We start from the raw sequence: 72,089 nt of genomic DNA on the forward strand, positions 1-72,089 counted from the left end.
TAAGGGCATTTTCACATTATATCAGTTTTTTGTCATACAGAAGATCTTTTGTACATACAATCATTAAGATATTTTTTAAAAATAATTTATTTAAGCACAATGGTTACAAACATATTCTTAATTGGGGTTTAACTATAAAATGTACATACCCTGTCACCAGTGCAACTTTTCCACCACCATTTCCCCCCATTTTCTACCTCCACCACCCCCTACCTGTCTTTAAGACAACATTGTATAAAAAATAAAGACAACATCGTATTTCTCTCTAGAGTTATCATGGTAGCTATTTGTGTAGTTATTTCTCTAACTACACTTACTACTCTTTGTGATAAGATTGTTATCACTGGTTGATCCTTCCAGCCCTCATCTCTATTGTCTCTGGGTCTTATTATTATACTGTCTTTTATTTTTCTTAAATACTATATATGAGTGATACTATTCTGTGCTTATTTCTTTCCCTCTGACTTATTTCACTCAACATTATAGTCGCTAAATACATCCAGGTATAAGTAAATTTTGTGACTTAATTTCTTCTAACAGCTGCACAATATTTCTTTGTCTTATAAGAAAAAATTTTAAGCACCATGATTACAAACATGTTTGTAGTTGGGTGTAAGTCATAAAAAGAGCACCCCCCTTTACCAGTGCAACATTCCCATCACCAATGCTCCCCATTCCCCACTTCCCCTAGCCCTACCTGTATTCAGCATAGGCATTCTACTTCAATCAGTCATTACTATTGTCATGATAGCTGTTAATGTAATTATTTCTCTAACTGCTCTCACCAGTCTTTGTGGCAATCATGGGCCAGTCCTTCCAGCCCTCATCTATATTGTCTCTGGGTATTATTACAATAATGTCTTTTATTTTTCTTAAAGCCCATGGATGAGTGAGACTATTTTGTGTCTATATCTCTCCCTCTAACTTATATCATTCAGCATTAGCTTCCATTTCCATCCATGTATAGAAAATTTTCATGAGTTCATCTCTTCTGATGGCTTTATAGTATTCCATGTGTATATGTACCATAGTTTCTTTAGATATTCATCTGTTGAAGGGCATCTTGGTTGTTTCCAAAGCCTGGCTATTGTTAACAGTGTTGCTATGAGTATAGATGTGAGGAAGGGGTTTTTGTATTGGATTTTTGTGTTCTTAGGGTATATGCCTAGGAGTGGTATAGCTGGATCAAATGGAAGCTCAATTTCCAGTTTTTTGAAGAAACTCCATATTTTTTTTAAATGGGCTGGACTAGATGGCATTCCCACCAGCAGTGAATGAGAGTTTTTTTCTCCCCACATCCTCACCAACACTGATTGTTCTTTGTAATAGGTGCCAGTCTCTGTGGCATGAAATGGTACCTCATTGTTGTTTTGATTTTCATCTCCCTGATGATTAGTGATGTGGAACATTTTTTTCATGTGCCTTTTGGCCATTTGTATTTCTTCTTTCAGGACGTGTATTTTCATTTCTTCTCCCCATTGTTTGATGGGGTTAGATTTTTTCTTGTTAAATTCTGTCAATATCTTGTATTTCTTAGATATTAGCCACTTATCTGGTGGGTATTGGTTGAATAGTTTCTTCCATGCTGTGGTTGGCCTTGGTATTCATGTCATATTTCCTTTAAGGTTCATAAGTTTCTCAGCTTAATATAGTCCCATCTGTTTATCTCTTCCACTTGTTTGGAGAATGTTGTTTCCTCCTTAAAGATGCCTTTAATCTCAATAACATGGAGTGTTTCATCAACATGTTTTTTTATATACCTTACAACTATATACCTTATATACTTTATAACTTTAGGTCTATACCATTTGGAAATGACTATTGTACATTCTGTTTGATGGAGGTCTGAGTTCGCTTTTTTTGCATGTGGCTGACTAGTTATCACAAAATCACATGTTGAGGAGGCTCTCCTTACTCCATTTTGTATTTCTTGCCCCTTTATCAAATATTAATTGATTGTATGTCAAGGGAACATTCTCTGGATACTCAAGTATATCCCACAGATCTTAGGGCCTGTCTTATTCCAATACCATGATGTTTTAATGGCTATTGCTTTGTAATACAATTTAAAGTTGGGGAAAGTGATGCCTCACATCTTCTTTTTCTTAAGGATTGCTCTAAATATTCATAGGTGTTAATTATTCCAAATGAATTTCAGGAATTTTTTATCTAATTTTTTGAATAATGTCATGGGTATCCTTAGAGGAATTGCATTACATCTGTACAATGCTTTGGGAAGTGTTGACATTTTAATGATGTTGATTCTTCAATTTCATAAACAGGGTGTGGCTCCATTTCTTTATGTCCTCTTTTATTTTTTTTGGGGGGGGGCACAGCCGGCAGCACTCAGGGGTTACTTTTGATTCTATGATCAGAAATCGCCCCTGGCAGGCACAGGGGACCATATGGGATGCCGAGATTAGAACCACCATTCTTCGTATGAAAGGCAACCATGCTATCTCTCTGGCCCCTCTTTTATTTCTTGAAGCAGTTTTCTTTGTATAGGTCCTTCACCTCTTTAGTTAAGTTGACTTCAAGGTATTTGAGTTTGTGTGCACTAATGTGAATGGGATATTTTGATGTCCATTTCTTCTCTATTATTATTTGTGCATAAGAAGGCAATTGACTTTTGCATGTTAATTTTATAGCCTGCCATTCATTTACTATATGAATCTATTGTTTCTAAAGCTTTTGGGTAACCTATATAATGTCATGTCATCTGCGAACAGTGATAGCTTAACTTCTTACTTTCCTCTCTGGATGCCCTTTATATATATATATATATATATATAATATATATTATATATATAAATAATATATATATTATATATATAAATAATAATATATTATATATTACTTTCCTCTCTGGATGCCCTTTATATATATATATAATATATATATATTGCCTAATTGCTATGGCAAGAACTTCCAGCACTATACGGAATAGGAGTGTTCAAAATTAAGAGGATAGAAATTGTACAGACCATCTTCTCAAATCACAATGCACTAAAATTATAAGTGACAAAGGGACATAGAAGAAAATTTTAACATCTCAAAATTGAACAGTTTAGTACTGAACAACCAATGGGTCAAAGATGAAATCAAAGAGGGAATAAAAAGATTCCTGGTAACCAATGCCAATGAAGACACAAGCTATCAGAATTTGTGGGATACAGCAAAAGCAGTAAAAAAGGGGAAAATGTTCAGCTTTGTAAGCACACATCAGTAAGGATGAAGGGGCCTACATGAATAGTTTAATTATACACACTTATAATTTTAGTGCATTGTGATCTGAGAAGATGGTCTGTACAATTTCTATCCTCTTAATTTTATGGAGGTATGTTTTATGGGGCAGCATGTGGTCTATCATGGAGAATGACCCATGTGCATTGAGAAGAATGTGTATCTAGTTTTCTGGGATGGAGAGCCCTACTAGTCCACTTTTTTCCATTTTTCTTTTCAGAGATAGTATATACTTGTTGGATTTCAGCCTGATTGACCTATCAAGGGGTGACATGAAGATGTTGAGATCTCCCACTATTATTGTGTTATTATTAATGTCCTCTTTCATATTTGTCCACAATTGTATTAATTATTGTGCTGGTCCCTTATTGGATTCATATATATTTGGGAGTGAGATTTCTTTCTGTTTTACATATTCCCTGATAATTATAAAATAGCCATCTTTGTCCCTTATAACTTTTCTAAGTTTGAAGTTTGTGTCATTTGGCCAGTCCAGCCTTTTTAAAGAAGTTTTTTGCTTGGATGTTTGTCCACCAACCCTTGATTTTAAATCTTTGCTTGTTCTGACTATTCAGATGTGTTTCTTGTAGGCAGCAGAATGTTGTGTTCAGCTTTTTAATCCATTTTGCCACTCTATGCCATTCTACATATCTTAACTGTTGCTTTCAGTCCATTGAAATAGAGATAATTATTATGGAATTTAATGACAACTTTATGTAGGAGTTTGTTGTATCTGTTGGTCTCTCTTTTCTAAAAATAGACCCTTCAGTTTGTCTTCTAAGGCAGATTTTGAGTCTGTAAAGTTTCTTAGCTGTTGTTTATCTATAAACCTATGTATACTTGCTTCAAACCTGAAAGTGAGTCTGACTGGGTGCAGTATTCTAGATGAAGCAATCATTTCATTGAGTTTTGTCACTATATTACACCACTGCTCTCTGGCCTGAATGTTTATTATAACAGATCTGCTGTAAATCTTAAGGATGTGCCTTTGAATGTAATTTTTCTTTTTGATCTTGCTGCTTTCAGTATTCTACACCAATCTGTGTTATTCATCATTTTATCCAGAATGTGTCTTGGTGTGCCTTTTTTTTTTATCTCTTTTAGCTGAAACTCTTTGGGCATGCAGGATTTGGTTGCACACCACACTGTCTTTAACTCTGGGAGTTTCTCTGCAATAATTTCTTTAACTGTCTATTCTTCCTGGAGATTTTCTTCCGGAGTCTCTGGGACTCCAATGACTCATATGCTGTTTTTGTTGGGCTTTTCAAAGGTTCTATTTCATTCTGTTCTCATTCTTTGAAGAAATTTTCATTATCTATTCATTTTTTACTCTTTTTTTGTTTTGTTTTTTGGGCCACACCCAGCTGTGCTCAGGGGTTACTCCTGGCTATCTGCTCAGAAATAGCTCCTGGCAGGCACGGGGGACCATATGGGACACCGGGATTTGAACCAACCACCTTTGGTCCTGGATCGACTGCTTGCAAGGCAAACACCTCTGTGCTATCTCTCCGGCCCCGTTGTCTGTTCAATTATTTTAAAGACTCTTTCCAATATCTTCTGTATGGAGTTGTTCTGCATCTCATCTTCAAGCTCATTGATTCTGTCTTCAGCTGATGTCACTTTGTTGGAGAGGCTTTCCATTGAGATTTTTAGTCCTGTTATTTCATCATATCCTCTTGATTCTTATTTGTGGTCCATTCAACATGATCTATGAACTTCCTCCATAATTTTCTAAACTCCTTATCTGAGAAGATAAACAGGTGGTTGTTACTTTTTGGGTCATTAGAGCTGCCATCTTGATTCACTATTCATGGTGTCAGTCTGAATTGTTTTCCCATTGTTGCATCTGTACTGAGATGTTTTCTGCGTGTTATGCTAGTGCTCATTGGCTAGTGGATGTACATGTCCACAGAGCAAAGTAGAGTGCTGGTCTCCTCTGGCACCACCCTCTTTGGGTGTTTATAGCTCACCTCTGATTATGTAGCTTCCACAGATCTTCAGTGCAGGGTTGGTCTTAAAATACACAGCAGATGATAATGTTGCAGCCCTTTGCAATGGTGTTAGATGACAATCCACAGTATTCCATTGTATAGATGTACCACAGTTTCTTTTGCTACTCAACTAGATAAACCACAGTTTTTTTAACCACTCATTTTTTGTTGGGTATCTGAATTGTTACCAGTTAAAATATTCTTTTAGGAGCCAGAGCAATAGCATAGCAGGTAAGGTGCTTGCCTGGCACGTGATTAACCTGAGTTTTATTTTTGGCATCCCACATTGTCCGCTAAGCTTGTCAAGAGTTATTCTTATGTCCATAGCCAGGACTAACCCCCGAATGTTGCCAGATATGCACCCCCAAAACATTCTTTCACTTTTTAGGTAAAACCAAATTATTTTAGTTTAGGTAAAAGCAAGCAAAGATAAAATCATTTAACTCTATTTAAACTGGATTTACTGACAGAAGATAAACACGAACTATGTCCTTTCATTGTGCAATTCACTTCATTCATTCTTTCTGTAATGTTATTTATTCTACTTATCCATAATTACTCTAAATTATTATCCAATACTATCACTCTTCTCTGCTATCACTATTGTATTTAACTGGATGCTATCAAGTGGAAATAGTAATTTACTATATTTTAAGTGTTTTAAGAGAATTTTTAAGTTAACAATAAAATTGTGACACAAAAATTAACCTTTTAAAGATATTATTTGATTTATTAATTAATAAAATGTTCAGCAAAGTCACTAAAGCTAGTTTCAAAGAGAATCCAAAGAAAATAAACATATAGGCAATAAAACAATGCTAAAATGACTTGTTCATAGATTTATTTCTTAGCTGACAAGTGTTTCAATTTACTGGCACTGGAAACTTATTTGCATATTGATGAATAGGAACAATTTATATTACATTCATTTTCTCATTATTACTTTAGTTTTTTCAGACAATACAGTTTTTAAAACTCTATAGAAAATTATAAAATATTTGGAAATTTAGCTCATTACTTTTTTTTTTAATTTTTAGGCCACACTCGGCGGTGCTCAGGGGTTACTCCTGGCTGTCTACTCAGAAATAGCTCCTGGCAGGCATGGGGGACCATATGGGACACCGGGATTCGAACCAACCACCTTTGGTCCTGGGTCGCCTGCTTGCAAGGCAAACGCCGCTGTGCTATCTCTCCGGGCCCACTTTTTTTCTTTTATTTCTTTTTTTTTTTTTCTTTTTGTGGTGCTGTGCCACACACAGCTGTGCTGCGATTAAACTTGGAGTCCTGCATGTGACAAGGCTTTCAACTATTTCCTGGCCCTGGATCATTGCTTCTTAAACCGAGTGACTCTGACCAAAGTACTTATTATGTACAGTTCCTCTTTTGTAAAATGGAAATACACTTTGGAACAACTTGTCAGCCTTATAGAGTCACTGCAAAAAATCATGGGATATTGTACATAACAGTATAATTACTAATTGGTAAATTGTTATACATGTACATTTAGTACTAATGGATGACATTTCTTTTCCATGCCTGTCCTACTAAAGTAATTTGTTCTTTACTATTAAACTTTAAGCCAAAAATACAGAGTTTATAGTCAGGACTCTAACTCAAAACTAAGAATCACTTGTATTTTCCCCAAAGAATACAAATTTTATCAGTGGAAAGTGGAAGGTTTTACTACATAGAATAATCATATCAATAAAAAAAAAGCTTGATTTGATAATCTTTATCAGATTTGTACAATTTTACTAAAATTACACTAGATTTTATATCCATAATTTACAGGTATTGGGACATTTCAGAAGAAGCAACTTTTAAAGCTTGAACAAACATGGAATAGAAGAGTTTCAATTCATTAGTTTCATTTCCGAATTCAAGTATTCTTTAGTGCCCAAAAAGTCAGAATAAATTATTGTTCAATTAGAAATAGCCTGTCATTTCTAATGTTAGATCTTATTTTATTTTTTAATTCATTTTTTATCTTTATTTATATACCGTGATTACAAACATGATTATAGTTGTATGATTACAGTCATGTAAAGAACACCCCCCTTCACTGGTGCAACATTCCTACCACCATTTTCCCAGATCTCCCTCTTCCTCACCCCCCTACACTTGTACTCGAGACAGGCTTTCTACTTCCCTCATTCATTCACATTGTTATGATAGTTTTCAGTGTAGTCATCTCTGCAACTGCACTCATCACTCTATGTGATGAGCTTCATGTCCTGAGCTGCACCTACCAGCCCTCATCTCTCTTGTCTCTGAGATACTGTTAAAAATGTCCTTCTTATTTTATTTAAATGAATGAATTTTTACCAGAAAGTGATAAAAAGGAAATTATCATTTAAGAGACTATCTTAAATTTCTCTGTATTGCTCACAGCAAAATCATCTTTGTGGATATGCTAAACCCAGCTAATAAGAATGATTAAAAATGAATACATTATTGTCTTTATTGAAAAGTCCCAAAGGCAGATTTTTGACACAAGAATTTGAGTACTGGGGTTCAGTTAGTAAAGCAAGTAGAGTGCTTATCTTGATTATATTGTATGTATCGAAACAAATTTACTCCTCGACATCCCATTGTGGGTAGGGTTTCCCTTGATATGACCATTTCAGATTTGATCCCAGCATCCATAAGGTTTCCCAAGAGCCACCAGGAATAATTTTTGAGTGAAGACCCAGAGAAAAAACTACTGAACATTGTTGGGTGTGGCCCAAACAACAACAAAAACAAGAATTTGTGTACCTATATTTTCTTTGGAAACAAAACCAGAAAGCAATGATCATGAGATAAAATTAAGATTAAAAAAAAAAAAGAAAAAAAGCAAGAGAAAAAGAGAGGAGCAGCAATAAACAAATATCTATTGAGCAGCTTCTTTCTGTAGGTAGTGTGTAACTTCCATCATTTATAACTCTGTGGATACATGAATAAAATATGTGGTCTAATTTTTCACTGAGCTGTAAGCTAAAAAAAGAGGAAGAAAAATTGAAGTATTAATCTATCAACTCCTATTCTCCTTGGTTAAGAATTTCTCCCAATACATGAAGACTTGTAAAATCTCAAATCAGTGCTGCTGATTGTCTACGTATGCTTAATAACAAATAATATTCATAAACTAAAAGATACAGGGAGTCATCGTCTTATATAGAAACCATCTACAGAAGAGAACGATAAAGATGTTGATGGGTCACCAATGGCATCTACTACCCTATATCAATGACATATGTCCTTATGTCGCTCATTGAAGAGGCAATCAAAACAGAAACTCCACAGCCAAAAACATTCTTTTAGTGGGTTGAATCTATTTGTCAGATACAAACAATATGCTGACTATCAGGAGTAAAATAAATAATAAAAAAAATACCTCATACTACATGGGAGTCTGTGTAAGCATCAGTAATTTAATTTATTTAAATATGTATCTAGAACCACTATATACCAGGCATTGCCACTGGGTTTTCATTGGGAAATCAGACAACAGCCTTCTTAGAAGGAGGTTAACAGTTAAATTAGATGATAGATTCAAAACATAAGACTATATCTAGCCCTCAAGAAATGTAAGTTACTTTTTATACTGATCTCTCTCTACAACTGCTCCTTTTGGGAACTCCATTGTTAATCTCTCTGCCTTTCTCCCTTCTGCTTTTTTCCATCATTTTCAGTCACTTAAATCCATTAATCTAGCAGGTCACTGAAGCCTTTGAAAATATTTGCTTTATATTCACTAAACACCATAATTTACAAAGTTGTTCGTAATAGAGATATTTTAGTCATATAATGTTCAAAATCAATTCTATCCCTCATGTGCTCTTCCCTCCACCAATATCTCCCAGTTTTTGAAGCGATCTTTAATGCAAGCTCCTAATCGTATCAGTTTTCTTTATTTCACCACTTCTCACTTACTGTGTTGTACTACACATATTTTTAACCCATCAGCAAAGGTAGTGAGGACATTTTTTCACTAACTCGCTAAAGTGATAGTTTGGAGAAAGCCATTTTTTGCATTGATCATCGTCAAAAGATTGAGGCAGAGGTGCTTGCCTTGTATGAAGTTGATCCAGGTTGGATCCCTAGCATCACATATGATGATACAGGAACTACCAGAAATAGGACGCTAAGAGTAACAGTTGAGCACTGTAGGGTGTGGCCTTAAAACAGAAAAAAGAATAAGATTGAGATAAAAAAATGTTCTCCTAAAGGGCACTACAAGTTTTATTGCACAAAGATGGCTCTACGTGGAATTTTTAGTGATTGCTTCCGCTTGTACATCACTCTATTTTTTTTTCCATAAAAAAGTCTAAAAGAGTTTCTTAAGTTAAATAGGCTTGGAAAGTAGGGAAAGAGGAGAGAGAAAGTGAAGTTTGAGTACAATATACAGCTAAAAAAAGATGTGTTAAAATTGTGTTTTATCTTTGGTTTAGTTTAAGATTTAATGATACCAGTAAAGATCACAGCTGAATCAAGAGACTTAATAAAGCATATGCTATGTTTATACAATAAATAAACAACTAATAATGAAGTCTTAGAAGCTCATTTTTGTCCTCTGTGCCACATTATAAATCCTCCACTGACAAAAAAAAATGCTTGGGGACTGGAGAGATAAAACAGCAGGCAAGTTGCTTACCTTGCATACAGCAGAACCTGAGTTTGCTCCCTTAGCAGTCCTTGTGATGAGCCGAGCACTACCAGGAATAATCCCTGAGTGTAGAACCAGGAGTAATAATACATCATTACAGCCAGATGTTACCTTAAAACAAATAAACAAAAAATTATATTTTTGTATTTTATATATTTAATTATAAACACAATTTTATTTCAAGAAAGGGCTAGAATTATTGTCCTAACTTCAGGAAATTCTTAGCTTCAGGAGATAAGCATTCCATTTTCCATAGAAATGATATGATTTGAATATTTAATAAGATTTCTCTGAGAGGCAAAATGGGCAGAAATGAGAAAATTATTGGGGCAGTCAATGAAAGACAGTTTCTTAAATGTCCAAAGTTGGGCAAAGTGTTGAGAGAAATAGACAACAGAAAATATTTCATCACCAAGGAAGCACAAATAAAGGGATACACAAACTTTTGTTACTATTTTTATGACACCAAATTTCATGATAATACATGAATACATTAAATGATTTCAAATGTGATGTAGAATTGGCTGCATGATACATACATATACAGTGGTTTGTTCCTCAGTGAGCATACCAGCTTTTCTGATTCCAAACATCTGTAATGAGACCAAACTAAAAGAATTTTTAAAAAATTGTCACATTTGGGGCTGGAGCAATGGTGCAGTGGTAGGCCGTTTGCCTTGCATGCTACTGACCCAGGACGAACCAAGGTTTGATTTCTGGCATCCCATATGGTCCCCCAAGCCAGGATCGATTTCTGAGCACATAGCCAGGAGTAATTCCTGAGCATTAACAGGTGTGCCCCCCAAAAAAATTTCAAAAAAATAAATAAAGTTCCACTACATTAGTCTAATCATGGCATGTTTGGGAAATAAAACTCTGGGTAGATGATAACTATATTTAGTTTATATTTTTGGTTTTGGTTTTGGGACAATAACAAATTCTCAGTGATTACCCTAGGCCCTGGGCTTAGGGATCACTCCTGGTGAGATTGGGGGACCATATTGAATACTAAGAATTGAAACTGGGTCAGCCATTTGCAAAACAAGTACCAATATAATATCCCTCTGTCAAATATATGTATACATACATATATATATGCATATACACATATATGTACACACATATAACTATACACACTTATAAAAATATATATTTGGAGGTACCATACCCTTCTCAGAGCTTATTCCTGTCTCCACATTCAAGAATCACAGTTGGTGGTACTTAGGGGACCATATGAAGTATTTAAGATTGAACCACTTGCATGTTGGCTGCATGCAAGGCACGTGCCATACCCACTGTACTATCATATCAGCCTCACCAATAGATATATTTGAAAGATATGGGTGGAAAGAACAGAATTTGTCATTGGTTTCAACAATCATCATTCCTTCTTCCATCATACTCCAAGTGAACATATTATAGTTGATAATGGGTTTGTATATGCAAAGAAACTAAGAAATACTCCTTTTAGGCTCATTAATAAATTATTGCAATTACATAAAATGTGCCTTTGCATATTATCCTTATAAAAAGAATATGGTAGTCTTCATTAAGTTTTATTTAAGCAAGTAAACCATTTTGCTACCAGATGTATGTGCAAGCGTGTCATGTACATATAGAGGAAATAGTTGTGTTAAGGTAAATTCAAGATTTCTTAAATGAATTTTAGTTTTAGCAAATAACTTAAAGTAAGTAGCAGTAGGGCATTTGCTTTGCACGTGGCTGACCCTGGCATCCCTTAAGTTCCCCGGAGCCAGAAGTGATTTCTGAGTGTGGAGACAGGAGTAAGCCCTGAGTGCCACTGGGTGTGGCCAAAAACCCAAATAAATAAATAAAATAAAATGTAGCTAATTTTTTTTATATTTTTCTTTAAACACCGTGATTATAAACATGACTGTAGTTGAGTTTAAATAACAAAATAAAATATGCTTTTCTTTTTACTTTTAGTTCATTATAATGAAAAAGTAGGGATGATTCTCTAGGCATTTTATAAAATTGCTTAAGCATCAAAGCAGCATCATATCCTGAGGACACTTATGTTGAACTACTCTGGTTGACTGCGAATAGTTGGGAGGGGCTCTGGACTCCCTGTGTACCAGTTGGGAGGCCCTATTCCAAGAGAATCAACTTACTAGAGTCTATTTTGAGCAAAGCTTCATTTATACCATAAAATTTAGAGGCTATCATGCTTTTCCATTTTAGAGTTCATGTCCTCTCCTAAAAGTTCAGAATGTAATATTTACCCCAACTATCAAGTTCTGCACACAGCTTTACTTTCAGCCAACCACTAAAAATAGCAACTTCAATTTTTAAAAATGATGTGTGTCTACAAAGAAAATAACAGTTTGAGTCTAAGAACTACTCTTTTCTCTTTGTGATCTCAATCTATAGATTATTTGTGGCTCAGTTCTCTTAGTCATAAAATAGGGGAAACAATGACTACCTTTGTATGTTATTTGACAATCAAATGGGTGTCTGGATTATAAAACAAACTTACCTAGTGATGGTTAAAGTACCATCAAAAAGTAGTAGTTAGTTCCAAACACTGCACTGTCTTTCTAGTGTTGGCTTATTGTAAACTTGATTTCTTTGAACTCTCCAAAAATTCTTTCTATTTGTTGTTGGATAAAAAGTTGTTCAGGCCTTTTCATTTCTTCTTTATACTAATAAACATCAAGTCAAAATATTTTTGTTTCTAAAGTGGTTCCTAAGAAAAATATTTTATTCAAGTTACTTTATAAAAATTTTAAAATAATTTTTAAATAATAAGCTTCTGAATTTGTGAGTCTTTAAAACATGAACTACAAGGCCTTGCATGCAGAAGGACGAAGGTTCGAATCCTGCCATTCCATATGGTCACTCGAGCCTGCCTTGAGTGATTTCTGAGTGTAGAGCCAGAAGTAACCTAAAAAAACCAATAACAACAACAACAACAACAACAACAACAATAAAAACATGAACTACAGAACCATGACAGATTAGACTACTTGAAAGTCCCAGTAGAATTTAGATAAATATATTTTTTAAAGGATAGAGCAGTGGGTAGTATGCTTGCCTTGCATAAAGTCAATTTAGGTTCAATCCTGGAACCCCATTAGGTCTTTTTAGCACTGCCAGAAATAATTCCTTGTTACCACCCACAAAAGAAAGCACACATCAGACGTGGCTTTTGCCTTCCTGGTGTAGTGCCTAATTTTCCTCACAAGAATTATCTGCCAAAAGGCCCGTTCAGAGAAGTCAATCATTGACCCTTTGCGTGGATTATTGGCTATAATTTTGACACGGCTGTGACATTACATTTTCTCTTTACTTATATTTATTTGATTTTTGTCTCCTTTTCTACTACAGAAATTCGGCTTTAGCTTTTCTACACTCACAAAGTACCAAAGCAAGCTACTAGTATATTTGCAACTCAAAGCTCACCAGCTACCTCTCTTTCTGTCAGCTTTTACTCCCAAGGCCAAGTCAAAACATAGCATCTTCAAGACAATGGTCTTCTCTCCCTGCCTTTGAGCATCACATCAGATGATTTTAATCTCGGGACTCTCCCTGTCACTTTGAATACCTGCTTGCAAACAGGTTTGGTCAGTGTAGAATTAGACTATTTTACTAGATATAATTATGTACCCCTTTCTTTAGTGTTATTCTCTTTCTATTACCAGATCATAGGAAGTGGGTCTTAGCCCCTAGCTAGAATACTATTTACCTCAAGTTAAGAATATTTGTTATCAGGAGTTAACCAGGATTCCTGATATCCCTTAATTTGCATCAGTAATGACACCTAGGGCCAGGAACTTCATTGATATGTAGGAATTTAGCCTTCCTTTTATCCTCTAACTCCTAACTGAAACCTATTTTATTCTAAAGTTACAAACCACCTAAAGCTATGTGTATTTGTTGTAAAATCAAACAATGTACATTGCATTTCTTTTCATGTTATGACTGCCTCTTTTTTCCCTTTATATACTCCCTTGCCTGAAGATTAAATTTGTTGCACTCTTGCCAGAAAAGTGTTGACCCCACACATACTGCATATGGTATCATTATTTCATATTTCATATCCATCCACCTTGTGTGCCTGCTTACTCCCCACAAAGGTTATCAGGGATGCAACAACACATCCGCAGCAATTCCCAAGTCAGAATTAGGAGTAATAGCATCTCTGAGTGTGGTCCAAAAACAAAAGCAGAATATTTTTTCAACTTTATTGTCATTTGGATTGCTAATGTCACCCTAAGTTGGTAAGTAATAGCTTCCAGAGGAATGTGTGCAAGAGACCCTACTATACCTGCCTATGTAGTTTATGCCAAAGTATATGTATTTTTATTCACAGTAAATTTATCTGTATAATTTTATATTAAATTAATATTTTAATGATTAATTTGTTCTGTGACTTTTTTTGTTCTGTGACTTTTACTTAACTATACTGGTAGCTAATATTCACCTGTTCACTATAAACATGGTCTAGAACATTAAATGTAGAATGTGCACTGCAAAAATTTGTGATTGACATTTCTGTTTGATGTTAATCCTTATATAAGAGGACTACATAGTTTTAGCTCCATGCTAGTCATGTAACTGAAATCATTTTTGGAGAGTTTTGATTATAGGTTTACATGAGCCACTTCCAGTTCCAAAAAAGAAAACATTGCGAAACATAATAAAGCAACACAGGAGGAATTTAGCCTAACATAATTACTCATGGGGAAGTGATGAGATTCTTTGGCTATCCATGCTGGTTTTCATTGGTAACTTTCATTATGGTTTCAGCTAATTGTGGTCCAGAGTATCAGAACAAAGGAATAGCTACCAGCAGGGAAGGGGACAAAAGCCAGCTGGTGCATGCCACAGGAGGGAACTGTGTCCCAGTTAGAGAGGCAATTAAGATGATTCTTTCCATGTGTAGAGGCCTTTTTACTCTATGCACCACAAGATTATACTAAAATCATTTGTGCTTCTGAATAGAGATACCTGTTTAAGTATCTTGGTAACATGGTAATGTTGTAATTGAAAAAAAAAAATACTCGTATAACAGCACATCTCAGAGAATTTTTAGATATATTATAAAGATTATTAATTAAAACAAAATTTAATTTTTTCTCCCCAAACATTATTATTAACCCTATTTTCTTAAGTACAGCATTTAGTCATAAATTCAAAACTGTTCAAAATACTTCTTTATTATTTATTATATGCCTACCTATTTGATAATTGCAAAAACATTCAAGTTCCATCAGAAAAATAGTTTTTAATTTAACCTCTTGATGAACATAATTATAAAATGAGTATTCAAATCAATTGAGATGGTGGTCATTTACATATTAAAATTGCTTTTATCTCAGAAGTGGAAGGGGTTGAATTAATGAAATTAAAATTACAGTAGCTTTGCCAGGCTTGAAAAGTTGAATTGTAATGCTAAGAGTTAGCTTTAGTTAGTTTTAGTTTATATCACTTTTAAGCATTTTCTTCTTAGCCAAATAAATATATTTTATTAAGTTGAACTTGAAAGAAGTGAAAAACATATTTTCCCCTACACATTCCTGATGGGAGTTGTCTGTCTCTTTCTCATGCAATGCAATGTTCCCCCCTCACCCTCCCCTCAATTTATCCTGACAGACCAATGAGCTATGTTAACTACCTGCTTGTCTCTTATCTACTGAGCTACAGATGCTGATCCATTTGCTAGCTCCCCATGGTTTTACAGACCCTGCATTAATCGTCCTGAAGACATCTTGGAGACTTAAAGTCTGGATCCCGCTCACTTGGAGACTTGAAGTCTGGATCCCTACTCACACCTACCCCCAAAATCTCCGGATTCCCCCATATCAAAGCCCATTCCTGTTTCTGCTGTAAAAATAACACAGCCCACCTGAAAACTGTATAAAAACCCCCTGATTTCAGACCTCGGGGTTCGCAACCTCTGCTCTGCTCTGAGCACGTTTCGAACCTCTGATCGATCAGATTAAATTGGAACTTGCCTGCAATTGCTGAGCACGTGCCTTTTTCACTATTCTGCGCTGGGCAACTGGGGGGACGGGTCGTCCGGACTTTTCAAACTTAGGAGATACTATCTATCTCATATAAGCTTGAACATTGTCTATATTGTTACACAAGTGGGCTCTTCTGAACTCATATGAGTCTGTTAAGACCAAACTAGTCATACGCTTATGACCATAGTTTATGACCTTGCATTTCTCTGAATACTTTTGTGATCATCTCAGAGATTCAATTAGCCAGTGCATAATTATAATGCTACACATTTTAATTAATAATGTAGGTACATATATTTCTGTAAACCACTTTTCTCTAAGAAAAAGCACCTTTCAAAGTCAACACTTTTGTATTACCATCACACTTTTAAACCTAGGGGAGTTACTATAGTATTTAACAGCTACTAAAATATAAATATTTCTAAAGAAATAAAAAGCTATGGGAAAAGTGGGTTTTGTAGGTGATTTTTGACATGATTTCAAGCTCAGACAGATGAAATCATTTGCCAAAATGAGCAATCTAGGAAGTGCCAGAGCTAGAATTTTAAAATGTCAGCATAAGGAATATCAAGAGAATGCTGATGACTTTTTTTTTTCAATTTTTTTAAAAAAGGATTTTAAGGCTTCCTTGGGGGTCATCCCTGGTTTTGCTTTGAGGCATTTCATGTAAAGTGTTTGAAGGGTCATTTTTGAAGGTGCCTAGTGAATGCCAAAAATAGAACACAGGTATATAGGCATTGCCTATGGCAATGTATCTTCTGTGAGGTTCTGCTTAGCAGGGGCAATTAATTGCTTAGCAAAAATGCTCTATACAAATAAATTTGCTTGTATTCTGGGTAGAAAGGTGCACCAAAGTATTCATTGAGGCATAACTGCAGGAACTTGTAAAGGTGAAAGCTAATGAAGCAGATTGACAATATTCAAAATAGAACAGAGGTACAGAGAAGTGAAGGTAAGGCAATGAGTAAAGATTTTGTGGAATCAAGTAGAAAAATTCTACAACACAACTCAAGTGCCCAAAAAACAGATGACTGGGTTAAAAAAACTGTGGTAAATATATCCACAATGGAATACTTCTTAGCTGATTAAAAAAGGTGAAATCATGGGACATTGGTGCTGGGAATGTTGCATCGGTGAAGGGGGGTGTTCTTTAAATGACTGAAACCCAACTACAATCATATTTGTAATCAAGGTGTTTAAATAAATATATTAATTTTAAAAAAGGTGAAATCATGCAACTTGCTGCTATAAACATTTTAGAAGGCTAGTCATACTGAGTAAAGTCAATGAGAAAGAGATGGAGAAATAGAAAATTATCTGTCTTACATGTGGAATATAAAGAATCTTAAAGGAACAAGAAATCTGCAAAAGGGACAATGCCTCAACAGTAATCAAGGGAGGAGGACATAAAGTACAGTGGATGAATTCATTTTGGAGAAGAAAAGTTTGAGTTTTGTACATATTGAATGAAGCGAAATTAAAGGTCCATTAGAATCTGGAGTAAATGTGGGACAGAGATATAAGAGTAATGCTTTGAGCTACCAAAAGCAGAGTTGGGTCATAGTTGTGTTTTTTTTTTTTTTTCTTTTCTAAAACCTCTTTTAGCCTATGGTGTATGGTTGGGAGCTAATAAATTGTTTCCTGAGAATTTTTCATAAACTTTTTCAATTTTCTCAGGTGCACCTAGAATATTTCCCAGGATAGCTCACATGTTGAACTACGAAATAAGTGTTGATAAATACCGTATTTTTTTGTACCATAAGACACACTTTTTCCCCTTAAAAATGCATCTTATGGAGAACATGCTGCCTGAAGCTGCAGCCTGTGTGCAGGGGGAGAAGAGCATCTCTAGACTATATGCATCTTATGGTCAAGTGTGTCTTGTAGAGTGAAAATATGGTAGTTATTTATGCAAGAAGATATTTTTGAAAGCTTTAAAAAAATTAACATTTTTCTGTCTTGGAGATTTTGTAATTGTGCCATTCTCATGTATTTCTAAAGACATAGCTTACATTTATTCAAACAATAAAATGTTCTGAAGACCTGTCCTAGATAATTCTTTGAGAATGAAATAATTCATCTTTTATCTCTCAGTCACTCAGTTACTCCCCTCTGCTCTCATGCATATTTATTACACATAGGTCTTCTGACCACTGGTACTTTTTTCTAAATTTGCTTATAATTCATCATATATAGTTTTAGATTTCTCTTCCTAAGCTCCTCAGGTGATCTTTAAGAATACTAATGTTACCTGGAGTATAGAATTGCTTGCAGGAAAAAAAATTTACTATACTCAATAAAATAAAATGTGAGTGAACAGTACAAAGAAGCCATTGGGAGTGTAGAATTGTAAAAATCAAAACAAAACAGAAACAGAAAACCCTGCCATCCCAAAATAAGTCTTTGAAAAACGGTTAATTTCCTAGGAAGAGATCTGAAGGTAGAACAGATTAAAATAGATATTTACCTGTAAACCCACCTCTTAAAGGCATATCACTACCCATACCATGGAAGATCTAATTTCTAATCTACTTTTATATATGGTTTACCAAAACTTCCTTGGGAAATTTTTTAATTGACCTCCCCTTTATTCCCAGTTTTCTCTGCTTTAGATAAGCTTTCTTCTTAATTCATTTCTAGAGCCATTTAACTCATTACTGCTTTTCCTGAGTCTTTAATCTTGTCATATATAACATTTATATATGTTATTAATAAATCTCTTCTGACTTTTTCCATGATGATCAATCTATTCAATGCTTATTGTTATCTTTCTTTTTTTTTCTTTTTTTAGTCAAACCTGGACAAGATTTTTAAGAAACCAGGGATGGTAAAAGATGATTTATTTTTATTCTGACAGAATCAGTAGGATGAAATGAGATCAACCTATTCTAGCAAAGAGAGAGAGAACATAAGAGAATTGGACATGGGATACTTCAATATTTGATGTGATGGAGAGAATAAGTCAGGAAAGAAGACAAAATGAAAGGAAGGAAGACAAATGAGAAGAACATGATGTTACCTGGGGGAAAATATTTATTCCAAGTAGCAATAGGTGGTAAATCTTGTCAAATACAACTTAGGATATCTACTGAAATTAGGTTATAAAATTGGCTATTATTTGTGAAGGAATATAGCCCACAGTTAACCTTGCTAAAGCCATTTCAGTTGAGGAATGAGTCAGAAAGCTTGGAACAAGTTGAAGATATAATAGGAGGACTAAGAGTAGATTGAAAATGTGAAGCTAAAGAGATCACAGAAGTCAAGGTTATTTTTGATTTATAGTTTAAGACAAATGTACTCAGATTACTTGATAATACATTTTCATATATTGATATAAACATCAAAGCATTTGTTTTTGTTTTTAATTCATGATTTGTGAATGGGTAAAATTCCCAAGAAATTACTCATTTATGAACTAACGTTGAAACTGCTGGATAGAATTGAGTTATTGTAAAAAGTTATTTGTTACACGGAATAACCATTGAGGGCAACAAATATTATTTCACACCATGAAACACAAAATTGAATTTTAAATAATAGGTATGATCAGTTGAAAATACAATATTAATGTATATCTGGAGGATCAACTTAAATATCTTATGCTTGCCAGGAAAACTATGCAAATGGTTTAATAAACTATTTATTAAATTTAATAGTTGTTCAAGTAAAGAAAAACAACTTATTTAGGTAATATAATACAGGAGTTAAAGCTCTTTCTGCATGGGGTCAATCTTATTTCCATCTCCAGCACTACTTACCCCAAACACTAGCAATGGAGTGTCATCCCTCCTCCCAAAAAAAGAAAAAAAAACACCAATGTATTCAAAGCAAGTGCAAATTCATTTCTAATGTATTTCTTTAACTCTCAACTGCTTTGTTGTGGAATAACTCATATACTATACATTGTATATTAAGTAAAATTTAATGGCTTGATATATCGATGTGCTGATGGATATCATATAGCAAAGATAATGAACATTTCAGGTCTCTTAGTTTAGTCTGATATACTAAACACCATGGTCTATTAGTCTGGTGTTTATAAAATATATAGAATGCTAGCCTCAAAATTCTGGAGACTGAAAGTATAATATCAGAATGACATCGCTATAGCATTCTGGGAAGAATGAATGAGGGAAGCAAAAGATGGAAGGAAACAGGTCAACTTGACTTTTGGATTGAGATGTTACAAATACATTCTCTGAGGCATATTAAATTTAGAACTCTATATCATTTTAAAAGGACTATAATAAAGCTATGTTTATATGTCTATTTTATATCTCTGAGAAATGTAATTTTGCTATAATTTTTTAAACTCTTAGAATCTCTTCATATAGCATTAAAAATTTAATGTCACATCACAAAGAAGCCTTCAAGTTATATGACATATTAATCATAAGGAGAGATAGTACATCAGGGAGAGTGTTTGCCTTGCACATAGCCAGCCTGAATTCAATCCTGGGCACTGTATATGGTCCCAAAAGCACCACCAAAAATGATGGTGGTTTACTCTTGGGCAAAGAGCAGGGAATAAACTCTGATCATGGCTGGGTTTGGGCCTCAAAACAAAAAACATTCTATTTTGAAAGTGAAATAATTTTATTTAGGAAGTATGAGTGAGAGATAGGAAAAAGAGAAGAGGGAATGCTATTAAAGAAAAGCATCACATATCCCAAGTTGGGATATAGGCCATTCTAGAAGGAAATGTGCCAAGCCATTAAAAACATAACAGTTCCAATCAGAACCAAAACAATAATGCATATATTCTGAGAAATGTGATATTCTTTCTTATATTTAGACTTAAGACTTTATTTACACCCAGATATTTATGTTGTATTTTTAATAGCTTTAAGAAGTTGAAAAATGTAGAGCTTACTATTCTTCCATAAATAAGTGGTACCAGGAAGTAGGATGAGATTTCTGCATTTTTTTTCATTTTGTTTCACCAAGAATATTTTTATGACTCAAATATCAGATTATGTAATAATTATGTGAAACAGAGATTTTCTATATTACATATATGTTTTGAGGAGGGGAGGAACTTTCCAAGCCATCCTCAAGAGACTTGAAGGCCCTCCTAGAAATTCTTATCTAGTGGGGCTGGCATTTCAACAACAACAACAACAACATAACAAAAACAAAAAAATGCAGTACTGCTCAAACTCCATGGTCCTGGCTATTACCAGGGACACCCAGTAGTACTCTAGAGTAGCTCCAGGCCACATCCTGGGGAACTTCTCAGAGATGTGCAGGACTATACCTGACAGTGCTCAGCAAACTGTGTGGTGTTGGGGATCAAACCACTGTCAAGCTATTGCTAGCTCTGGACTCAAGATCTGTCCTACATAGACTGGAGGAGACAACAATAATGGAGGAAAACAAAGGAGTTTATACCAGCATGTTGGTTCTGCATCTCTTGTAAGTGCAACCCCGGTCCATCTTACATTCTTACTTTTATACAATTTTAGAATAGATTGTCTACACATTACATCACTGCTTAGGGGTAAACTGGTTAGTGAAGAAAGAACTTGGGTGCCAATTAGATAGATTTCATAGATATGGCCACCTAGATAAATTTAGGCCCTCATTCCATTTGGGTGCCCTTAGATCCCCAGATATAATTAGTTGCTGGGTGCAATTACTTTTTTTAATTTACTGCTGGTTTACTTAAACTATCTGGCATCCTGGTATTTTATGGGATTCACACTTTATAGTCTGCATTCCTTAGTTAATGGCCATGGAGGTATTTCTCAGAATGTACCCTTTATGTCTAAAGCAAAACAAGGTTACAGAAGCAAAACAGCAGTTAATTCTGAACTTACATTCTAATATTTCCTTCTAACATGAAAAGCAAAATTACAGAAGCAAAATAGCAGTTAATTCTAAACTTACATAACTTACACTTCTAATATTCCCTTCTAACACTATGTGCAAGGCATCTTTCTGGCTTCCATAACATTTTCTTTTTTTGGTGGGGGAGGGTTTGGGTTTTTGGGCCACACCGGTGATGCTCAGGGGTTACTACTGGCTATGTGCTCAGAAATTGTTCCTGGCTTGGGGGACCATATGGGAAGCCGGGCATCCAACCAAGGTCTGTCCTGGGTCAGCAGTATGCAAGGCAAATGCACTCAACTGTGCTATTCCTCCAGTCCCTTCCTTAACATTTTTAATCAAGAATATTTTATTATATACTAGTGATGCTTGTGTTATGAAGATTATATTTTCCCTTGACATCCTACTCACGTTTTCCCTCTGGATATTAGGCAATATTCTTGACTAATCTGGGGAACAGCTATCTCATTGAACTCTGTATTTCTAAAAGTAAGGATCTATGTTTTCCTCTCCCTAATGAGCTAATTCTATTCAACATTACTAGACACTGTGATAGCATCTCAATTTGTTCAATACGCCCACCCTGAAATGAAAAGTAAAAACTAGTTTAAGCATCACACTACCATTTTCGTGTAGTATTTGTATTCCACTGAAATGTGAAGTTGGAATGACATTAAAAGAACTTGGATAAATCTCCCCTTTCTGAGAATTAGAATCTGTTTTCAAAGTTTGTTCTGTTCTATGTAGTTCTAGGGTTTAGGAAGTTCCTTCTAGGTGGTCTCCAGGAACCATTCTGGGACTGAACTAAACTACCCCATCTTCAGGAAATGTGAAGAAGTGTGAGATAATGTTAGATTTAGAAAGTAAATTGATGATGTTAAAACAGATGTCGCAGAGAATGCTATCAGGCCACAGATAGAAGTCAGGGCCTATATGACTTGAATATACAGTTCAATAGGCTAGTGCATATGCCTTGTACTTAACATTCCCCACACTCAATCCCCAGAATCATAGCCCCAAAGCCCACTGGATTTGGTCCTGATGAACCACAAAGTTAGGGAGGGGGCTGCATTGCAGGATTAGGTATTACCTATACTTATCACCTAGGGCCCTGAGCAATGCTTGAAAACACCCCACTAACCCCTCTTACCCTCTTACCCCACTCACACCTCCAAGTCTTTCCATAACCCTCCAATACACTACAAGATTTTGCAAGGGCAATGGTGTCTCTGCGTTCAGCTCCAAAAAGAAAAAAGAAAAAAAATAAAGAAAAGAAAAAAAAAAAGGAGAGTCAGACATGGGAAGAGCTCAAATATAAGCACTGTGTTGAGCTAGTGGAAAAATACTGCAGGACAACTCTCCTATACTACCCCATTAGCTGGAGGTTGAACAATGGGTTATGTTGAGCACATTGAGTTATTCCTGAGTATGCACATGTTTTTCTCTGTGATTAGGACATCTGTGTTTGCTGTTGAGATCGGGAAATAAGGACATTATCTCCTTTCATGTTTACATTTCAAAGAGATGGCTTCCAGTGCTTAATAAAGACATTCTTGGGTTACAAAACTGGCAAGAGGCTTTTAAAAAGATTTGCATCTCAAAGGGACAGGGAAAACAAATTTGCAATTACCAGTTTTCTAAAGCAAATGTTCTAAGAAAAGAGAGGTCAGGGTCAAAGTCTGATAGAAGTGTCTGAAGTTAGTAGGGCTGAAGAAAAATATTAAGGTGCTTGGTCAATATATATTGGTCAGGACCATTAGAAAATAAAAAATTCTAAAAAAAAAAAGGTATTTCTACCTGCATTCATCTACACGAAGCACTCATCTAAAAGAAGCTTAATTTTTTACAGAAATTTTTTCCTAAATGAAGATGCAGAATATTGAATAAAGGGGGGCTGGACCATTTAGCCAACCCATCATTCTATAAACTCCAACCCTAAACTTTCCACATTCAACAGGAAATGTGATAAGAATTAATACTTGTGGGCTGTCTCAATAATCTATTTTGTTTGTTTATTTGTTTGTGGGTCACACCCCACTGTGCTGAGGGCTTACTCCTGATTCTGCACCCAGGGGATCACTCCTGGCAGACTCAGAGACCATAAGGGATGCCAGTGATGGAACTCTGATTGATTGTGTGGAAGTCAAATTTTCTATACACTAAACTATCACTTTGGCCCCTCCTCAAAGATATTTTCTTTTATTTTTCTGGCAGCAGCAGAGCAGAGAAACATGAGATAGTGAGAATTAGCTCCATGTTTGTGTTCATCATTGGCTCTGCTCATTAATTAGCAAACATGCATTAATTTCATAATTATAACTACCTTTTCATGAGGGAGAAATAAAAAAGGAATGATATTAAATATATTAATACTATGATCATGACTAATTAAGAAATGGAGTAATTCATTGAAAGGAAGTGCCTTAAATTTATAAATAGAAGGTGAAAAGGGAAATCAGCCCCCCCCCCTACCAACCTTGGTGGGTGCCCCGCCCTTTAGGGAAGTTGTCACGGCTTTGGCCCCACCCTTAAGGAAGTCGTCACTGCCTCGGCCCCACCTCTACCCCTACCTCACGAATCATTGGTGTTATTGTAGCGGAAGTCCAGCCCTCAAGGACTCTTCTTCCCCTCCCACTTCCCATCCTATATAAGGGGGTAACGAGGGACCCATGAGGTCTTTGGTTCTGGTGGGAATTCATAGACCCTGACCATTCATAATGGTCAGTATTAAAAGCACTTTTTAAAGCATCTGCTGGAACTCATAAGCCTCTTCATTTCTCTGCGCCGGGTAACTAAATTAGGACTTTCGAACTTTTCATTTTGGCGAGCCAGCCAGGAGTCCTCATTCTGCCCGGCACGGAGTTATGAATAGGTGTCTGGTGAGTTCTGATGTGTATGTGTGTGTGTGAAAGCGCGCGCTTTGCTTCATGTCTGTCTGAGTTTGTGGTGGCTTAAGCTCTTTACTCGATGTGGAAACCGAGTAGAAGCAGACTTTGTTTCATAGGGGGGTTAGAGTCCCCCCGGGTGACTAAGGAATCTTCCACCTGATGCGTTTCCAGGTGTGTGTGGTTCCCCATCTGATGCGTATACCAGGTGGGCAAGAGGTTGACGAACTTTGGCTGCTTAGGTCACGACCCTGGTGGTACCCCAGGGGTTCAGTAAGAGCGGCGGGAAGACGTTCCCGCTGCTGCTAGAGAGGTTGTCTGCTTGTGATTTGTGGAGCTCAAGAACTTGGTCACTGGCATAGTTGTCTGTCTAGGATTTATTGTGGAATGCAGAGATTACTTGAACGCATTTTGCTTGGTTATTTGTGGCGCCACGCTGTCTGTTTGTCTGTCTGTTTCTTGTCTGTGTGTTCTATGTTTTTTTTTTGGTCTGACCACAGGACGCAAGCCCGACCCCCTCTCAAGGGCCGACCCCTGGGGAAAGGGGCCGACCGCTGGTGAGCCCGCGTCTCCCTCGCCCGTCAGTCGTCCCAGCAGCGAAACGCGCAACCCCCGCCGCCCGCGGCGCGGAGAGAGGGCGCCCGAAACCCGCCTAACCCGCTCCCCACCCAACCAGGAAGCTGGCGCGTGCAAGGTCCACGCTAGGGACTTGGCGGGGGGGTGTTGGAAATTGCAAATCCCAGATTTCTCAAATGGCCATCGGGAATAAATTTTCCTGGAGAATTTCTGAACTTTGCAATTCCCCAACTATCCTGCCATGCGTTCAGGCCAAAAAGAGCAACTGGCCGTTTTTTTTCTAGCCGGAAAAAAAAAAAATGCTTTTTAACTCACCACGTGGTGAAGAAATTCACCACGCCCCAGGGCAAACTATTGTCCTCCCAGCTCCACCTGGCTGAGGAATGTAGGTCATTTACATATCAAAGATAAATCTAGCAAATGGTTTGGAAGTCAAAAAAAAAATTTTTTTTTAAGCATTTAAATTTCTAACTTAAAGGTTTCTTAAAAAAATTAATAAGAAAATGTTGCAAATTACTGTTGTTATTTTTGTTTGTTTTTCGGTGCACGTGAAAATTTTTAGCAGCAGAACCACTGCAAAAGAATGAGTGGCGAGGCTTAAAAAAAAAAAAAAAAAAAAGGGGAGGAAAAAGAGAAGGAGCCAAATGGTAGGGCGTTTGCCTTGCATGCAAAAAGGAAAGTGGTGTAAAAGAAATTAAAAATGTGTAATAAAAAATGTGTATAATCAATCTAAATAATTATTAATATGTCTCTAGGTTAAAAAAAATGTAAATGTTTTTAAGCATGTTCTACCAAAAGTAGTAAGTATTCATTCTTTCTGGTTTTCAACATTAATTTGTGTAACGTAAATTCCTGGTGTTTTCTGTTTAGAAAACTAAGTGAATTTCTATATTTAGAATTAAGCATAATTAAAATATTATTTTGCAATTTTTCATTATATGTTACCAAAAACATTAATATTTGTATCACAGGAGGTTTTATAAAATTGGTCATGGTTTTATTTAAAAATGTATAAAATGTTTCGTTGCAGAAAAAAAAAAATTCTAAAATTATCTAAGTAATTTAAGTAATATTTGCTTTTTCTCTTCTCCCAGAACCTTTTAGTACCATTTATGTCATGGCATCATGTTGCTTTGCACAGAATACAAGCAAATGGCTTTTCTCTCTGCATGGGGAGTAGTCCTCATGCAAACAGAAAATCAAAAAAAAATTAGTAAGGGAACCCCAAAGCCCTCTTTCAGAGGAATAATTGGAGTTGAGGCGGTGTGACAAGCAGGCACCGGCGAGAAACTGAAATAAATGGCCTGAGTAAGGAAATTGAAGATTTTCCTAGAAGATTATCACAGCCTGTGGGCCCTGCTCTCTCCCTCAAGCTCAGAAGAGAATTCGAGGTCAGTCTCTTCCAAACCTGGAGAGGAGTGGAACAGACAAGTCACCTCTAAAAATTCCTGCAGAGGGTGAGATGCCCAGCCAGAAGAACCTCATGCTGAACCGACCAACTCATCAGCCAAACCTGAGTGACTAACATGAAAAACCCTGCTGTGTCTACAACCTATCCTCAGAAAAGCTCTGTAAGTAATGGGGGTGCCCCAGATGGAGATTTCTCCAACAGTGCTGTATATGTGCAAAGAAAAAAAGCCAAGTTATTCAAATACCGGGTAAGGTACAAGGTAAAGGTGGAGAGAAAAACCATTTTTGGTAGCTAATTAAAATTCTAGTGGGCCTAATTTAAAACCCACTTCTTTGAAGTAACTTATGTAAAAATGCTCTTACTAGTTGTATTAAACCAAATCATAAATTGTAAATGCAAATGTTAGTCTAACTGAAGTAACTCAAAACTGTGTTTATTCATAATGCTATAATGCTTTGTTTTCTGTTAATTAATTTGTGCTATCATTACAGACAATAAGAACAGCTGTGCCATTCAAGTTGTGCTATTTACTGCTCCAAGGCCTGAGTGGGTTAAGTAATATTCCCCTGTATAATTAATCTAATCCTTTTCAGGTGTTAAAACTGCAAAAGTGAACCAGTTAACTGCTCCTTTAGGGAAATATGAGATTTCACCCTATCTAAAGATTGAAACTGCAGTCCCCTGTCAGCCTGAAGTAGCTACAGAAGATTGATCTTCGACCACGTTCCCTCTAATAACTTCTAGGGTAATAAAATCTCTAAAGCAAAATGGTCATCAAAGAAAAAAAAACTATAAGGGGAAAATAAAGGCCGCAGAAATTAATAAGCCAAGTTAACTACTAAGAATAACATTATGCCTATCTATCCCAGAGGTTAAAGCAGGTAGCAAAAATTATGCTTCTCTTGGTAATGTTAAAAAGTAAAACAGTCATTAATAAAAATAAAATTTCTTCATCTCTGTCTAACCCAGTGCAGGAAAGGCAACTGAAGTTTAGGGTTCTCTACCCCAACAGCTGTTTAAGTTGCAGAAATGAAGAAAAGAAAGCAGAAACCTCCTTATTTTCGTTGTGGAATTCACAGCCTATGTGAGAAGAACTGCTGTCAAGGTGAACTGCATGCTTCCTGGGTTCACGCCTTCCATCTAAAACCTGAAAAGTGAAGCACACTGAGAATCCTCTCAAGATACGGGTCCGGCGGGCACACTTCAGCCCTAATGCACTCACTAACTCTGAAAATGCTCTCCCTGGCACTTGCTAAGGAAGGGCTCGAACTGCTTACCTCCGGTCCTCTACTTCCCATGTGTGTGTTTGGGGGAGCCGGAATGGGTGTGTAAAGCAAAACCTCAGCCTTTAACTCCCTCTTGGGGGTGGGGGAAATTGGCCTCTGGCTGTCCCTGTCTCACTAGGTAATCTAACCTTTGCTTCTTCTAGCTGTACTTATGTCAAAAGGTAATCCCGTTTAGCTTTAAATCTTCTGTTTGCTATTCATAACAGCACCAAATCTGTAAACCTGGGTCAGGTAAAAGGTACTCAGTGCTCAAAAGTCCTGCCTAATCCCTCTAGCCCAGGGTATTTACCTCCGAAACGGATATAAATATGTGGTAAAAATTTGGCTTATGCATCCCAGCATTAGTGCTCCCCAACATTAACATCATCCCAGGAACAGAGCCCATCCCTCTGCCTAGCATACATTTCTTAGGCACTCCTAGGTCTGAGCACTCTACTGGTAGGGCTCAAAAGTTGCAGGAAAATTGGTAACTGGAAAAGCAAAACTAGCAGGGCTAAACAGAAATAACAAACTCTCACAAAAGTTAATTTCAAATGTGTGGGACAGAATCAAGCACCATCAAGAGTAGCTGGCCAAGATACAAAGCTATTAAATGGTCCCTTATGGTCTTTATGGAATGGAATTCTCCCCTATCTAATACTCCTACTGGGGCCCCTCCTAAGCCTTTTTACTTCTGGTAGCCATTGGCCCATGCAGGGTTAGCTCATGCAAATAATTATAACCAGTAATATCAAAAAGTAAAGGCCCCAAAATCACATTGGCTTCTAGGATTAGAAGCCTCCAGTACAAGAAGTGGGGATTGAAAAGGGAAATCAGCCCCCCCCCCACCAACCTTGGTGGGTGCCCCGCCCTTTAGGGAAGTTGTCACGGCTTTGGCCCCACCCTTAAGGAAGTCGTCACTGCCTCGGCCCCACCTCTACCCCTACCTCACGAATCATTGGTGTTATTGTAGCGGAAGTCCAGCCCTCAAGGACTCTTCTTCCCCTCCCACTTCCCATCCTATATAAGGGGGTAACGAGGGACCCATGAGGTCTTTGGTTCTGGTGGGAATTCATAGACCCTGACCATTCATAATGGTCAGTATTAAAAGCACTTTTTAAAGCATCTGCTGGAACTCATAAGCCTCTTCATTTCTCTGCGCCGGGTAACTAAATTAGGACTTTCGAACTTTTCAAAGGTACTACTTCTCTTCGGTCATTAATAAACACACTCAGGAACAGAAAAATTTAGAGGAATCAAGCTCCCCCCCCCAATTAACAAGTAGGTCTAAAAATAGACCACTCAAGCAATAAAAATACAGAAGTTAAAATGAACCATTATGAACCATTGAATGTCATGCCACTGAGGTCCTTGACATCTTCAGATTTTGTCAGCTTACAAAGCAGATCATGCTTAACTGAGAAAATTCTACTATAACCCAGAAGCTGATATAGCAGGACAAGTTTCTGAACCTTAACTTCTGTGGTACATTTCCTCCTCTCTTATTCTAGCAGCATACTGCCAATGGAATGTAGATTTAAATTTTTGTAATGTGAATTTTTTTCCTTAATAAGTCAAATTCTAATTATATGCCTGGCCTCAGTCATAAGTAAAATCTCTCCCCATAGAGATGCAAATCAAAACAACAATGAGGTACCATCTCACACCAATGAGATTGGCACACATCACAAAGAACAAGAACAATCAGCACTGGTGGGGATGTGAGGAGAAAGCAACGCTCATTCACTGCTGGTGGGAATGCCATCTAGTCCAGCCCTTATGAAAAACAATATGAAGATTCCTAAAATACTGAAAATTGAGCTCCCATTTGATCCAGCTATACCATTCCTAGGAATGTGCCCTAGGAACACAAAAATACAATACAAAAATCCCTTCCTCACACCTATATTTATTGCAGCGCTATTTACAATAGGCAAACTCTGGGAAAAAACAAGATGTCTTTCAACAGATGAATGGCCAAAGAAATGGTGGTACATATACACAATGAAATATTATGCAGGCATCAGGAGAAATGAAGTCATGAATTTTTTCTATGCATGGGTGGACATGGAATCTATTGTGTTGAGTGAAAAAGTCAGAGGGAGAGACATAGACACAGAATAGTCTCATTCATCAATGGGTTTTAAGAAAAATAAAAGACATTGAAATAATTCCCAGAGATGAGGGCCAGGAGGACCAGCTCAAGTTATGAAGCTTACCACAAAGAGGAATGAGAGTAGTTAAAGAAATGACTACAGTGCTGTTAGAGAAATGTCAGTAAGAATATAGTAGTTAAGAGTAGTTAAAGTAGTTAAAGAAATGACTACAGTGCAGTTAGAGAAATGTCAGTAAGGATATAGAAAGCCTCGAATACATGCAGGGGGTGTGAGTGGGAGGAGATGGGGGGATTGGTGATGGGAAGGTTGCACTGATGAAGGGGGTATTCTTTTTATGATTGACACCCAACTACAATCATGTTTGGAATCATGGTGTTTAAATAAAGATATTATATTTTTTAAATCTCTCCCTGTAAGTAGAAGTTGGCTTATTGAGATTTTTAACTGCATCACCACAAAGAAGGAGGAGCCTTAAAGAACTTGCCATCAGTAGATCATTCTTATACTTATTGTGTTTTCATGCAATAGAAAACAAAACTTAGACAATAAAGAGGCTGAAAGAACTTGAAGAACTCTCATTTTAAAAAATGGCTCTGGGAGCCAGGAGTCTCTACCAGCATGGGGTTTGGCAGGCCTCTGCCATGTCAGAGGCCTTTTTAACCAGGCCTAGGGGGGGTGCAGGAGTTGGGTGACCACAGCACCCCTCTACCGCCTTGCTCCAGATCTCCAGGGCTTCCCCGGGCCACATGCCTGGGCAAGCCAGCGAGGTGGGTCCCTCAGCGGAGCTTGAAGGTTACCCTAGGCTTTACTTGTGGGTTGCACTAAAGCAGTCACTGGTAATCTCTTACCAGTCTATATTTTCAAAACTGCACAGGATTTGAATTTGGTTTTGTGTATTCCATTTTGTACTCTGCCCTTTCGCACACCCCTACAAAAGATCATTTTTTCTTTTAACTCTCTCACCTCCTATCATCATTACTCCACATTTACCCTTTTTAACTTAAGTACTGTAGAATCCTAAGTCACAGACCATAGTGGTGCCCTGGAGTTAACACCCTCCCAAATATTCCAAAAGGCATAGAATGTACACGTATGTCTTTTCAACATTTATGTGTGTTTTCTTTGAAGGCTATAACTCTTGCTGAATATTTTCTTATACACTGACGATTTCCTTTTTTTTTTTTTTATCTTTGCTTCTCTTTGTGAACTGTTCAATAGGGAATTTAGTGAAAGAGTCCCACAGTTTAATGCTCATGTTTGAATCAAGTCATGGGTATTGCTGGACGTGTTCTTATGCCCCCATATACTCTGATAATGCCACATGGCTTTATTTCTTGTTTGCTTAGGCACATTAAAATGGGAAAATACTATACATACAACTAAGTTCTTATCTACTAGAGATGGGAACACACAAATCTTGTAGTGAAATGGGACCTTACACCTGGAACATTGACATAATGACCTGGCACAGGCTTCAGAAGAATGGGCATTCTCCATTCACCCCAGATCTAGGGAAGACATCTACGAAACATCCAAGGTTGTCTATAACATCACCCGGAGGCAATCGTCTACCAGGGAAGACCCTACCGCTGCTCTGACATCGACCTACTCAAAAGAGACTTCTCTTAACACTGAGAAGACTTAACAACAACAATGACCTGCTTACTGGACTGGGCTTTCTGTATTTCCCCTTAATTGTGAGGTGAAACTAGAGGATACTCCACACCAGCCTGACTTCAATGTAGGATATGCAAATTCCCGGATCTTTAATACAGAAACCTGATGCCAACAATAGAGACTGTGTGAAAAATAAAACTGTATTGGCACTACAGACAATGACTTGGATTGAATAAACTAGTTTGCCTGGAGCCTAGAATTGGTCTTCTGCCAGGAAACTTTAGGGGTAGGGTCTCCTTGCATTTAGACCAAGACTTTTCCTTTCCATGTCCCCCTTATTTTGGTGGGCCTATGCAAACAATATTTGCCATTCTAACACTATTTTTACTGTGCTCCTTTGACTCTAACCCCCCAAAAAAACTCAAACTTTTGATGTGAACTTAAACCAATATGCATGTGCATGAAAATATTTTAAAAAATACTATGCCTTCAATGTTTAAGGAGTCACATAAATTTCATGGCTTTAGATTGCTTTGTGTACTGCTAAGAAATGTTATAATGTACTACAATCTGGGGACTTGTGGACAAAGTAATTGTACATGGGTTCTGCCTTATTTTTCTTAATGTTCTTTGACTGTAAGTTCAATATTTAGGCATCATCAAGGGGATTTCTTCTGAGAACTCTGTTTATGAGCAATTGTCCTTCCACTGTAACTTTACTTTGTTTTTTTTGCATCATTGTTCTCATAATAAAAAATAAAAAATAAAAAAATAATAAAAAATATTAAAAATGGCTCTGTGATCTCTTGTTCTCTTCCCTGCCCTCTTCCCTGGTATTTAAAAAGAATTTGTTCAAAATTACTTATAAGAAAGTGTTCCTAGTTTGGTCAATATAGAGTTTTGAGATTTTCTGACTTTGTAGAAGTTTAAATGAATCAAAATATTTACCTAGTTTGACCAACCTGAAAATTTAGAAAATACATAGAATTGGTTTTGCCTTTTAGAATAAAATAGATATAGAGCAACTGATACAGGCTATTAAGAAACTGCTTTGAATACAGTGTATACATTGATAAAAGGATAATATCCAAGATATAAAAATCTCATTGCACAACAAAAAAATTCAATAAACTCAGAAAACTTGGGGAGAGGTGAGAAACAGAAACTTCTCTAAAGAAGATTATATAATCAGTAAAAATATGAAAAAGTGCTCATCGTGCCATATTATCAGAAAAAAATTTGTCAAGATGACAGTGAGATATAATATTTGGGTTACAGTCATAACCAGAACACCCCCCCTTCACCAATGCAACATTACCCCCTCCCCCCTTCCCATCCCCTACCTTTAAGCTTCTTTTTTTTAACCTTCTTTTCTATCTTCATTCTCTGATGGGCAGTCTTGCTTATTTGAAACGAAATTGCTAAACATTCTTACACGTAGAGGAACCAAATTATCTTTTATGATACTTACTAAAGACCTTTAAGCTAGTTCAATTCACTTACCTTCTTTTAGATATTCACAATCTAGTATTATTGAGATTTTCTTTTTTTTTTTTTTTGGTGTTTGGGCCACACCCGGCGGTGCTCAGGGATTACTCCTGGCTGCTCAGAAATAGCTCCTGGCAGGCACGGGGGACCATATGGGACACCGGGATTTGAACCAACCACCTTTGGTTCTGGATCGGCTGCTTGCAAGGCAAATGCCGCTGTGCTATCTCTCCGGGCCCATCATTGAGATTTTCACACTTAAAACTATCTTAAGTCCAACATTATGTTTGATGTGACAAAACTGACATGCAATTGAGACACCTTAACAATACTATGCACTCACAAATTTAACAATATTGTTTTAAGAGGTTAATTACAAGAGTTTACAGCATTTTCCACCCAATTTTTTATTTTTAGTATAAGATGATTCCCAGCCATTAACAAAACAAAGATGTTTTCCTCTCTTCCTCCCTCTACCAAATCTCTCCTTTAATATGTAAAATGAGCACATAAATCACTTTGCCCTACCTTTCCCAGGTAAAGTTTGTTCTGGGATTATAGAAAACAAGCGTTTTAGGGGGAAGAAGCTAGGAAAATGTCCCTGCTTAGAAAGCAAATTCCAGTCTTAATCACTGATAGAGTTAAATTCACAAGTTTTCAAAATCATATACTCTATCCTGCTTGGATTATATTTTAAAACAGCTACTTTTATTCCCCCTCTCACTGGTCAATTATCACCATAGAAAGAGCCAGGATGGTAACTGGTACCAAGATCCTGAGAATTTTCTTCCATGATTTCTTGATTCTGCCCCCCCCCATACACATGAAGATAATTTCAATTGATCTTCCTCTGCCCTCCCCATCTAAGAATGGCAGGAAAGCAACTGAGATTGATCAGAAAGTCCAGACTCTCTCCAAGACAAATTTAAGTCCTGCTGGAAATTTGAGAATTGTCTGGAGTTTACTGCCCTCTCCTGCTGTTCCCTGGCTTGTCTCTAGGAGAACAATATCAAACCTGCAAGCTATACAAAGACGAAGCTATACAAAGCTAAACAAAGACACACATAAGGCTAACAAAACACACAATTTTTGCTGAACTCAAACCAAATTCCCCCAGTCCTAAAGTGAGGCATTCTCCTTAGAATTTCTCTCCATGTTTTGACTGGACAAGATAGGGGAACAACATGATAGACACAAGGACAGAGATATACAAAGTGTCTGGAACCCAGTGGGACTCAATCTCACAGTGTCTCTCCCTTGGACTCCACTGGACCTCCATTTCCTTAGGCCTTCTCCTACCTTGAAGAAGTCCTGGTGCATATTTGTGGGACCCTGGTAGCTTTGTTGGCAACTGGGTCACCATCAGTCAAACCTGGACAAGCCCCTAATGTTAGGGTCTTGAGTGGAAGGACAAGACCACACAATTGGAGTAAAGCTGAACAAAACTTTAATCTATCAACAGCTCCAACTAACCAGTCAAGGTCCTTTCTCATAAGAGATGAACCCGACCCAAGGTCATGAATCAAATTATATAGATAGGTGATATAGGAAGGTTCTAGCTTTTGGATGACCTTTAAGTTCCCAGCGCATGGCCAAAATAGCACTAGGTATAAAATAATCTTTGCTTTAACCTGGTTGGCTAATGATTGCCAAGGAAAGGGGGATGAGGACTGTTCAGACATAGTTGAAATTTCTTTACCATTTTTTATGTGTTCTCCCACAAAAAAGCTTATTAAATAACTTCTAATTGGGGTGGGTGGATTTAGTGAAATAAAAACTTACACTTCCTTAAGCTTGAGAATACTTTCGCACCTCTGCCTTTTCACTCAGTTACCTGTCCTTGGAGATTGCATGTGAATATATAGGTAAAACATTACTTTTATTCATTCATACCTTTGATTCTCTATATATGTTTCTCAACCTAAGTACTTAAGAAGAGTAACTTTTATTTCCTATACCCTCAGTAACTCATTCTTTTTTGAAATCTTACATTATGTTTTCAAATTATGTCTTTGTCTTTTATTTTTTTAAATAAAACCTGTTTTCCTAAAGACAAACCAGCTTGAGAATAAAGTCTAGATTAGCCTTAGCATTTTCTAACAAAACCTTTAGCTAGGGTTCTAAAACAATACTTATTTTTTTTTTTTACTTTTTATTTTTAAGAAGGGAGGGGGGAAGTAAAGAGATGGCACTACCTCACATCATCTGGCAAATTAAAACAGTACAAGTAGTAGGTGTACCCCAAAATTAGAAAGAGATGCTGGAATAATCCCCAATACAAAATGTGCTCAGAAACTAGCCAAGGCAACTAAACACAAAACACCAACTAGTGATAGAAGGAAGACATAAAATAAGAACGTCATGTAAGACAGTCACATCAAGATCTATCTTTAAACAAGAATCAGGGGCTGGGAAGGTGGCGCTAGAGGTAAGGTGCCTGCCTTGCAAGCACTAGACAAGGAAGGACCGCAGTTCGATCCCCTGGTGTCCCATATGGTCTCCCCAAGCCAGGGGCGATTTCTGAACGCATAGCCAGGAGTAACCCCTGAGTGTCAAACGGGTGTGGCCCAAAAACCAAAAAAAAAAACAAAAAACCAAAAAAAAACCAAGAATCAGGGGAGAGCACGAATGCAGTTCCCCACTACCACAAATTATGAAGTCGAGTTTCCCACATTTGGGGAAGTTGCAGGGGCCAGCACATCCGGAGTGCAATGGATAAGCCTCGTCTTGGGGAAACCACCTTCATGATCATGGTATTTCACCTGCCAGGTAAGTATAAAACAATACCTTAAAGGAGTACCAAAACATTTTAAAATGTTGATGCTAGCTGTATATCATTGGTGGTAACTCACCTTTTAATGTGACTTAATGCAAAGTGCAATGCTGGGATTAACTCTATTAAAACTACAGATGGTAGAAAAAATATAGTACAGGGGTTAATCTGGGTTAAATCGCTGGCACCATCTGGTCTCCTAAGCATGACTCCCAAGCACTGCCAGGAGGCCTGAGTAATCCCAGCACTACATAGCCAAAATATTACTAGGTATAGAATAATCTTAGCTTTAACCTGGTTGGCTAATGATTGCTGGGGGAAGGAGGGTGAGAACTGTTCAGACATAACTGCAACGTCTCTGACACTGAACACTAACCAAAGAACTTCTATTTTGTTAGATGTGATAGTCCATATGCTAACTATAGTTTGACTAGCTTACACGAGTTATTTAAAAGGACATGTAATTAGCTGCAGAGTTAATGCATCTCTTAAGGGCAGCAAAAAGCTAAAATTAAAGCTTAGAGCTGTTTCCTAGCACACAGGGCTTTGAAGGCAAGAATTCAAGGCACAACAAACTGCTTTAGGTTTTAATTCACTGACATTTTATAGCTGTTGGAATACAATTGCTGACGACAACTGCTGGTAAGTGCAAATGATATCCAGTTACTAATATAATGTTCATCACTAAGTGTGTCGCATCCCAACTTCTGCCATAGTTCTTAATACTTGAAACATTTAGACAAGAAAATTATATGATTTCCTAAGATGTATTAGAAAGTAATAGCAGGAGAAAATTAATGGTCTTAACACATTTTCTCTTTCAGCAATAACCAAGTAATTAGCAAGCTGACAAAGGAAAGCATGAGATAGTTGTAGATTTATGTATGAGTGTATTCTTAGAGTGGCTCATACTGTAAGATTAAGATGTATTTGACAAAACATCCAGACATCTGCTTCAACCTAAAAGGAAAATCTAAATATAATTTAACTAAACTTATTTTTATAAAAGTAAGCCTACACATAAAAAATTTGTATATCCCAATGTCAAAACTAATACTAGTATGAGCCTTAACCCCAATTTTAAAAGCACTATGGAACAGATAATATTATCCCATTTGGCACAGTAGCCTCTTGGACTAAAATTAAATTATGTGCTGATACTCAACTTTCTAAGTAAGTAAGTAAGAACCCACATCTTTAATGTTTTATATAGATTATTCCTCTTTGTTTGCTTGTTTATGGTCAACACATACATTTAAGTAAAAGTATATTTTCTCAAAAAAATATAGACATCCTGAAGACAAACAGAGCAATGGAAAAAATGCTTAACTAACTTTATTGTCAGGGAAATGCAAACAAAAAGTACGATAAGATATCATCTCATGCATATGAAAATGTCCCTCACAGAGAACACACAAAAAGAAAATGGTGGTGAGAGGGTGGAAAAAAGAAAATTTCATTGATATTAAGAATGTAAATTGTGGGGCCAAGCCATGGCACAAGCAGTAGGGCATCTACCTTGCACATATTAGTGCAGGATGGACCGCAGTTTGATCCCCTGGTGTCACATATGGTCCCCCAAGCCAGGAGCAATTTCTGAGAGCATAGCCAGGAGTACTCCTTGAGCATCACCGGGTGTGACTCAAAAACCAAAAAAAAAAAAAAAATGTAAATTGTATGGCCTCTACTGGAAACCATAAATATTCCACAAAGAACTAAGAAACTGTAGAGATAATAAAGGAGGTAAGCTGTTCACTTTACATGTTGCTAGCCATGGCTCAATTTCTAGCACTATATTATGTCCCCCACAAGCAACTCTAGGAGTACCTCCTGAGTACAGAACCGGGAGTAGACCCAAAGCACGACTGGTTGTGACCCAATACTCCTTTGTGACCCAAAACACTCTTTAAAAAAAAAATCTAAAAAGTTGAAATATCAACTGATCTAGCATTAGCAATTACAGACAATTACAGACATTAATTGAAGAACACAAATTGAAAAAGACCCATCTCTCTCTGTTCAAAGTAATATTGGTGACAATAAGCAGGACATGGAAATAATAAAATTGCTATTTATAGATAAGTGTGATCTATAGAGTCAATAGAAAACCACTCACTCATTCAAAAATATGAACTTGTATTTTGGGGGACAAAATGTATAGAACTTGAGGTGATTATCTTAAGTGAAATGACTAAGGAAGAAGAAGGCAAATACTAATTTTTTAAAAAATTGGGGCCAGACACATTTAAAACTTGAGGCCAGAACACAGTTTAAAAATTGGGGTAGTCAACTATGGTGTGATACTTGGGCACTGGTGCTTAGAGTGATATATGGTACCAGGCATTGAACTCAGGACCTTGCAAATGCTAGGCATGTGTTTACCACTTGGGCTTTCTCTGTAGCTCCTCAATAAAACAAACTTATTTGCAAAATGTTAAGCAGCAAGTTGAAAATAGAGGCTTTCTCATTATAATACAGGCTGTTTTCTAATTATTGAGTGGAAAGACATATACATGAAATATAGAAGTCTTGGTATCTCAGTGCATTTCAAAATTAAAGTTACCACAGAGTGTAAGTAATTTCTGTTTTAGCAGCACCACTCTCTCCCATGGAATATTTGAAAAATTATTAGGATCTTGTTACTGTCATACTGACTACAGACTCTTTCATATATAAAGGACATTTCTAAATGATGAATAATGACCTCACTTTAAACTTCATATTGTCTCTAGGAAGAGATTCCGAGGTCAATTTTTTCTACCCTAGTAGATAAAAGTCTTCTAGGTGTTTAAAATCTAGGATGCTAAAACAATACAGACGTTAGTTCTCCATCTGCTTTCTTCACAGGTGAATGCAGAAGCTGTCTAGACAACTATACACATAGGTAGCACTCATAATTTTGAAAGACTCTTGTGAAAAATAATAATGTGATGAAGAAAAGTCAACAGGAATTTGGGCAGGGGTGCAGAATATGTTTACTGTTTTAAAATATTGCAAAAAGAATAATAAATACTACATTATTTGCTCCTCTTTTTAATTTTACAGAGTTATTTCTATTCATTTCTAGAGGATGAGAAATGGTAATGCCAAATCACATGAAGCTGGTACAACAACTCAGGCAGATGCCTTTCATGTATCTTACTCAAATTTGCTCCCTGAAACTATATATGGGTCCTGATCCCAGTAGGAATGATTCCCTAAATGCAGAGGCAGAAATAATCCTTGAGCACTATAGGTCTGGCCCAAAACCTAAAACACTAAAACAAATAAATCACAAAAGCAAGTTCATGAGCTGGAAAATCCCTGAAGTTATCATTATGTCTTTGGCTGAGTCAAATAAGTCCATGAAAACCAGTACAATTTTCAATCTGAACGAGTAAGGACCCCATTTTCGGTGAAAATAATTGTCCACATTTTTAAGCAGACAAGTCATGAAACCTATATTGATTCTGAACATTGACTCTGAAATGTTGTTTGGGTGAGCATAGAAATGATGTAAATTTATGTTCTTTGAAAAAAAATTGTCCTTAACCTTCTTCTAGACTCTAACATGAATATCTGGTATGAGCTGCATATTTACTAAATGCTAAAAATTAGTCTAGGCTGGGGAACCATGTCAAAGGACTAACTTAATCTTTTGAACTATTCAAAGTAAATCTTTCTTTGATCACTTTGGAGCCCCTAAATGATTGACATTCAACAGAGGAGGAAGTGAGAACGGCACCTGATATTTCTAAATAAGAAAATAAGCTTGATTTCAGAGATCTAACATCATTATTTTTATTGTTCCAGTATTGATTTTATCATGATGAATGTCGTATAGCTCTTTCTTTTAAACTCCATTTGTAAGTGTGTTGTTAAGTTCACAGCAATTCCTTACTTGAAGTTTATAAATCTCCCAAATGCTGACAAAAAGGGGGGGGGTAATGTAATTAATGAAATATTTTATTCTTATCTATAAGCCTGATAAATAGTACTAAATTGTATGGGTAGGAAAACAGCTAAACTTGATGAATCAGAATCATTCTAAATAGGAAGTGTTAGATATAATTATAAAGAAGTTCTTTCAAGAAAGTTATATATCATTTTTGCTATAGTTTTCCAAAATTACCAATGTGATCAATCATGTTCTCAAGCAAAAAAACAAAAACAAAAGCTCTGCTTTTCCTTATACTTGATCTTGAGATGTCTCTAGGCTTTTAAAGAAAAAATTTCATTTAGCAATGGTGATTTTTCATCGAATTGTCTTCTCAAATATCATCTATTTTCTTGCTTGTATACCTCTTGTTTTTACAAAGAAGATCAACAGCATGTAGAGAAGAAAATAACATTAAATGTTTGAAATCATAAACTACATATACAGAAATAAAATTGAAACTTTTCAATGGATACATCCTAAAATGAATACTTAAAATATATGAAATATTAAAGAAAAAATCAAAATTAGTTAATATGCTTAGGGAAAACAGTAAAGAATGATCTTTGCTAAAAAAAAAAAAAAAAAAAAAAAAAAGTGGTTCTATCAACTGACCAGAAAAGATAGTTTTAAAATTCATTAGAGGTGTTTGCCTTAGGGAAGTTTCTATGTACAAATCAAATTGGATGGCAAACCAGGCTCCTGAGGAATGCAATTAAATTTATAGGATCAGGGAGTAGAACACTCCTAGGGGAGTGTGGTGGGAGCTCAGTTTTCATTTGTATAACAATTGAAATCCTAGAGAGGGCTCTGGCCTTTGCAATGCATATAAACAACACAGTAGGTTCATATATTTGCTGGAATATTAATCTAAATACCACTGTACAACTCAATAATCAACTCTTGTTTATGTGTACTGTGTCACTAGTATTGTACTCAAGATTTGGAATAAAGCACAGTGTTTCCCATCAGAGATTTCAAAGCTTGAGGACAAAGGTAAAAAGAGCACACTGCATTTTTTGTTTGTTTGTTGTTTTTGTTTTTGAGTCACACCCGGCGGTGCTCAGGGGGTTACTCCTGGCTGTCTGCTCAGAAATAGGCTCCTGGCAGGCACGGGGGACCATATGGGACACCGGGATTCGAACCAACCACCGTTGGTCCTGGATCAGCTGCTTGCAAGGCAAACGCCGCTGTGCTATCTCTCCGGGCCCAGCACACTGCATTTTAACCCTGCCCTCTCACCTCTACAAATTTGACAAAATATGAGTGTCTGATCCAAACTAAGGCAGTTACATCACCTTGCTATTTAGCATAACTAAAATTAACTCAATTGTGAGAATGTAACAAAAGCTGAACCTAGAGTTATGCAGAAATTATTATGGTATCTCTTAGGAAACTGAATCAGTAACATAGGAAATTTCAAAAATTTAGACAAAACAAGAGTTGGGATAAGACAAAACATCCACCAAATACTTTCTAAAGTACTCAATTCTCCACACAGGGTAAGGGTTTGAGATCTTTATTTTCCAGGTATAGCAGAAGTCTATATACTCACTGTATCTAGAGTATAAGAATGTATTCTTATCCTTTAAGAAAAGTTAAAGATGTCTCACCTTTCGCCATTATTTCTGAAGGTTATGTCAATATGTAGCAACGACATCTGTACTTGTCCTCATCCCTGCTCAAATCTCTTTTCCTACAGGCTCCATGAGAACATTGCTTAAGGAAATTTTCTTTCTGAAAATCTAATTAGAATCCAAGCTGTGCACCTGGAGGTATGCAATTAAACTCACAAATCAGGTAGATTATCTATAAGATTCACTAAACTGGGTACATCCTAGTTTTGACATGAATAGTGTAATATGAAAAACACAAGCCTCCACCATCTGGTATAAATTTTCCTCTTCTCCTATTAAGTTTCTCCCTCTGACAACATAGATTCCAGTACTATATCAATTCTCTGAGGTTCAATGACTAAGAGTAGGAACAACTGCCTTATACCTATAGAAAGATCACCAGTCTCTGGAATATCAGGGGCTCTGGAGAGTGACAAAAGGAACATCATTAGTATAAATCACAGCACAGGAAAATTCTATATATGAAACTATACCAGGAGTCAGAAGGCTTCAGTAGTTATTTTGGATAGAGGTTTCAATACCTGTGCAGTCAATGCTCTGCTATATGAAAAAAGATCGATTCTATTGACTATGTTTTGCTTATGTAACTGTGTGAGAAGGATCAATTGTTATAGTGGATTCATAAGAGTAAGAAGATGTTGATGGATGAGTTTAAAAGTCATTCATAATCAAATTTCTGAAAGAGAGAAAAATCTTGACATTGGCCCAAAATAGAAAAGCTCAAAGATGAAGAATTTGCTTGGTGATGTGATAAACACATACTGAGTGATCAGTAACTATGAGAGACTTTGCTGGCATTTGGTACCAGGATTCACATTTACTCATCATTATTGAGCTTCCTGAAATTTTGCCATTTAGTTAGATCCTTTAGCATCCCAAGATTTCTTTTTTAAATCAATAGATTTTCATTACTAATCACAAAATTACTTAAATAATGATTTCAAGAGAGGAAAGACAGGACAAGAACAAACTCTCCTCAAAATATTCAATTTATGTGACTACAGCTTTATCAGAAAGCACAAACTTAAGATGAACTTAATGAAAACTTATTTTATTCAGTAGTGATTTGTTTTATTTTATTTTATTTAAGCAGTTGTGATTTACAAAGTTCTTCATAGTTGGGTTTCAGTCATACAATGAATCAGGGTCAATCCCACCAGTGTCCATCTAACTCCACCTATGTTCTCCAAGTGCATTGCATATGACCACTTGTCCTCCAGCCTTCCAGGTCAACAGGCCCATTTTAAGTTTGATTGTTAAAATTTGGGTCTTTTGATATAATTGCCTTTGGCTTGGATATTTAGTTCTGTCCTTTTTTTAACACTACCAATGCACCTGAGAACACTTGGCCTCATCTTTTCATATTTTCATATATTCCAGTCAATTTCTTTTCTTTTCCTTGCAATAATCTGGGGACCAAGGGTATTCAAAATAACTATATTTAGACCATTGCATTTTTTCATACACCACATATAATTGATATTATTCTGTATGTATCCTTCTTCTTTGGATTATTTCATTTAACATATTTTTCAGGTCCATCATGTTGCTGCAAATTGCCTGATTGCATCATTCCTTACATCTATATAGTATTCCATTATATAAATGTACCACATCTTCATGATCCGTTCACTCCTCTGTTGCTGGACATCTATATTGATTCCAAGTCTTGGCTATTGTACTGAATACCTCAATGAATAGCAGTGTGCATACATTCTTTTTGGATAAATGTTTTCCTATTTGGGGGCTAGATACCGAAAAGTGGGATTGCTGAGTCATATGGCAGCTCAATTGTGAGATTACTGAGAACCCTTCATACAGTAATGAAAACATTTTAAAGGGCATAAAAATTGTATACATAAATACAGGAGTACTTAGCCCAATATAACTTAATGAATTTATTTGCCAATATTTATTGAACAATTGTTAGATAATCAATTTCATTCTTTGTAGCTATATTGTCTAATGGTTAAACAGCTAATTAGATGGAGCTATTTAAATTGAAATTAATTTAACAAAATTGAAATCCAATTTTTTCACCTCTCTGGTCATATTTCAAGTTCCCAATAGAGATAAATGACTACATGCTCTAGTGTCTAGAATGCTGTACCAGGAAAACATTATCAAAGATCATCTATAAGATAGAAATCATCTACAAAATACCAAAATAATAACAGATTTCTATCCTTAAAGGTTTCTATAACTAGGAGATGACAACTAACAACCAAAAGGAAATAATAGGTCAGCAGCAAAGAAGAGTGTCCTGCTAGTTGTTAAGACATGATGGAATTGACTGTAAGTAGTTTTGGGAAAAATTTTTATAGGTTATCACCAAACATAAGGCCATCACAGAAGGGAAATAAAAGGCATAACTAAATGAACAAAGCTACCACCCACCTTTCAGACAGATGAAAGAAGGATTGTGATCTTGCTTCAGTACTTGATGAAATAGCTGTAAGAATAAACTAAATACTTCACTGGTCTTTTTGGAGTCAAGAAAACAAACAAGCAAAGCTCAACAGAGGGAATGTATGCTTTGCATGCAAAAAGTTCGATCCCTGACATCACTTGGTACCACTTGGAATCACGTGGAAGGAACTCCCAGCACAGAGACAGGACTATCTTCTGCAACCCACCTGATATGGCCCAAGGAAGAAAAGGAGGGTAGAAAGAGGGAGGAAGGGAGGAAAAGAGTAAGAAGTGAAAGGGAGGACAGAAAGAAGTTAGGGAGAAAAGGAAGAAAGAAAGAAAGAAAGAAAGAAAGAAGAAGAAAGAAAGAAGAAAGAAAGAAAGAAAGAAAGAAAGAAAGAAAGAAGAAAGAAAGAAAGAAAGAAAGAAAGAAAAAAGAAAGAAAGAAAGAGAAAAAGAAAGAAAGAAAGAAAGAGAAAGAAAGAAAAGAAACAAAGAAAGAAAGAAAGAGAAAAAGAAAGAAAGAAAGAAAGAGAAAGAAACAGAAAGAAGGAAAGAAGGAAGAAAGAAAGAAAGAAAGAAAGAAAGAAAGAAAGAAAGAAAGAAAGAAAGAAAGAAAGAAAGAAAGAAAGAAAGAAAGAAAGGAAAGAAAGAAAGTAGAGATTGAAGGAAAGAAAGAAAGAAAGAAAGAAAGAAAGAAAGAAAGAAAGAAAGAAAGAAAGAAAGAAAGAAAGAAAGAAAGAAAGAAAGAAAGAAAGAAAGAAAGAAAGAAAGAAAGAAAGAAAAGAAAGAGAAGGATTGAAGGAAAGAAAGGAGGAAGGAAGGGAGGGAGGGAGGGAAGAGAGGGAAGGAAAATAGTAAACAAAGGATAAATGACTGGAGTTGTAGATCCTCACCAGAATACTTGACTTGCACATATGAAGCTGTGGGTTTAATCTTTGGCAGTACAAAAACAAAAACAAGAACAAAGAAACATCATAAAGGCAGTGTACAGCAGAGGGAATGTGCTTAGCCTAGTTTATGTGAGAAGATTTCAGAAAGATGGGGAACACAGTGTTACTTCACCTGATCTAACACAAATTCAGGAGTGAAAAATGCATCTGCAAATGAAAAGGACAACTAGGAAATTCTTTCCTTTTTTTCTGCTTTTAGAACCTGTTTCAGTATTACGACCAGTGGGAATCAGCTTTTGCCTTTGGTCCATGTCTAAGTCATGTTTAATTCTATAGTGCAATGGAATGCTTAACAATGAATTTCAAATTCACTTGAATTTGCAGAAGAGCATTACATGTTGGAAGAGCATTAAACTTGAAGAGGCTGCACCTTCTTTGGAACTTATGCAGGTATTGAAAAGAAGAGGCTCCACCAATCAATTAGTTGGTGATTTTAGGGCACTACATTTTAAATAAAATTACTCAGACCTAGTAAGCATTGTTGAGATAGAAGTTTATAAGGGCTCAAAGTATATTAAGCATAAAAGCATTCAGGATTTGGGATTTCCTTCTTCCTTGATTTTTGTGATATTAAATGACCCAAGTGGGGATTACATTTTAATCTCCTGGTCTGGCTTGAAAGTAGTTCACCCAATTAATAAAAGTCAAATGTAAATTATAGGTAATTTTTACTTATAGCTTCACACAAAGACTTGAGTGCCCATGGTCCCTAAAGTTAATTGGCCTTAGAATTACTTCCTGAGCCAACCTTAGCACCTCGACATTCTGATTCTTTGACCTTGGAACAAGTTTATTTTCTAAGCACTTATTGAGTGAGTTATGGCTCTCCTGCCAAGTTAAGGCTCAGAGGGGCTGTTAATGGAGTGTATAATTTGGTGTATTTAAGAAATAATTACTATTTTTCCAGGGAACTTGTCCCAACATTACATTTGTATCAATTGACACAGATGAGAAGATAGTTGTTCAATAACAGACATCACCTAGTTTTTGTTTTATTATTAAAAAGCAACATTGCTTCTTCTAGGTTTCTGATATATTTACTTAGTCCACGAACTTTTCTTTAACTCTTTCACATCAGAAAATTACAGCTTGATTTAAAATATCAGGACTAATAATACATGTGATTCTTCTTTCTTTTCTTGTTTGTAAGCCGCACGACAGTATTCAGGCCTTAATTTTGGCTCTGTGGCCAAGGAATCACTTCTAGTAGGCGTGGGGGGACCAACCATATGGAGTTCTAGAGATTGAACCCGGGTAGGCCATGTGTAAGTCTATACTATTGCTCCAGCTCCAAATAACTCAAGTGATTAAAGGAGAGATCAAGTGCTATGTAGAAAAGTGCTGTGTCTGATTCATTTAGAAGATATCATTTATAATTATTCGTTGCCATGTTTGTATTATGCTTATTATTTTACATTTCTTTGCCTTGTATTCTATTACTGGATTTCTTCAAGTATAAGTTAGGGAGTAATAATATAATGGGACAACACAGATGATGAAGTCTAAATTTTTAAAATTGATAAATGTGTTTGTAGCCTAAATTTAAGAAGTCAATAAATATTTTATTATTAAATGATAATAATAATGAAGCAAACTTTCATTCCTCGTGCCCTTGCATCCCTTTACTTTATTATTTTTAAAGTTAGTAATGGCATTGTTTTTAGAATCTTGAAGTTGTCACGTATATGAAAATGTTTTGTATATAGCAGGAATAAGGGGTCATACACTCAATTTTACAGTAAAGCTAGAACATTGTTTATTTGTTGTTACCATAGAATAAGGAAATTCCAAGGGTTAGAGAGACAATATAATCAGTGATATATTTTTCTAAGTCTTTATACACACTGACTCATTTTCATTCCTCATGTATGATCTGCCAAAAGTAATTTCTGAGCACAAAGCCAAGAGCAGCTCTGAGCACAGTTGAGTGAGGCCCTCAACCAAAATAAATTAATAAGAAAAAATTTATTATGTTTTTTACTCAGAACTATTGGGGGGTAATTCTGATAAAAAAAAATCAACCCCGTTTATTTTCTGTTAAATCATGCAATAATATCTATATTAGCTATATATATATCTATGTATTATAATTATCTATATCTATATATTAGCTTAGATTCTGTGAAAACAGGGGCCGAAGTCATAGCACAGCTGTAGGGCGTTTTGCCTTGTACACAGCCAATCCAGGAAGGATGATGGTTCGAATTCAGATCATTTTATATACTCCACCAATCCAGAGTGATTTTTGCGCACATAGCCAGGTGTAACCCCTGAGCATCACCAGGTGTGCCTCAAAACAAAAACAAACAGATAAAACAACAATAAAAACAAAAACAAAAAAAATAGAATTCTGTGAAAACAGACTGAAATACAAATATTAATTTGTAATTAACAGTAATTATTAAAAGTAGACTAATATCTTGATGAATTGTATTTGTTTATCAATCTGTTCATGAAAAAGACTAAAAATCTTGGGGCGTGGTGAAATAGGGATCTAATACTGGTAGCCAAGCATCATAGAATTCTGTAATCCCTTTTTCGTTGTTTTTTTTTTTGGGGGGGGCCACATCATTGATGCCCAGGGGTTACTCCTGGCTTGCACTCTGAATCACTCCTGGCTTGGGGGGACCATATGGGGTGGCGGGGGATTGATCCGCGGTCCCAGTCCTAGGCTAGCGCTTGCAAGGCCTTACCTCTAGCGCCACTGCTTCAGCCCCTATAATCACTTTATATTGTGCCTATTCATCCTACAAAATTGATAGTTGTAGTACACTTTCAAAACCAATAGCTGAGATAATGCAGACATTAAATTTTAGAGAAGGCATTTATTCTTAATATATTATTAAATATAAAATAAACTTGAGGGACTGGGAAGTTAGACCAGTTGACATTCCCAACAGTGAATGAGGGCCTGCTTTTCTCCACACCCAAAAACTCTATTCAGAAAAGATATTTGCACTCCTTTGTTCATTGTACTATTCACAATAACTAAAATATGGAGACAATCCCAGTGTCCAAGAATAGATGACTTTATAAAGAAATTATCAAACAGAAAATAAAATTGCCAAGTCAGGGTGAGGTGGTGCTAGAGGTAAGGTGTCTGCCTTGCAAGTGCTAGCCAAGGAAGTACTGGGGTTCAATCCCCCGGCGTCCCATATGGTCCCCCCAAGCCAGGGGCAATTTCTGAGCGCTTAGCCAGGAGTAACCCCTGAGCATCAAACAGGTATGGCCCACAATACACACACACACACACACACACACACACACACACACACACACACACACACACAAATTGCCAAGTCAGGTAGATTGATCTCACACTGAAAACTCTCAAACCTTCTCAGAAAGGGGTGGGCATATTATGCTTCATTATGAATCTGTTACACCCACCCTGCTCTGGCATATAAATGGCCCAACTCTTAAAGTGCATGGCCGCATATGTGGTCATGTAACATCTTCAAATTTCATCATACTAATGAGATGGAAATTTCACCCAACTAATGAGATGGAAAAGTAGCGCAGAAGACTACTGAAGTCAATGAGTAAAACAATAACATAAAAAGCTCATCCAACACCAACCATTTCAGTAAATGCTCAGATAGCACAGTGGGTTGCCTTAAACACAGCCAACCTGAGTTTGATCCTCAGGATTTATGGTTCCCTAAGTCTGCCAGGAGCAATCCTTGAATCCCAAACACAGAGCCAGGCATAAACCCTGAGCATCACTGAATGTGCCCCTTAAACAAACAATAAATTACATTATAAAAGCCATGTTCTAGCACCACAAAAAATGGTAAAAATGGTAAAAGAATTAATAGTTATGACATTATGGGGCTGGAGGCATAGCACAGTGGTAGGGTGTTTGCCTTGCACATGGCCAACACAGGACGGACCCCAGGTTCCCATATGGTCCCCAGAGCCTGGGTTTCTGAGAGCAGAGCCAAGGGTGTGAGAGCGTCACCAGGTGTGGCCCCCAAACAAAAAACAAACCATAAAGTTGCATTTTATACTCTTTAAAAAGAAATTAAAAAAATGCGTGCCAGAAAGAATTTAGTGGCCGAGATTTCCCCAGGCAGGAAGTAAATAACAAGTGCATTATAGATAAGATTATAAAATGAAGGATCTTACCACTGTCCTATGTCCCAAACCTATGATTCTTATATTTTGTTGTTGGTTTTTCCTTTTTTATGGGGGGGGGTGGGGTGCATACAATGTGACGCTCAGGGATTTCTAGCTATGCGTTCAGAAATCGCTTCTGGCTTTGGGGGACCATATGGGACACCGAGAATTGAACCCAGGTCCTTCTTGGGTCAGCCACGTGAAAAGCAAACGCCCTACCACTGCGCTATTGCTCTGGCCCCGATTCTTATTTTTTAATTAAAATAATAAATAAAACAGGCCGGAGAGATAAGCGGTAGGGCTTTTGCCTTGCAAGCGACAGACCTTGGACCAACGGTGGTTCAAATCCCGGCATCCTATATGGTCCCCTGGACCTGCCAGGAGCGATTTCTGAGCAGAGATCCAAAAGTAACCCCTGGCACCTCTGTGTGTGGCGCAAAAACCCAAAACCACAACAACAACAACAACAAAACAAAAACAACTCTTATTTCTAAGTTGAAAATAGATTCTAACTAGAAATATTTGCTTTTTGAAAAACAAGAACTTTTAGTTGGATTGGGGGCAGGGGAAGGGTAATACCAAGAGACCGCTCTGTGATGCGAGCAGACTATGTACAATGACAGGAACCAAACCTGGCTCAGCATATTTACAAGACAAGTGCCTTAATCCCTATACTCTTATTACAGAAAATCAGTAACTTAAAAACTATCCTTTACTCATTATTCACATTTTTCATTTAGCTTGAACTTAAATACTCCCAGACAGAAAATGCCATGCAGATCATTGTCACAGAAGATTTATTCATAAATAATTCGTAAGATTTATATGTGTTGTCAGAAAACATCTGGATGAGCTCTGTTTAGTGACAAGGATTTAACCCAACAGAGTTCTTGGAAATGATTATTCCTGAGAGAGAAAGAAAAAGAGTAATAACAAAAGTTCTTTGGCAAGTAAAATTTAATACACACATGGAACTGAAGGGTCAGATAGAGTGGCAGAAGTTTAAAGAACAAGCAGGAACACAACTTCCAGTGTGACTGGCCAGGTAAGTAGGAGGCCGTATTGACCTCAACTCCCTGAATTTAATTCATGAGAAATGAAACCTAGAACTTTGGCAAGTTCAGACTCTGAGGACTAATAAAGAATCATACACTATCCTATATGCAATACTTCTGGATACAGAATTAGAACTTCCCTGTCATTAATAAAAATGAAATCAGTCATTCACTGCATTTACAAGAAATATTTGACAGGTATTCCCCCTTTCCCCTAAAATCATTTGATGGGAGCCACGGTTAGCAGTTCTCAAGGGCTATTCCTGGGCCATGCTCAGGAGTGGCACCTGGCAGTTTGGGGAATCATTTTTAGTGTTTGGGATTTTGATACCATGGAGGTGATTAGATAGGCAAGTTCTGCAATTCTTATACTATATACCCTCTAGTATCTGGGGGAAAAAATTATGTAATACTAGAAACTAAAATTAAACTAAAAAATCCATGCTACAAAGCTTTTTATTTCCACGATGTCCTTATTCAAATTATACATTGCTTTTACATATTATTAAATATGTGTAATAGCATACATTAGCAAGGATATATAAATGTACTTTAAATGCATTTAATGTTGGTTGTGTTGAGCTGTAGATATTCATTTGCAAAGTTTGCAACAAAGCAAGAGAGCTGAGTTAAATATTTTTTAAAGAAGAAATCAATTTTTTCAGTTCAATGTATGACAGGATGTCATTTTGACTAGTGTCCTCAGCTACGTTCAGGATACTTAATTTTGATAAAGGATGGCCAGAATATATCTTCAGTAAGGAAATTTGACAGAACTCATAATGTTGTCATAGCAAATGGGGCATTATTTAAGGACCTCTACCACCATCTGAGAACATCTTTACATTTCAATGTCATGTCATATAAGGCTTCTAGAAAGCTGGGTAATTTGCAATAAGTTTTAGAATAATAGGTGCAGAAATGAGTCAGAAGGCCTAGTTTTGTCTGTAATTTATTTTAAAAATATAATTCACTTTAATCAGAGACCATGTATCACTGAGTTGACATAGTTGATCATAATATATTTGCTGCCAGGTTAGTAGGAGTGAAATTATTTTAGAAAGGGGAAAACAGAATTAAAAAAGAGGACAGCATTAAAAAAATGTTGTGAAAATTATTTTATCTTACAATGAGGTCAAGTCTTGTCAGAAGGCTTAGTAAGCTCTTGTTAAATCATTCAATGATTTCTTTTGTTTCTGAACATTAGGTGGCTTTGGATATACATTGCTTCTAAATTGGAGGGGTGTGTATGGGGATGACAGTATTAAACAAAAATGGAATAATTTCAATGCAGGAATTCCAACCACTATTACTGATATTGCAACTTTTGTATAGTGTGGTTTTAGCTGTCAGAGCTTCCTAAAGTATAATGAAGGCAGGGAGAGTGTGCCCACATTTACTCCAAAAGTAACATCTGGTTATGTCAGCCCAAATATTAGCATGCCTGGAGTTTTGTTTTAAATTGGGTTGCTCTACAGAGCACAACAAAAGAGTGATGAAGCAGGACCATTTGGTGAAGCAGTGATTGTAGGTGATAGATGGTGGCTTTGATAGGGCAGGAACCTGAATGGCTTTTTCCTCAGAGATTGCCATATTGGCAGCTGTTTGGTAAGTGTGTCCATAAGTTTTCACAGCTTGGTTTACATCTCTTACAAGAACAGAGTGTTTGGAGCTGGCTGGATGCAGATCTGGTGACTGTGTGTTCAGAAGACCTAGTTTGAATGTATTTTCTGACACCTCTTAACAGTGTAAAGAGACCTAAAAAGTGACTTCAGAACTGGAGATCATAATGATGTACTTCACATTTTCTTAAATGATTTTGTGGAATTTTAAAAATTTATTTATAGGGGCTCACTCTGATTGTGCTAGGAACTTATTCTTGTCTCTGTGTTCAAAGATCAATTTTGGCAATATTTAAAGGACCATAATGCAATACTGTGTACTAAATAAGGCAAGTATCTTATTCCTATATTATTTCTCTGGACTCAGAAATTTAGAGTTTTTATAAAAAGAACACTCAGGAATGTGAAGATAAAAGATTGATTGCCACAGATCAATTTTTTAGAGAACACCCTCAACTTCATATTGTTTTATGATTTTTAAAATTTTTTCAAGCTTTAAAAAATATAATTATTGGGGCCGGAGAGATAGCACAGCGGTGTTTGCCTTGCAAGCAGCCGATCCAGGACCTAACGTGGTTGGTTCAAATCCCAGTGTCCCATATGGTCCCCCGTGCCTGCCAGGAGCTATTTTTGAGCAGATAGGAGTAACCCCTGAGAACTGCCAGGTATGGCCCCCAAACCAAAAAATAATATAAAAAATAAAAATAATAATTTATTTAGATTACCTAAATAGTAAGGAAAGGAAAACTTGCAAAATACTTCTGTAAGTGAATTTTATTTGTCGTTGAATTAATTTTAGAATTAAAATGTTAAATAACAGTGGGAGACCATAAGTTGAATCAGTTATATCTGTCAAAGAAAACTGTATAAGTAAGAAAGTTTCAAGTAATATTAAAAGAGTAATAATCCAAAATAGTGAGATAATTCTAAAAATGCAAGGATATTAATATTAAGAAATATATAAATCAAATCATTGAGGATAAAAAAAGATGTCTTAAATATGTCAATGGATATTATTAAATATCATGACAAGATTCAGTTAAAATTCTTGAAAAAAGGTTAATATACTGGAGTCTGAGAGATTGTTCAGTGGGTAGGGCAGTTGGCTTTGCCAGCAGCCAACCGGAGTTCAAACCCCAGATTCCCAAATGGAGCCTGCCAAGTATGATTTCTGAGTGCAGAGCCAGGAGTAACCCCTGAGTGCTGCTGGTGTGTCCCCCTCCACCAAAGGTTACTATTAGCAGTGCACAAACTCTTCTTTTTTTATGTCTCTTACTGTACTTTTTTTTTTTTTTTTTTTTTTGGTTTTTGGGCCACACCCGTTTGACGCTCAGGGGTTACTCCTGGCTATGTGCTCAGAAATCGCCCCTGGCTTGGGGGGACGATATGGGACGCGGGGGGGATCGAACCGCGGCCCGTTCCTCGGTAGCGCTTACAAGGCAGACACCTTATCTCCAGCGCCACCTTCCCGGCCCCACTCTTACTGTACTTTTAAACTTAAATTTTTTTAAATTAATTTTAATTAAATTGTAATATTTACAATATTACAATATTTACAACACAATATCATAATATTGTAATCAATTTTAATTAATTACACTATTATCTCAAGTTATCTCAAGTCAAAGTCAGTTAGTTTCAGATAACAGGTATATTCACTAAAGTAAAAGTCAGTTAGTTTAAAATAACAGATATATTCACTAAAGTAATTAATAACACAAAACTATATTCCATTAGCACTATTCAATTTTCTTCTGGAATTGTTTGATGAAAAATATTACAGAATAGAAAGTGATAAGGAATAAACAGAAAAAATAGCTGGCTCCTTTAAGTTGAATTGAAACTGAAAATCTTTCTACAACTTCACTTTTTGTTCTTAGCCTGAAAATCTATGCTCTTATTATTCTTTAATGAAAATTACAGGTTTTATTAAAAAATGTAGGTGTTTATTTTTATCCTTATTTTGAAGGTGTTTATTATTTTTTTTATTCTATTGCTACTTTGAAAAATAAGTAATGTGGGCCAATGGTGGTGGGAAGGTTGCACTGGTATTCTTTTTATGACTGAAACCCAACTACAGTCATGCATGTAATCATGGTGCTTAAATAAAGAAAAAAGAAAGATAAGTAATGCATTATCATAAAAATATTTTCAGATAAATATTCATTTATCACCTCCATTCATTTACTCTTATTTGTTTTTAGGAACTTGTTGGCTTTGATATTTTACAGTTGGAATATGACATATCTCCTTTCACCATTATTCATGATATTTGATAACTTAGCATAAATCTGAATAATGAGATTCTATTTGATTCTGAGAATTTCTTGGAATTTAAGTGAAGGGGGGTTTTCTTTTGTTTTTTATAACTAAAACCTAACTACAAATATGCTTGTAATCATGGTGCTTAAACAAAGATATTAATTAGAAAAAAATCCAAAAATTAAAACGATGAATACAGATTAAGCATGCTATTTACATTGTAACAATAATGATCCAATAAAAAATAAATTCAAATATTTTAAAAATATTCTAATTTACAAATAGTCCTGCTTTGATATATTTTTTTTCTCTCTCCTGAAAGGGTAGCTAAATAAACATTAGTTGTTATTTCTTCTCATTTCTCTTTGTACATTTCATACTATGTGTCCTGTCCTGCCTTTTAGGTTTTTTTCTTTAGATTTATCTGTAGTTGATGAATGTTTCCTTCATCTCAAATTAACTTGCTGTGTAACTCATCCAGATTCTGGAAGAACAACACTTAGTCTTCCTTTTCAACTTTATTAAACCTTTGGGCCTTTTTATTTTTTGTTTGGTTGTTTTTGTACCATACTCTGATGTATCCAGGAGTTACTCAAGGCTCTATTCAGGGATCAGTGCAGGCAGGCTCTGGTTACATAGGAGGTGTTGAGAATTGAACTGAGATCAGTAGTGTGCAAGGTAAGTGCCATTTTCGTAGGCCCCAATTCAGGGTCAATTGTTTCTTATGTTTAAGAATTCCAGTGTCTACCTTGACTTCTTTTTCTTGCTATTTTTTAAAGGAGGGAGTTCAAACCATTCTGGCAGAACTCAGGAGCTCCTCCCAGCTCTGTGCTTGAAGGTCATTCTTGGTGGTATTCCAGGAATCATGGATGCTGAGTTTACCTTGATCTCTAGTATACTGGTCTCACATTTATTTCATCAAAGACTCAAAATTATTAGCTTTATATTCGGTATTCATAATTTAAATTTATGTACTTGTAGTTGTTGTGTCCCATGTTTTAAATAATGAAATCAACTTTGGTGCATATTCTTAATTTTAGTTTTATTATGCTGTTTCTGTGACCCTATTCCAGGAAGGTTTGCTTTTGCTTTTGCAGTCACCTGAGGTTGTACGGTCCGAGGATTCCAAATTCTGCTCCGTCGCGGAGAATTGAAGGGAGAACAACTCAAGCAAACGCTCAGGTGGATTCTTTTATTCTGGTATACCAGGGTCTATAGCCTCCTCCCAACAGAGCAAAGCCAGAGAGACCGCGTGCTACTGCTGGTTCCCCCTTATATAAGATGGGAAATGGAGGGGAAGGAAGTAGAATTATGCCACTTCCTTGAGGGCTGGGCTTCCACTATGATAACACGAATCATTGGTGAGGTAGGGGTAAAGGCGGGACTTCCGCCACAATAACGCAGATCATTGGTGAGGTAGGGCTTCCGCCACGATAATGCGGATCATTGGGTGAGGAAGGGGTGAAGGCGGGACTTCCGCCACAATAACGCAGATCATTGGTGAGGTAGGGCTTCCGCCATGATAATGCGGATCATTGGGTGAGGTGGGAGTGAAGGCGGGATTTCCGCCACGATACACAAATCATTGGTGAGGTAGGGGTGAATGCGGAACTTCCTTTTCACTAGACGCAAGCTCGTGAACATGTGGTCCTTTCCTAAGTAAAACCTGGCATGGGTTTTATTCCTTTTCATCTCCCCACTTCTTGTAGTAAAACTTCTAATCCTAGAAGTCAATGTAATCAGGGGCCTCCACTTCCTGAAATTCCTGCCTCAGGATCACTCCACTCAAAAGCAAATAAGGGTTGACTGGCTGGATGTAGGGACAGGCAGAAGAAAGCATCCTTTAAGTCCAATACAGTATACCATACTCTCTCAGGACTTAAGGTGCTGAGAAGATTGTATGGGTTGGGCACAGTGGGATGGATGACTTCCACCTGACTGTTAACTGCCCTTAGGTCCTGTACTGGCCGATAGTCCCCAGTTCCAGGCTTCTTAACTGGGAGTAATGGAGTATTCCAGGCTGACTGACATTTTACTAAGACCCCTTGTTAGAGAAGTTTCCGGATATGAGGAGTTATGCCTTTCTTCGCTTCTTGACTCATGGGGTACTGCCTAACTCTCACAGGGACAGCAGTAGTTTTCAACTCTACCACTACTGGAGCCTGTAAGGTAGACAACCCCAGTCCAGCAGTTTCGGCCCAAGCTTCTGGAACTAGTCTCAACCAAAAGTCGGTGTCTTGGCTTTCAACTGGCAAGGGGTCATTTGTAAATAGTCTATATTCATCCTCAGCCCTGATGGTCAGGACGGAGGTGGTAAGTGGTTGGACACTGGGATTAAGAAAAGCAATTTCTGGACCAGTTTCTTCAAAGGTTATCTGGGCTCTGAGTTTGGTTAGCAAGTCTCGTCCCATTAGAGGTGAGGGGCAGTTTGGTATGACCAGGAAAGAATGCTTGATTTCTCCTTTCCTCAAGTCCAAAGTCCGGGAAGTAGTCCAGGAACGATAGCTACTTCCATTTGCTCCTTGTACTAAGGATTGCTTACTAGAGAGGGGTCCCAAAGGTTTCTTTAGGACCGAGTATACTGCCCCTGTGTTGAGTTCAAAGTCTATGGGAGTCCCCTCCACCTTAAATTTAGCCCTGAGCTCCCGGAAGGGGTTGGAGCCCTGACTCCCCTATTCAGATTCAAGGGCCAGGGTCCTTGAAGGTTGAGGGGATCATGGGGGTTGGGTGCATTCCCGAGCCCAGTGTCCCCTCTGGCGGCAGCGAGCGCATTGGTCCTTGTCCAGGGGTCGGCGTCTTCGTGGGCCCAGGTCCCTACCTTTCTGACCTGTGCTAGATCTGTCTACTGCTACTGCCAAGACCCTTGCCAGTTCCTTATTCCTTCTTCTGTCCTTTCGTTCTTCCCTCCTCTCTCTCTCTTCCCTCTCTTTCTCCTCTGCTTCTCTCCTTTCTCTGTCTCTCTTCTCCTGCCACTCTCTTCTCTCCTTTTCTAGTCGCTCCTCTCTTTCTTCCTTTGTTTCTCTCTTACTGAACACTTTCTCAGCCTCCTTTACTAGGTCTTGTAAAGTCTTTCCCTGGATATCCTCCAGCCTCTGGAGTTTCTTTCTAATATCTGCTGCTGACTGTCCTACAAAAGCCATAATGACTGAAGCCTGATGAGTTTCAGAGGTTGGATCGAAAGGAGTATACCTCCTATAGGCTTCCATCAGCCTTTCTAGGAAAACCCCGGGAGGCTCATCGGGTCCCTGTATTACCTCTTTTACCTTGGCCAGGTTTGTGGGCTTTCGAGCCACTTCCCGGAGACCTCTCATGAGAGTCTGGCGATAGGTGGACAGATTCCCCCTACCTTCATATGTGTTGGGGTCCCAATCCGGTCTCCGCAAGGGGAAAGAGTCATCAATAACATCAGGTCTGGTTGTCACCAAGCCATCTAATCCTATCACATTTTTCCGGGCTGCTGCCAAAATGCGGTCCTGTTCTTCAGTAGTGAACAGGGTACGAAGCAGCTGCTGGCAGTCGTCCCAAGTAGGTTGGTGGGTGTTCATCAGAGAATCTAAAAGATTAATTAACCTAGTGGGGTCTTCAGAGAAAGAAGGATGGTTAAGCTTCCAGTTATAAAGGTCAGAAGTGGGGAAGGGCCACTACTGGAGGGCAGGCATCTCCCCCCCCCATCATCCATCATGGGCCCTACTGGCCTCAGCGGCATGATTGGCAAAGCTCCAAATGTCGGATCTCTTTGCCTGATGCGGGTTCCCGCAGCTGGCCCTGCTCGCTGGCTCTCATCCGGCAAGGACTCCGGGGATGATGGAGGCAAGCAAGTTGCTCCTCCCCCTGCCCCCTGGAGCACGTGAGAAGCTGCTCCTTTCCCTCCCCCCTGCAGCACATGGGAAGCTGCTCCTCCCCTTGCTCCCTGCAGCATATGGGAAGGCGCTCCTCCCCCAGCCCCCTGAAGCACGTGGGAAGGCGCTCCTCCCCTTTCCCCCTGCAGCACATGGGAAGCTGCTCCTTCCCCTCCCCCCTGCAGCACATGGGAAGCTGCTCCTCCCCTTGCTCCCTGCAGCACGTGGGAAGGGCTCCTCCCCCAGCCCCCTGGAGCATGTGGGAAGGCGCTCCTCCCCTTTCCCCCTGCAGCACATGGGAAGCTGCTCCTTCCCTTGCTCCCTGCAGCATGTGGGAAGGCTGGGAAGCTAAGGAGGGATCTGATGGGGAACGGGGTTCTGCAGTTGCCTCCTCTGCTGGAGCGGAAGGGGTGCGAGCAGATGGGTTGTAAGGAGGGGGTTCAAAGAGAAGTAGGTCCGTAGTGTCAGGGTAAATGCGGGGCACAGCTCGCTCCTCTTTAGGCTGTGACTCCGATTCCCTTTTCTCCTTCATGGGTAGGATCGTAGGCTCCAAAGGTGGCTGTAAAGAAGAAGGTTTGGGGGGGGAAGGAATGGCCGCACCCAGTCAGGGGGACTGGTACAGAGGTCCTCCCACATGAGAATGTAGGGTTCTTGATCAGGATGTCCATGCGCCCTGGTCGGTACACGATGTCTTTCACTCTGCAAACTAGGGAAACATGAAAAGACCCCCCCTTTGGCCATCCAACCTGAAAGGTTGGCCACTCAGCAGCACAGCATGTCTGCCACTTGCCCCTTTTTATGACTAGGGAACGATTTCGTGCACGAGTCCTCACTTCTGACCAGTGGTCCAGAGTGAGGGACAAAGGAGTTGTCTGCTTTTGTCCCATAATGAGAACAGCAAATCAAAGGAGTAGATGAGGAAAAGATTGGGGGGGGGGACAAAGGGGGTGAGGATAGAAGAGTTCAAAGAATTTAAGCCAACACATGCCTACAGAACCTACACACTTACACGACACCAACTACAATGGAACAAGACAGAACAGAGGAGCAAAACTCAAAAACAGAAATCTCTAATCAATAGAAATAAGGTTCACCACAGCAGCCTGGGAACGTCTTCCCACTGCAAACTCGAACTCCTGGGGGCCCTCCAGGGTCGTGACCTATAGTTTCTGAACTCGTCAATTCACTACCACCTGGAATCCACTTCGAGTGGGGACTCTCAAGTCCTCGGTCACCCTACCATTTCCCTACTTCCATTTTTGATACACATCCAGTCACAACAACAAAGTATACTGCCAATTTCTACTCGAAACAAGTTACAACCGACAACACAAGATACATTGCTGGTTTCTACTCACAACAAGTTACAACCAACAACACAAGATACATTGCTAGTTTCTACTCACAACAAGTTACAACCAACAACACAACAACACAAGCTACATTAATTAGAACCCACCGAGTGGTCCGTTCACTACCCCGCTCTGGGCAGATCTGGTATCTCCTGGCTGGCTCGCCAATGTATGGTCCGAGGATTCCAAATTCTGCTCCGTTGCGGAGAATTGAAGGGAGAACAACTCAAGCAAACGCTCAGGTGGATTCTTTTATTCTGGTATACCAGGGTCTATAGCCTCCTCCCAACAGAGCAAAGCCAGAGAGACCGCGTGCTACCGCTGGTTCCCCCTTATATAAGATGGGAAATGGAGGGGAAGGAAGTAGAATGATGCCACTTCCTTGAGGGCTGGGCTTCCACTATGATAACACGAATCATTGGTGAGGTAGGGGTAAAGGCGGGACTTCCGCCACAATAACGCAGATCATTGGTGAGGTAGGGCTTCTGCCACGATAATGCGGATCATTGGGTGAGGAAGGGGTGAAGGCGGGACTTCCGCCACAATAACGCAGATCATTGGTGAGGTAGGGCTTCCGCCATGATAATGCGGATCATTGGGTGAGGTGGGAGTGAAGGCGGGACTTCCACCACGATACACAAATCATTGGTGAGGTAGGGGTGAATGCGGAACTTCCTTTTCACTAGACGCAAGCTCGTGAACATGTGGTCCTTTCCTAAGTAAAACCTGGCATGGGTTTCATTCCTTTTCAAGGTCAACTCTAAACTACTAAACTAATAATAACTTTCCTGATACAGACATATATTCTTTTTATTTCTCCTTTACCCACAGCACAAACAAAACGATTTAGTTTTTTACTGTCTCAGATTTCCTCCTGTTTTCTACAGGAGTCATTTTGATTTTAAAAAAGAACCTCTGAACTCCCAAATTGCAACAAGGATCAGATTCTGTATTTTCTTTCTATGGAATAGGTTTAATTATATTCCATGTACTGGATGACAAAGAAGCTCCAGATGCTGCTAAAACAGTGATTTCAGCCAGGTGTCAATATTCTCTTCTTAGTTTAACTCTAGGATTTCTGCTAATTTACTGAGGTAATTGGCAACATATTTATGATGCTAATTGAAAACTCTTAACATTTGATACCAGAAATTCTTCACACATATATTATAAAAGTCTAAAATATATGCATGCATTGTCAAAAGACAAACTGGGACTTATTAAAATTTAAATATCTGTTATCCATTCCAAATGGGCTAATAAATAATAATAAATAAATAATAATCATTCAGAGCGCATTATTCCCAACTGATCAGGGAAAAGGGTAAGTATGTAGGATAAGTATGTAAATCAAGAAAGGCAATAATTTGATCCATTAATTAAAAAGCTTAAAATTTACTTGACTGATTCTGACTGGTTGCCATTCCTCTTTTGAATTTGTAAACTTGAGTCTCTTACAAATTTTTAGTTTGCTTTTGTAGGTCAATCCAGTGTTGTATTTATCTCAATGCAATATTCTCCTTTATTTAACTCAATTCTCCTTTGTTTAACTCAATCAAGCATGTGTATAATTAAATACTAGATCTTAGTTTCTTTTCTTTAAATATAAATTACTTTATTTAAAGACGATGTATCATATAGCTGACATAGCTGATCATAATACATGTTTTCAGGTTAGTGGATGTGAAGTTGTTAAAAAAATAAATAAATAAAAGAGTGGGTGGAGAAAAAGAAGGAAAAATAAAAAGTACTTCAGCAAGAAAATTTGCTAAAATCATTTAATCTTATAATGAGGTTATTAAATCATTGCCAGTAGTAGAGTAAGCTGTTGGCTGTTGTTACTAGTTGATCATTCTGTTACTTCTTTTGTTTCTGAACTTTAGATGACTTCAGATACACATTGGTGTCCAAATCCTTGTATTCCTACTGAGATGGCACTAGTAAAAACAAAAATTGGAGTGATCCAGGAATTCTAAGCACCATTCCTGATAATAGAATTTGGGGGAGCATATTTTTGGCTGCCAGACTTGGCTTCTATCTTTTTCAAGAACAGTCAGTGTTCAAGGAAAGTCAAGAAGTTGGCCAGATGCAGATATGGCATCTGCTTTGGGGGAGTGTCGTTTCAGCTGCCAGAGTTTCTAGGGTGAACGTGAATGCAAGTGAGGGTGCCTGCACTTACTCTATAAAAGTCCTGGTGATATTAGCCCATATATCAGCACTCCTGGAGTTCTGGTAGATTAGTGTCTCCTGAGAGAGCTGTATAAGAATGGTAAAGCAGAACTATTTGCAAAGTGGCAACTATGGGTGATGGGTGCAACAGGTGTGAGTGACTTCAACTAGACAATTGCTTGACCTGCCTCTTCTCCTGAGATTGCCAGCATTCAGCTGCTAGCTCTTAGTTTCTGTTTTTTAACACTTATCAAGTTGTCACTATATGACATATATTTTAATATAAAGCTGATATAGATGCTCATGGAATTTATTGTGTAGCATTGAAGAAAGATTCGTAAATAATGACAGCAATTCAATTTGAGAAATAATATAGTATGAGTGCTTAAAAGGCATTTATATAAGTCAACACAACTTAGACCAAAATTGGATGATCTTAGGATAAATAAAGAAAATCAAGGGCAAAAGACAAATTCTGGATGTTGTCCTATTCTGTGAAATAGAGAAAAACATCTAGGAAATAGAAGCAAATGTGAGCAAAACAGTGGCTGTAGCTGGCGAGGTGGCGCTAGAGTTAAGGTGTCTGCCTTGCAAGCACTAGCCAAGGAAAGGACCACGGTTCGATCCCCGGCGTCCCATATGGTCCCCCCAAGCCAGGGGCAATTTCTGAGCAAGTAGCCAGGAGTAGCCTCTGAGCATCAAACGGGTGTGGCCCAAAAAACAAAAACAAAAACAAAACCAGTGGCTGTAAATTACAGGAATCTATACTGGCTGTAGAAATATAAATGTAAATATAAATGTTAACGGAATATAATGGTGGGGAAGCAAGAAAAGAGGTCTGTAAGTAACATAAGGACAAGAGTCTGAGACCCTCTGAGCACTCTGGTGGAGAAGCAAAGAAGCTGTATGTATGCAAATCCAACCTACATAAATAAAACTTTAAATATATCTGTCGGTCAAGGAGTCAAGACTGGACAGGTATGGGAGGGAATCTGGTGTCAGTGATGGAGGAAGAAGAGGAAGGGGAAGGAAGGGAAAAAAAGAAAAGGGAAATTAGGAGGAGAAGGAGAAGAACAAAGAGAAGAGCAAAGAAGAGAAGGAAGAGAAAGAAGAGAAGAGGGAGGAGGAAGAGGAAGAAGAACATTTCTAGAACTTTCTGAGTTAGGAAAAATTCCTGTAGAAATTAACTTTTCATGTGGGAATTTTCTAGAGAGCACTACTGTCCTAGTTGTCCTGGGAAACATAAGCATAGGGGGATTTGGAATAATTTATTTTCTTAAAAACAGGAGTCAGCATTTTTGGTTTTGTTTTGTTTGCTTGTTTATTAAATGTCAGCTTGCCTTCATTATCGTTCTAAACAAAATGACCAATCTTACTCTGGGTTGACTGCTTATAAATTCTTCTAAGTGAAAGTTTTCCTTAACCATGATCGAAAAGAAATTAGGAAAAGATCCAGCTATAATGTTGGTTATCTAATAGCCTCTGATTTCATCTGTCCTATTTTGTTCAAAGGCCTTGTCTTGCCTGTCCACTGATGTGCTCATACCGCCCTCTAGAGGAATAAATTATCAATTAAAAAATGTTGCATCTGCTTTGAGATTTTAAAAGGGGGGGGGGACAATTAAACTGTATACAAAACAATATAAAGTAAACTTAAAATATCACCATGAAAGATGACAGCATTAAAAAATTTGCATAGTACACAATTCAAGCCATATAGACTCCTAAAAAGAAAGAGAAATAGAATTGTAGAGACAATAAAAAAAATTAGGGTGGCTGATTGGAGAGATTGGATAGAAAATCAAGTGTTTGCTTTGTAGGCAGCTAATCCCAGTTCAATCCCCAGCACCACATAAGGTTCCCAAGGCCCTTCCAAAAGTGATCCTTGAGTGAAGAGCTAGAGTAAGCTCTAAGTACCACTGGGTATTGTCCCAATCACCCCCTGACCCCCAAATATTTTGACAATAAAATATTGACCTTCAGTTGCCTGATCTCCAGTTGCTGCCACCACGTGAACTCCCAGGAGCAGGTCAAGTGTGTACATTCACCACAAGTGAATATGTTTAAGCACTGCAGCTAAGCATGTCATCCTGGTGAACACTACAGAATGTGTGAAAATGCCACAGATGAAATGACTGTGACTTTGATGAGTATCTGTGCAAATGCTACAATTAAAGAATGGACCTCTGAGAGGACCAGAGATAGGCGAGAGAGATCCCTGATAACAAAGACAAAGACAGAGGGAATACAGATAAGTATTCCCTTATAAGTAATACAGATAAGTATAAAAGGAAATACAGATAAGTATAAGTATAAGTAATACAGATAAGTATAAAAGGAAATACAGATAGGTTTTCTGTGTTTGCATATTAAAGAAATTTCTTTCATGAGCCTTTATGGCTCTTCAGTTAAGTCATCACTCTCCTTTTCATTTTTCTCTAGGGGATCTGAATGCTGGTGTCTGAATTGCCTGTTTGCAATGTAGCTAGTGAGGGATTCAGATCTACTTAGCTTCAGTTACTGTATAGTTGTTAAAAATTTGAAAATCCGTGTTGTATGAAAGGAGAGAAGGTTAGCACTCCCCTTGACAAGGATGGAAGGGGCTTCGGCCTGCAACACGCGTACAGTTAAGGCACTGCTACCTACTTTGTGGCATCTAACCAATGTTTTTAAGAATACACAATGGAATATTATGCAGCTGTCAGGAGAGATGAAGTCATGAAATTTTCCTATACATGGATGTACACGGAATCTATTATGCTGAGTGAAATAAGTCAGAGAGAGAGAGAGAGAGAGAGAAACGCAGAATGGTCTCACTCATCTATGGGTTTTAAGAAAAATGAAGGACATTTTTAACAGTATCTCAGAGACAAGAGAGATGAGGGCTGGTAGGTGCAGCTCAGGACATGAAGCTCATCACATAGAGTGATGAGTGCAGTTGCAGTAATGACTACACTGAAAACTATCATAACAATGTGAATGAATGAGGGAAGAAGAAAGCCTGTCTCGAGTACAGGTATAGGGGGGTGGGGAGGAGGGAGATCTGGGAAATTGGTGGTGGGAATGTTGCACTGGTGAAGGGGGGTGTTCTTTACATGACTGTAATCATACAACTATAATCATGTTTGTAATCACGGTGTTTAAATAAAGATAAAAAAAAGAAAAATGAAAGACATTCTTGCAATAATAATCTTCAGACACAAAAGAGAAAAGAGCTGGAAGTTCCAGCTCACCTCAGGAAGTTCACCACAAAGAGTGATGAGTTTAGTTAGAGAAATAACTACATTTTGAACTGTCCTAATAATGAAAATGTACGAGGGAAATGGAAAGCCTGTCTAGAGTACAGGCAGATGGGGAGGAGGGAGATTTGGGACATTGGTGATGGGAACGTTGCACTGGTGATGGGTGGTGTTCTTTACATGACTGAAACCCAAACACAATCATGTATGTAATCAAGGTGTTTAAATAAAATACATAATAAAAAAATTTGAAAATCCACATTTAAAAAATATTTATCGAGGCCATTGTGAATTACAAGTCCTTCATAGTTGTGTTCAGGCATTTAGTAAAAGTGAATTAGGGCCAATCCCACCATCACTGTTGACCTCTCTCCACCATAGTTCCCAGCATGCATCCCACACCTCCACCCTTAGCCCCCTGGATTGCTAGTGTAACAGGTTCATTTTGTGTTTGGTTTGTTATCGAAAACTTTTAAGACACTTTTACTTCAAAAAATTATTTGCTTTAAAGAAAACACTTATTACTTAAATTATTGATTTATGGCATTTAAGATTCATTTTTATGCCATGATTTAATTGCTCCCAATATAATTTGACTTCAGTGCAAGATAATGATTTGCGAGATGAAAAGTGGGTAAGTTATTTTAATGTGCCTCTCCTAACATTATCTCTAAAAAAAGTTTTAATTATAAGTAAAAAGAGTCATGTGGCAGAGCGGTGGCATGGAGGGTAAGGTGTCTGCCTTGCTGGCACTAGCCTAGGACAGACTTCGGTTCGATCCCCCGGTGTCTCATATGGTCCCCCAAGCCAAGAGTGATTTCTGAGCACAAAGCCAGGAGTAACCCCTGAGCATCAAAGAGTGTGGCAAGAAAGAAAGAAAAAAAAAAGAAAAAAAAGAAAGAAAGAAAAAGAGAAAGAAAGAAAGAGAAAGAAAGAAAGAAAGAAAGAAAAGAAAGAAGAAAGAAAGAAAAAGAAAGAAAGAAAGAAAGAAAGAAAAAGAAAGAAGAAAGAAAGAAAGAAAGAAAGAAGAAAGAAAGAGAGAGAGAAAGAGAAAGAAAAGAAGAGAGAGAGAGAAAGAAAGAAAGAAAGAAAGAAAGAAGAAAAAGAAAGAAAGAAAGAAAGAAAGAAAGAAAGAAAGAAAGAAAGAAAGAAAGAAAGGAAGGAAGGAAGGAAGGAAGGAAGGAGAAGGAAGGAAGGAAGGAAGGAAGGAAGGAAGGAAGGAAAGAAAGAAAGAAAGAAAGAAAGAAAGAAAGAAGAAAGAAAAGAAAGAAAGAAAGAAAGAAAGAAAGAAAAAAAAAGAAAAAAAAAAGAAAGAAAAAAAGAAAGAAAGAAAAAGAGAAAGAAAACAGTCAATGACAAACAAACAAAAAGAGTCAATGACTTGTTTGTTTGTTTGGGGTCACTCCCTGCAGTGCCTAGGGGATACTCCAGGCTCTGTTCAGAAATCATTCCTGACAGACTCAGGAAACAATATGGGAAGCTGGGGATTGAACTTAGGTTGACCACATGCAATCAAATGCCCTACCCACTGTGCTATCATTCTGGCTCCAAAAGAGCCAATGTCTTACATTTTTTTAAATCCCTACATTAAATTTTGTTAAAAATGTCTCTTTACTATTCAATTTTATACCTTGAATTGCTAAACTTCTGTTGAAGACCCAGAAGCATATTGAAAAAGATATATTTTCTTTAATATGAAAATGAGTAAAGTACTCATACTTCCCCAGAATCCAATTTCATAAAATTAATTAGGTTATGAACTTTGAGCTAATACAATTTTACTTCCATTCTCTCCCTCCAAACTTCAGCTACATTTTAAATAAACTCACTTTTTTTTAGACTATTGCTTTTGGACAGCATAAAATTTCATTGACATAGTGGAGCAAGACTATCCAAATACCTCTATCCCCACTCATTTGGAGTGAATCCTACTTTCTACATTGCCTGCTGAAATGTTTAACAAGAAGGAATCAACAGTCACTAGGTTCAGAAGCTAACTGTTGTTTTAATATAAAATAAAAAGTCTAATGTCCTAGTGTGGGATGAAGCATTTCTTGGCATGGTGCCTTCACCCCTTCTGCTGGTGGGTCTGGGGAAGGTAGTAGCAGCAGAATAATTTCAAAGGCAGTCAAGTAAAGTTTTATAAGAGTCAGCTAGCTTTATTTCACAGTCCTAACCGCCATGTGCATTTCCTCACATGGCTTCTATGCTAAGCCTTTTCCAAGTAGCTTCTTGATTGCTCCTCCTCTGCCTCTATCTGCCTCTGTCTCCCTTTCAATCGCTCCCCATGTTTCCTTGATGCTTTTTTCTGCTCTCCTCCCCCAGCATCTTAGGTTCTTTATTTCAAAATGCAGACTCCTCCCAGTTGTGGGTGGATCTGTCCATCCAGGTGATGTTAACATAGAGCATTGGGGAGGGGTAACCTCACAATTTACCAATTAATTCTGTTCCCTAGTTATCCCATTAACTCATGATTCTGCAGGTCCTTTATGTTTGGAAATGTTGGGTTCTGAACAAGGAGGGACGCCATTTTGTAAAGGACACATGGTAAGCTTCTTCTCAGGTTCTAAGCAGGGAGAGACGCCATTTTGTAAGAACCACCTGGTGAAAGTCACATGCTAGGTTTACACAAGCCTTTTTCCATAACACCTCCCCAAGCTACTTGGCCATACCTGGCCGCCTATCAGGGAAGGACACAAGAGATCAGTAGGAAGTTTCCCCTAGACAATAGATAATCATTTTAAGGATCATCAAAAAGCTAGAACCTTCCTATATCCCTTCCCTATATAATCCACTTCATGACCTTGGGAGGGGTTCATCTCCTTCTAGAGATGACCCTGGTCAGTCAATGTGGGGGCTTTTTGGCAGACGGATTAAATTATTCAACTTTATTACAGTTGTGTGATCTCATCCTTCGACTCTGGACTAACAGAAGCACATATAATTATGTATGTCCATCATGATTCAGAGTATTTTCCCTCACCTAGAAGTCCTCTGCTATCTGCTTGTTCATGTCATTACTTTTCTCCACACACATGTGCCCAAATTGGTCAGACTAGGCTCAGCATATATGAATGGCACTGAGGTTCCAACTCAGAGCACAGAGTGGATAGTTTTGGCAAATGGGCCCTTCCCGGAGTCAACTTTGGAGGGAGATATTGACAATGAGGGATAATGTCAGTTCACATTTGAATGGGCTATATGGAGATTCTATTATCCATTCAATTATCAATTCAATTCTTACTCTTTGAAAGTCTACATTGGAAATACAGCAGATCACAAAAATGGTTTTAGTTAATAGTTGTAGAAATAGATAAAAAAAAAAAAAAAACAAAGAAGGAACAGTGGAGATAAAGTAACCAGTTACTATATGATAACATGGTATTTACCTAGCCACATGGGTGGACAGCATGATGGGAAACTTGTTGGAAAGCAACAGAGAAAGACAAACTGCAACAGCTTTTACCTTAGGACTCATGGAGGGTCCCTGTCCTCCTCCTTAAGCTAGACTGCTTTGCATATATATTCAGACTCAATATAAAAAGCAGTTTGACATTATTATTATTATTATTATTATTATTATTATTATTACTATTTTGGTTTTGGGCCATACTCAGCTGTTACTTGGAGTTTACAGAGTCTGATTATGACTCTTTAATTAGGGATCACTCCTGGTGGTGCTCAGGGGACCACAAGGGGTCAGGGAATAAAACCCAGTAAGTCACATGCAAGACAAATGCCCTGCTGTACTCTCTCCAGCCCAGAAGTTTGATATTATAAGGAATCACAGAATACTTGTGGTAAAGGATAGGCTCTTAAAATGATGCTATAGAATTTACCTGTCGCTTTCTATTTAACTATTGAATGACTTTTGAAAATGTACTTACGTATTTGATAGTACTGCTTGGAAGACTGTTATGACCATTAATTGACTATATTACATTACTATTATATGGCATGGAATCAATACATTTCACAATATAGGAGGCTGTCAAATTGCTAGATTGTCTTTTTTTTTTTTAATTTCTTACACTGTAGAAATGCTTATTACTTTAAAGTAGTCCCTTACATTTATTTTTGTTTTGCTTTCACTTGCCAACATTGTTGATTCTCCAGAAAGATTGCAATATGGAGCACAGAATTATCATCTACCTATAATTCTGTGTATTTTATAATAACCACAAAAGATTTTCAAAGAAACAGCACATCAACCAAAAGGCAGAATTATTTGGAATGTATTTCCAAACATTGATGAGACACAAGTAAGTTTGTTTTCAACATCTCCACAGATTTAGGGGTCACCATTATGTATAGAAACAAAAATAAGCAGAACCATTCAGGTTGTATGTGTGTGCATTTGGATTTATAACTTTCTGTATGTAAGCAGAACTCTTCTTGGTTCAATAGAATAAAGTTAGCCTTGGATATCATGATTAGTCATTTCCGGTGAGACCTGACAAATATTTGAAACAATTAAGTTGGGATTCATTAAAAAGGATTAGCATTCTCATAGACTTTTATTAAAAACTTATTTATCATCCACCTTGATAATATTTTCTTCCTAGTTCAATTCACATTTGCATATTTCTTCATTTAGTAGTTATTTTCCTCATCTTTTTATTTATCTCTTATAAGCCACAGATTTGCAATGTGAAAATAATTGACAAAATATTGACATTTTCTCATTTGTTCCATCACTCATGAGAGGGAAGCTAAGGGAGAAAGGGACTTTCTGATTTGTTCTCTTTCAACAATCTCTAAGCCATTTTCTTCAAGCAGATCCAAATACTTTAAAGTCTTGCAGAAATTATAGCTGTCCTGACTGATATATTTAAACCACTTCTCTCTCTCTCTCTCTCTCTCTCTCTCTCTCTCTCTCTCTCTCTCTCTCTCTCTCTCTCTCTTTGGCTATCATGATTACCTGAGATGAACACATTTGGCTGTGATGTTTGTACCCCCTTAGTTACTGTGCTTTACAGGGGGCAGTTACTTCACCCATTGCATCCTGCATATATAAATTTTCTTTGGAAGCAGTGCACATTGGAGCTTAAATTCTTCTTTGTGGTGTGCTCTGGAGCTCAAACTCTTCTTTGTTGTATTTGTTGGGGTCCAGTTGTTTGTGGGGGGTGGGACATTCCTTGATGGTTCCAAGGATCTAAAGAGAAGTGCTGCCTGCGTTGTCGTGGGTGCGTGATGCTAAGGATAAAAAGTACCTACATACAAGGCAGGTGCTTAACCACTGTGCTATCCCCAGTTTTTCCCATATTTTTTTATTCTTTCTCAAGGAATGTGGTTTTTATAAAAGAAATTACACTTGATGGCACATTATAACTCATGCATACAATGCTGTAACAATTAATTATAAATAAGAAGCATGAAATGATGAAGCTTATTTTAAGTCACGATTTGATTAGCAACAGTACCTTTCAGATATTGTTAGTTCTAAGGCTAAAATATCATTAAAAATTAAGAGTAATCAATCAGAAAAAGATCTTCTAAAATGAATTATCAATATAATGAAGTTAATCACTTAACTATGCTAAACACTTTTTATGAAACATGAAAATATATTCAAAGTGTTTTACTACGCAAACCAGAAAGGAACTCTGAATAAATATCAGGGGTCATACAAGAATTCTTTCTGAAGTCTATTGGTTCTATCTGTTACTTTCTGTGAAACCATTAGAATGAAACTAAGTTCACAAAATTCTCTCAATCAGTGCTGACCATTATGTTTGTTTCTAAGTTTCTTTATTTTTGTCATTGTTTTTAATTAATGTTGGACAAACAACAGGATCTGAGGACTTGCAGGTTGTACTTTTGTAGAATGAAACTCAGAGTTACTCAGATTGAAAGTGTTCGTGATTTTTTACCACTCATTTTCTGACTTTATGTTACCTTTCTCATATTCCTGTTGAAAGTCTTTTTTGCTACATAAATGGATCTACCTCTAGAAGCATTCATTTGTCCTTTCATTCATAATTCCCTTTTATGATTTTGGAGCTATACACTACTATGAAGAAATTGTAGAAAATGCAGTATCTTTTGGTTCCTTTTTTTTTTTTTTTTTTTTTTTTTTTGAGTTCTCAGACAAGCTAGGCAGCTGGTTTGTCAATCTGTTCTTAATCACTTAAAAATTGCTATAGTCCCACCAGGTAGCTATTATGCATGTATATTGGTCAGTGCATCTATTTTTGTCTTTACGCCAAACAATAATGTGTAAATTGATAACATTCTTCTCTTTTTAGCCTATCCAACATAAGTTAGGGGCTAGAGCAATAGTACATTGGATAGGGGATATACCTTGTATGCAGTCAAGTCATGAGGTTAATTAAAATTCAGAGCTTTGTAGTATACATTTGTGGAAAGATAATCATAGATCCTTAAACAGCATTTAAAACAATCTGAAAAACTGTGGGTCCATAGTGCTAGTTTATAAATGAATGAAGAATCAAAGAAGTTCAGTATTTTGCCTACAAGTAAATAGAAAGAAAGCAACTACTTTGGGATAAAATATCACATGGTGTAGAATCAAATAATTAGCGATGGGGCTGGATGGCGATGGATGGAGACCTTTGTGCTTAGGCCCCAGCCACGTGGCTTCATCCCCCATCCAGCTGGCTGGTTCCAGGCCCAGGTGATCGGCGTAATCAAGACTCACTCACAGGCAGGCTTCAGGAAGCATTAACTTTATTCATACCCTATTCACCACATGTGTGTGGCCTATCTCATAACCTTTTAAGCACTAGTTATTCTTGGCCCTGCATCTAAACTCCTTTCAGCCATCTTCCTCAGAGCGCCCAGCAGCGCAGAAAGGGCCAAGAGCCAAAAGGGCCGAATCCCTTTCGTCCCAGGCTTATCTAACTTTTTTCCGACCCCTCCCAGGAATGGGAGGTCTTGCAGGTAGGGTCACACCTATTATCCGGTTCCCAAGACCCCTCCCAGATATGGGTGGGTCTTAGGGTCTTTGCACCCAACTTCAGGGTTTTAGCTAGGTACATTGAATACATTAAGTGAAAAGTCAGATCTGAATGATTACCTTTAAGCCTGCCGGAATGTCTATGTGGAACCCCAACCCCCACCCCACTCAGACTCAGTACAAACCTTCCCAGTTACCAAGGGAACAATGTCTTACTCCCCTCGGGGACAGAACACTTTCCGGAAACCAGGTCTTTGCCCAAAATGCAAAAGGGGTCGCCACTGGGCGAAAGATTGCAGATCCAGAAACCTCATTAATAATAACCTAAGTAGAGGTTTCAACACAGTCCCCAGGAGGCAAATCGCCTGCTACCATTGTGGAAAACAGGGACATATCAAAAGAAATTGTCGTCTCCTTATAAATTCAGCTCCCCAAGAACACACATACAAGATGCAGGGAAACGCCCACAGGGCCTCCCCCCAGGCCCTTCCAAATCAGGGGCAAAGTTCACAGACAATAATCCTTCCAAGCCCAGCCCAGGAAAATTCATCACGATAAGGGAATTAATCCACTCTACTTCAAGGAGTGCCGGATTAGACATATTATGCCCAGAGGACATTACAATTTACCCAGGAGCATGCCCTTACATGTTAGAAACTGGCATTGTAGGCCCACCACCCCCAGATACCATGGGTTTGATTCTTGGCAGAAGTTCCCTCAACATAAAGGGTATATCAGTAATCACTGGTGTCATTGACTCAGATT

The 72,089-nt window shown here is 37.5% G+C and overlaps 2 non-coding genes across 2 annotated transcripts; one reads left to right on the forward strand and one right to left on the reverse strand.

Moving 5' to 3' along the window:
- Nucleotides 1–35,673: 35,673 nt before the first annotated feature.
- Nucleotides 35,674–35,837, reverse strand: LOC126010115 (U1 spliceosomal RNA). Its single transcript, XR_007496252.1, has one exon. It is a non-coding gene; the product is annotated as a U1 spliceosomal RNA (small nuclear RNA).
- A 27,878-nt stretch (nucleotides 35,838–63,715) lies between these two features.
- Nucleotides 63,716–63,838, forward strand: LOC126010255 (U6atac minor spliceosomal RNA). The gene has a single exon (XR_007496357.1). It is a non-coding gene; the product is annotated as a U6atac minor spliceosomal RNA (small nuclear RNA).
- The last annotated feature ends 8,251 nt before the right edge of the window (nucleotides 63,839–72,089 follow it).

Source organism: Suncus etruscus, chromosome 5 (assembly GCF_024139225.1).
Source record: "Suncus etruscus isolate mSunEtr1 chromosome 5, mSunEtr1.pri.cur, whole genome shotgun sequence".
Lineage (NCBI taxonomy): Eukaryota > Metazoa > Chordata > Mammalia > Eulipotyphla > Soricidae > Suncus > Suncus etruscus.